Below are 72,089 nucleotides of genomic sequence, written 5' to 3' on the forward strand. Positions count from 1 at the left end.
AGGTGTTGAATGAGCTGTTGATGATCAGCTAAAGTGTTGTCGATTGAAGCAACCTTACCTATGGTGTAATGAGGAAATGATGGTGGTGGTTGGTCATATAAGTCTTGGAAGGGTGGCATCTCAATAGCAATATGATAGCTTGTATTGTTCCAATATTCAACGAGATAAAGGTACTTACTCGAATAGTTTGGTTCATCGCTTGCGAAGCAACAAAGGTATGATTTGAGGCATCGATTAACAACCTCTGTTTGGTCGTCCGTTTGAGATTGATAGGAACTTGAGTGTAGTAGTTGTTTGATTAATGTGCCTATGGTCTTAACTAAATCGAGGTAATCTTATGAGTAAAAGCGAAGTCCTTTTTGGGTTTCCCCCAATAACTAGAAATAACTAGAAATGACTTTAGAAGAGAGATAAAATAATTTTAATTTATTATATGATTAATAAATTAATTAGAAATGGTTGGAGTTAATTAATTATTAATCAGAATTGATCTGGAATTAATTAGAATTAATTAAAGGTGTGATAACTGAATTGTAATTGTTCATAATTGAGCAAGGAAAGGCAATTCTAGAACCATCCATGATATGGACAGTTTTGAGATGGTTTCTAGGGTTTCTGGAAGCATCATATAGCTGATAAGGATAACTCACCCGAATAGAGTAAATATGATATTTAATTATTTAAAGCAGAGTTTATCCTGGAGATCCCCTAACTATAAATAAAACCTCTTAGCCTCTAAATTCAGAGTTAAAATTTCCAAAAAGGAGAAATATGAATTTCTCTTCTTACCTCTTCCCTCCTCTTGATTTCTACTGTTCTAGGGTTTTGGGTGTGAACCATTAGAGGCATCCACACTGTTGGTGCTTGCTTTCCAAAGGAGATTCAAAGAGAGTTGTTTACATTATTCGAATTTTACAAAAGCTATGTGATCTAACTTTATATTTTTTTCGATTTACTTAGACTAGAAATTTGTTTCATAAGTATGTTGCTATAACATGAGAAAATGTCATAGACTTCTAGGTTACAAGTACCCATAATATGATTATGATTCCGCTGCGTAAATATTCTTGCTGGTAACCTAGAAAACCCACCAGTGGTATTAGAGTCTAGGATTTTCTGTTATTTATGAATATATGAAACTAGAAATCAATACCTAAATAACCGAAAAAAGCTGCCAATCGCAAGGCGCGGCGCACCCAAGTCCTAGCACGGCCCGGTTTGGCTGCAGTAGGGTTTTGAGATTTACTTGCCTTTTTCGAATTGTAGGATAATTATTAGATCTTAATTGTTATTTATCTAATTGAATTTTGGACATTTAGACTAGATAATTAGATAACCCTATTCAAAAATTGAGGAAGTATAAAAGGAATTAATATTATTTAATTATCAGATTAATTAATATAATTGTTTAATACTTAATAGAATTAATATAATTAATTAAATATCAACTCGCAGATAAATATTAAATCTAAAATAGGTTTGAATATTAATTAATTAAAAATTAATTAAGTTAAATGAATTTAAACCATGATAGTTAAAAGTTTTGAAATACACCCTTATATATATATATATATATATATATATATATATATATATATATATATATATATATATATATATATATATATATATATATATATATATATAAGTTTTAATACTATATGTATGAGATTAATAATTTTTTTGTAACATTCCGATGATGAGGTATATTTAATTTTAACCCTAAGTTTGAAGATTAATTGCATTTTAGCCCTTGTGTATGAAAATGTTGCAAAATGGCCCATAGTGACATTTTTTGTAATTTAGGGGCCGATCTCATGTACGTTGGGCCTACATTGCATACGCTGGGCGTACGTGTCTAAACCACAAACCCTAATTTTTAGGGTTTGGACCCCCTTTATAAGAATCATTTTCTCCCCAAGGCTCATTCCCTCATCACCCTCAACCTAATTTTGTCTCCCAAGAAAACTCTAATCCATTTAGAGCCTTCTTGAGCATTGTGTGTGTATTTTGGTAGTCTTGAAGGAAAGAGGAATACGAGAAGATCATCTTGGAGGAGTGGGACTCTTTAGATCCAGAATAACATTATCTTTTAGCATCATTTGGAGGTATAAAGTTCTGAAGTTGGCTTTCATTTATTTAGATATTGTTAGTTATTGATTCATGAAGCATTTTGGTCCCAAGTCCTAACGTTTATGAGTATGGCATACGCTAGCCCACTTAAGCTATCCTTTCAGATGTTTTGAGAGGTCTAGAAGCATAAAAATATAATATTGGCTCTTAGTTCTTCCCCATGCATAAGTTTGGTTGTCTTAATGGGTTAAGAAGTTAGGGTTTTTAGTATTTAGCACTTAATGGCCATGCAAGACCATAAATTTGGAAAGTTTATGGTCAGGGACAACGTTTGGGGCATGGATCTATAATTTGGACGTAAGGGCTTAAGTATTAAGCACTTAATAAGTTGGAAAAGGATCAAACTACGTACACTGGGCGTACCAAGTGCTTGCTGAATACGCCCCACGTACTGGCCGTGCACGCCCAGCCTACTCGGCTGAGTCAATCCGATAGACTTTTGACCCTTGGATTTGACTAGAGTTTGACCGATTTTGACCAAAGGGTATTTTGGGTATGTTGATATTAATTTTATGTTGGGAAATGATTCGAATAAGAAGTGAAAGGTAGAGCCGGTATTCAGAGCAAGGATTTATTCAGCTTTTGTTCAAATTGAGAGGTGAGTTTTCCTAACTGTATTTGTGGGTCGAAGGCACCAATACCGGCCCACTAGATTATGTATCCTGGTTATAGGATGATGCCATGTTAGTATATGCCTGATTAGTAGATCTGCATGATATATGTATTTGCTGGTTCTATGTTTATGTTTATCTGTTACATATGTCGACATATTGTGGTTGGGTTGAGGCAGTCTTGCTTTGTGCTGATAGCCAAGCCACCCTGGGCGGTCCGGATAGACTGTAGGCCCTACAAGGCGGTCTAGTCAGGCCGAAGGCCTGTAGAGTGGTCCAGATAGGCTGTAGGGCCTGCGAAGCGGTCCAGTCAGGCTGAAGGCTCATATTTGCATGTCTTGATTGTTATGTTGTGTGATGGTACTTTGGGGGAACTCACTAAGCTCTGCCTTATAGTTTTACTTTATTGTTTTAGGTACTTCAGAGGATCGTGGGAAAGAGAAGGCCTAATCGTGCACATCTTCCTATTTTCATGATATTGATTTTTGGGACACTCTGATATGACTTTACTCTTGAAACAATGGTTCCTTTTCGTAAACAATTATGGACACTGGTTGTTTTTGAAAATTTTAAATTTTTATGATTTTTGGAGTGTTACAAGTTTGTATTAGAGACTTGGTTTGAGAGAATTGGATAAACATTCATGTGAATCCAGATTCAAACTAGGGAACTATAAAAGTTTTTAAATGGTTTTCAAAATTGTTGTCAAAAGTAACCAAGGAAGGATGCAATGTATACAATCAACCGAAGCAAGAAAGTATACCCCAAGTTACCCACACTGTTATTTGATAATTTATTTATGGTAGAACAACATGCTAGTGGTAGGCTAGAGATCTTCAGGAATTGCATGATAGAATTGCCTGATATATGATACATGATAGCCTAGGGTTGTTTCTTGTATGGAATTGACATCATTACTGTAGTTGCTTAGTGTATGCATCATAGTTGTACATAACTAAGATTTTATAGTCTGAGAATGTTTGGTTTAGCCTTAATTATTGTTCTTGCATGATGAAGGGCTTAGGATAGAGACAAGTATTCAAATGTATATAGGATCCAATGTTATGTATGATTAGCATACGTGAGTGTTCAGGGTTGGTGGAAGTTTCATGGATGAGTAGAAGTGTGAGTAGCCAGCCATATGAGTGAAGATAGGACGTATGCGTATCCTAGTTGTTGTATCTGTTTGTGGTGGTTTTTGTATCTGTAGTTGCTTTTCAACGATCGTTATGTTGCACTTTCTGAGGCTACTGTTGTTGCAGCTACCACGACAGTTGCTGCCGCGGGGATTTGTGGGGAGAGAGATTTCCAGTATCGGGACTTTGATAATACGAAGCCCCTGATGTTTGATGGAGTTCAGGACCCGATTATTGCGATGAGGTGGTTGTACGATGTAGAGGGGTGTTTCTTCACATGCTCCTGCCCTTCTGACCAGAAGGTCAAGTATGCCCTGAACCTTCTTCGGTCAGGGGCGAAGGATTAGTGGAAATAGGTGACCGGTTCGTACACTCTCGAGCAGAGGGCTGTTATGACACGGGAGCAGTTCTCTGAGATGTTTCACAAGAGGTATGTTCCATTGGTGGAGAAGGAGAGGTTGGCTCAGGAGTATTTGGATCTGAGGCAGGGGACTAAGTCGGTAACTGAGATCACCAAGATGTTTACTGAGAGGGATATTTTCTTTCCTGAGTTTGTTGCTTCTGAGCAAGCTAAGATGACCCAGAGCTTGAGCATGCTCAAGACAGATATCTGCCACTTTGTGTCTACCTAACGTTATGGTACACTTGTGGAACTTTTGGAGGCCGCGAGAAGGCGGGAGATTCACATGGAGCTCCAGGCGAAGGAGAGGAGGCAAGCTTCGGTGCAGACGGAACTGTATTAGTTTGATTTATCGAGTAATGAAACGAGATCAAAATTGACAAGAATTAAGAACACCGAGAGTAAATAAGATCTGGTTTCTGCTCATATATGCTTTCGAGATACTAAGAGAGTACAGACAAAATTGTGGAAAAGTTCTATCTAGTCTACGTATCATTCCTTATTTATAGGAAACAGAAAGCAAACATAAAATACAAAGGACTTCGACATTACAAATTTGAAACTAACATTAGCTTTGTAAATAACATTACAAAACTTTCGACACCTTACAACTAAACTTCGACCCTTACAATCTCCCCCTTGGTAAGTAGTGTTAAAATCAAGTTACTAAAACTTGAGCAGCCAAATGTAATGTCCTTCGAATCTCCGCATACCAGTTCATGACCTCCTTCAACTCTGTCTTACTTCATTGTTCTTCTTACAACTGTTCATACGCACAATTAAGTTTATATAGTGAGCAGTTGTGTATCTTTCAACATCACTTGATTGGAATAAGAACTTTGTTTGTTTTCCCTTCTTGCTCTTTCCCTCGAAAACAACTCCAAAAGGCTTCATGCATATTTCACCATCAACATACTGCTTCAAATCAGCTTGACTCTTCAACACTGATTGTGGAACAGTGATTTCCTTTCCCATTGACAATGCTAATTCAACATCAGTCAATGCTAGACAGTCATAGTAATTGTCTATGAAAAGCTTGATATGGCCCAATCCCAGATGTAACACTTCTTTACTTGTTCCTTGGAGTTTCGAAGCATCCATGTCTTTGAGTATGTTTGCAACTTGAATCAGATCATTCAAGTTCATTAAGGGAAAATCAGCAATCGAAAAGTCAAGAGCAACATTGTTTGCCCTCACAACATGGTATCGAAAATTTTGAAGCATATTTTCGAACAACACATCCTTTGTTATGCTTATCACTCGAACAATCTTCACAAGTGACCACACCTCCTCCTGATCTTTTCCCAACACAACGTGAAATCTCAGCTTCATATGGATAAAATCATCTTATTCTCGAATTGATTAACAATCTTGTACTGAACAGTAAGAAACATCATTTCATTGATTGGAAAATCAAGTTGATTCATATCAGAATTCTCGATAGAATAACTTTTCCTTGGCTTCTTCTCGAACTCATGCATCTCATTGTAAGCAAATCTGGCTTCAATATTCTCATAACTATGTAACTTCTTTGGATCACCTTTGTCCATTGTAGGAGGATTATTTTTACGAAGCATCAAAATACTCTGAATTTGACGCTGCTTCTCCATCTCCGCTTCAATTTCAACTTTTCTTTCTTCCTTAGACTTTTCTATGACAAGCACTTTTCCTTTTCCTTTATCTGTTTCATTTTGTTTGGGTTTCGAAGAACTCCCTTCATCAGTAGTCCCAATTACAATGCCTTTAGCAATTGGCCTTGTAGTAACTGTAGTTGCCATCACCGGTTCAGCCTTCGAAAATATTGGGTTTGTTGTAGGAACTTGAGTTTTGAAAACTTTTCCGACAACCTTTGTTTCTTCATTCATTTTCCCAGAAACATTTTCTCCTTTACCAACACCTTTCTTTTCTCCCCCTTGCACCCCTGTGGGCATTCGTTGGTAAGAGAGTGATAAACTGAGACAATGGAGCCAACACGTTGTGAATTACAGTCTTGAATGAACGAAACTTCTGATTTAAAAACTTAGGAGTTAAGAGAGATGATGAGCCAGACTTCGAAATAAGCTCCTTCAATTCTACAAGCATGGTATTAAGTTTACCAAAACTGGTAACATCAACAGTTGCTTTCTCATCAAACTTTGGAACAAAAGATTGATGTGTTTGGACAAACGTAGTAACACCAGTAGCAATAATATAAACTTTCTCAAGGATAGAAGAATACTTTTTATCCAACTCAATGAGCTCTGTGGACACACTCTCTTGCATCTCTTTAAGCTTTCGATTCACATTTTCACGAACTGTTTTTACATCTTGCACAAAAAGAACATGACGTTCCTTAGAAACACGTTTCAAATCCTTGAGCTCCTTATTAAAAGTCGAAGACGTAGACTTCACTCTCAACTCATTATTTTTATCCATAACATCAAGCTTGTCTTGAATTCGAGATTCTGAATCTTATATTAACACATTCAATTTATTCAGAAGACGAAGCTCTTGTGCTTTGACCATAACATCTACTTCAATACCACAAACAAAATTCCTACCCCCTGCATCTGCTTGTGATTGCAACAAAGAGTTAAGCTTTTTGTTGAGAATCTTGAACTGTTTCCCCGACATAAGCATATGGTCTGGAATGTTTTCTTCTTTAGAATCAAATTCTAAATCAGCAAATGATCCTCCAAACCCTCCATCATCAGTATCATCATCATTCATTGGTTTGGGTGGTTCAGTAGATTGAGACGAAAATAGAGAAGTAATGGGTTGATTTATGACGAAATCAAAAGTAGGTGAATGTGTGGTTGTAGGAACAGTGGTGACAAATAGTGGTAAAGAAGTATTGGTAGTGGTGACCGAGGTTTCGAAAATACCTTGAGTAGAAACTGGATTTTCGTTGGTCGAGACTCCTTCACCCATATTGACATTTACATTCGTATTAGATACATGTGAAAATGCCTGAGGTACGAACCTCCTAATAAGATGATTCGGGTAACGAAACCTCGGGTGTTGTGACCAAAATCTGCTCAGGAGCTGATACTTTTATAGATTCACCAAGAATAGTAGATATGTCCACTAGAGAAGTTTTCACAGAGCTACTGGAAATTCCTATCTCATCGGTATTCGACTTGACATGAGATTTCTTCTTAGATGAAACATCACCCATTGGTGTTTCAGGAACTTCTTCCTCTTCCATAGAATCTTCCTAAAGAACCAACTTTTTCTTTTTACTCTTCTTTGAAATATGCTTAGAAACATCCTCAGCCCTTCGCTTCTTTTAGGATGGAGAAACAGGAACATGAACTTCACGAATAACAAGACCTTTCCGTGTAACATGTAGCTTTCGAACCATTGAAGGAGAAAAGCTAGAAGATCTTTCAGGAGAATTTCGTGATCTATGAGCTTTCTTTTTGAGACGCTTGAATACACCAGTTTTCGAAGGAACAATTTCCTTTGAAGGTGCAACAGTTTCAGGCTCAACACTTTTCTATGATTTTTTCGAAACTTTAATCACTACTCCAGCCTTCTTCTTGGGTGATTGATCAACTTTTTCTTCAAGAACATCAACAACTGTCTTTTGTTTTTGAGATTTCTTTGAAGAACCTTCATCACGTTTTGCCAACAAAACACCAGTTCGATCATTTGTGTTTATAGTTTGCAAATAAGCCTCCAACACTGGATTCGAAGGATCAACCTTCTTGAGCATCCCATCAGGAATCCTAGCAACTGTAGGAAAAATACTCACATCATCTTCAATCGTCTTTGGATAATGATACTTCACGAATTCTGCTTTAGGCTCATCAGCAGGCACCAAAATACCTTCCTTTTCTTAAGCGTATCAAAGAATTAAACTTCAATATCTTGCACATGAAACCCCATCTACTGCATTCGTGTTGTCAACACTCTTCAAAAATTCTTTCCACATCTGAGTCGCATAGTCAACAGGTAGATCATAGTAAATGCCTGCAACCATAGCATACACCTCCATTCGTCCTTTGTCTAAACCAACACTTCGACCTGTGAGACATCGAAGGTAAATCCCAAATAGAAAATTCCATATATTGGGAAGACCGGACTTCTTGAATTCATTGATCTTCAAGAGAGTAGGTTGATAACCCATCTCATTGAACATGTGTAACACTTGTTCATTAGTGACTTTGTAGAAAGGTGGAGAATTATGGATTTCAAGGATCTTGGCAAACAAATTCTTGGTAAGACGAAACTTCTTATCAGTGATCAAATTGAATGTCACAGTATCCATCGTCTTGCTATATGAGGCAGTAGAACCAGCCATGGACAACCAAGACATTGGTACTTCAAACGAACTGAACATCGCATTCGATAAAACAGAATGTTTTCAAAGCAACGATGAGCATCTTGAGTTCTTCAGGGTACACTTGATAATTGGTACTCTGGATCTTCACGATGGGTTGAGAAGATGCGTCGTCAGTAGTGTTCGATTGAAGAGCATCCATGATTAGGGTTTGTTTGAAAGCGATGAAGAACAGAGAGATAAAGAAAGCACAGATCGTCTTGAGAATTTTTAGTACGCGTAAAATTCGAATGAAGACCCAATTGCCCCTTTTATATGTATCCATATTTTGAATTTCAAACGGTTACCATCAATAAGCATTACACGTGTCCCTTCAAAATCGCACCACTAGCCGTCATACACACCATGTCAGAATAAGTGATTAGAACAGTTTCCGAGAAATGCGCACAGTTACCAAACCGTCACTTCAAAATTCTTTTCGTCTGTACTGATGGATAAGAACAAAACCTTCGGAATGGAGGTAGGGCTCTTTCGCTTTTGGGTTTGAAAACGAAGTCATGTGCCAGACTTTCGAAATCATCAGCCTGAGTTGGTAATACTCAAAACCTCAAGGATTTCGAGAGTGTACTGTGGCAAAGAAAAAGATAAGAAGCAAAGTAAGAAAAATATGGATTTGTGATGTCAAAAATATAATTTCGACATAAAAGCAGATAAATCCCGGGCAAAGATTGCTTCGCTAATCATCAAGAGAGATGATCAACAGCTTGTGTGGTTTCCCGTGAATTATAATCGAATACTCATTGAGAAGTATCGAAGGGCTTCTTATAATAAGGCTTCAACGGTGGTTTAAAATTTCGTTACAAAGCACACTCACCATAAGTATGACAAGTTGTAAACGAAACTACCTGTTTGACCAGTGTAGTCAGTGACAAGTAAGCTTTGAAAAATTTATCAAGTAACGAAGGTTGAGAATGATACTCAAACAGAAATTGTATTCTTGAAACCAAAATTAGACCTAAATCTTGTTGGGAAACAAATGTCGTGGGTTTCGAAAATTTGATCAAGATTACTATTCAAGAAAAGAGTATGATTTTGAGTATCGAATATAGGTACTGAAACAAATGTTTCGTCATTTCTAGAACAAAGTTCCCCGTCAATTCTTTAAAATTATTCGACATTTAGGTTTTCACTTCCATCACGGTCTCATGATGTTAGATCATAAACACAAAATTTTGATATGTCTAGATCCTGATTGGTTTTTACCAGAGATCTCTTGGACATATGTCATTGTGTATGAATGTGTAAGAATTTTGGGATAAAAAAGATTGGCTAAAAGAAACAAGTGTACCTCTGCGTTGATTTGACCTCGCAGTAAACTCTTAACTCATTTGAGAAGAGTAAGGTAGCTCAAGAACTAATGTGAAGATAGCCTGATTGGGAAGAAATTTTCGTGATGAAAACTTCATTAAGGCTTTGAAAACACACATTGAGTCAAAAGAGGCTTAGGTCAACATGCTGCAGCATGCTTCTAGGGACAACCTAACTAGTGTAAAGTTTTTCGAAAAAGATACCTGACCCTAGAACTGCAAGCATGAACCATGGATGATCTTTGCCAAAAGCAGCATTAAGAAAATGAAATACAAACACCAAAAACAAAAAAATCTTTTTGTAGTTTTTGATTTTTCGAAATTTAAAAGACAAAAAAAATTAAAATCTTTTTGTTCTTTTTGATTTTTCGAAATTGAAAGACAAAATAAAAATAAAATCTTTTTGTTCTTTTTGATTTTTCGAAATTGAAAAACAAAACAAAAATAAAATCTTTTTGGTTTTTTAGGATTTTTCGAAACAAACAACAACAAAAAAAATATTTTTGGTATTTTTGGATTTTTCAACATGAAAGTAAAAAAAAAATTGTACAAAACTCACGAAAATTTGTGATTAAGCGGTGTGTACATAATGTCAAAATCACAGCGTGTCGAAGTGCTGAACGTGAACAGTAACCTCTGAATGACAAGCTATCTTCTCTGTATGACCATTCAACACCTCTGAATCGACACTCTTGCACCTTTCTTTTGTTATTCTTTCGAAGTCAATCTAGGAACTGAATTGCCTGTGATCATTCCTAGACCTTCCAAAATTCTCACGAATGATTTTTCATCCAATGGCTTTGTGAAAATATCAGCAAGTTGATCAGTGGTTTTCACAAAGTGAACTTCGATATTGCCATCCTAAACATGATCTTTTATAAAGTGATAGCGAAGAGCAATGTGCTTGGTTTTCGAATGTTGCACAGGATTGTGAAAAATACGTATGGCACTTTGTGAATCACAATACAATGGAATTTTCTTCATGTTGATTGAATAATCACGCAGTTGGCTTTGAATCCATATGATTTGTGAAGTGCAAGCTGCGGCAGCAACATACTCTGATTCTGCTGTGGAAATCGAAACACATGTTTGCCTTTTCGATTGCCAACTTACTAACTTCCCACCCAGTAGTTGACATCCGCCACTTGTGCTTTTTCTATCAAGATTGCAACCTCCTAAGTCAGCATCTGAAAATGCTTGTATGAAGAATCCAGTTTTCGAAGGATACCACAATCCTAAAGAAATTGAGCCTTTGAGATATCGAAAAATATTCTTCAATGCTGTTAAATGTGGTTCTATGGGATTTGATTGATATCTAGCACAATTACAAACATAAAACATAATGTCAGGTCGACATGCCGTAAGGTAAAGTAACGAACCTATCATGCTTCTGTATAAAGTAAGATCAACAGCTGGTTTATCTAACGAAGGAGAAAACCTTGTTCCAACTGCCATTGGTACTCGTAATTTCGTGCTGTTCGTCAACCCAAACTTTTCAAGCAGATTCTTTGTGTATTTTTCTTGATTGATAAAAATTCCTTCTCTGCTTTGACGAATATTCAATCCCAGAAAGTTGTTTATTTTTCCCATCATGCTCATCTCAAATCGACTTTTCATCAGATTTTTGAAATCTCTAGACAAAGCAGGGTCAGTCGAGCCAAAAATAATATCATCTCCATATATTTGAACAAGCATAAGATGATCCCCAACTTTCTTTCGAAAGAGTGTGGGATCAATTGATCCTTGTTTAAATTTCGATTATTTTAAAAAAGAGGTAAGAGTTGCATATCATGCTCTTGGTGCTTGTTTTAACCCATATACAACTTTATCTAAGATATAACAATGATTAGGAAATTCTTCATTAACAAAACCTAGAGGTTGTTGAACGGAAACTGTTTCTTCAAGTTCTCCATTGAGAAAAGCACATTTGACATCCATCTGATAGACATCAAAATCTTTGTGTGGTGCATAGGCCAAAAATATTCGAACAGCCTCGAGTCTTGTGACAGGGGCAAAGGTTTCCTCATAGTCGATACCTTCTTGTTGCGAATAGCCTTTACCTACTAGCCTAGCCTTATTTCGAACAATATTACCATCTTTGTCTGTTTTATTTTTGAAAATCCATTTTAACCCAACAATCAAAACATCTTTTGGTTTAGGAATTAATCTCCAAACCTTGTTTCTTTCGAATTTAGACAATTCAGATTGCATTGCAACAACCCAATCCGAGTGTTCCATTGCAGCCTTAACTGATTTTGGTTTAATTTTCAAAATAAAAACATTAAACATGCAAAACTCCTGATGAGCATTAAGTACCTCGTTCTTTGCACGAAGTTGAGCTCTTGTCAACACACCATCTTGTGGATTTCCAAGCACTTGTTCTTTTGGATGATTTCTTGTCCATTTATCCAATGGTGGATATGCTGGATCAAAATCCAATGGCGCATCTTCGAACATTTCTTCATTCTCTGAACCTGCAACGGAATTATTATCATTTAAATCATGAAAAGTTTCATATTGATTATTATTCGACACATTTAGTTCCCCCTCGACAATTTCGTTTTCATGTTGCTCCCCCTCAACATCATCATTCATTCTCCTATTCTCCCCCTCGAAAGAAAGCTCCCCCTCAACATGAGAATTCAAATGGAAGTGCTCCCCCTCCACTTGATTATTTAGCATACTTTCGCTATTTCCAGGAGAAGGTGATGTCGAGTTTTCATCAACTGCATCTTGAGTAAGTATCGAACAATCATAATGCTTTGATGATTCAGGAATTTGAATATCTTGAGCACTGACTTCAACATCAGCAGCCCTATCTGGAACACCAAAAATTAAATCATAATCAAAATCAGATGAATTAATACTTTCAGATTCATCTTTTGATTCATTAAGTATTGGTTTTTGTTCGAAACACTTTGCATGTTGTTTGATGTAATAATCATCGAAAGTAAGATTGAATGTCTCTTCAATTTTCCGTGTTCATCTATTCAACACTCGTTATGCAACCGAATTATGAGAATAACCCAAGAAAATTCCTTCGTCAGCTTTGGACTAAAACTTCGAAAGATTATCCTTGAGATTCATGATAAAACACCTGCAACCAAAAACATGAAAGAATTTGACATTAGGTTTTCGATTATTTATAATCTTATAAGGAGTAATGTTGAATCTTCGATGAATGAACGATCTATTTTGTGTAAAACATGCAGTTGAGACCGCCTCTGCCCAAAGATATTGAGGAAGATTCGCATATGTGAGCATCGTTCTTGCAGCTTCACAAAGAGAACGATTTTGCCTTTCAACCACCCCATTCTGCTGAGGTGTGTAGGGTGAAGAAAAATTATACGAAATTCCTTGTTCTATTAAAAATGAATCAAGAGCATTGTTTTTCAATACATAACCATTGTCACTCTTGATTTTTCAAGCTTTCTACTTCAAACTTGTTTCCATCTTCTTGATAAAATCAATCATTATTTGAGCTACTTCTGATTTTAACCTGAGAAAATAAACCCAAGTAAATCGAGAAAAATCATCAACAATGACTAAAATGTACTGTTTCTTGTTGAGAGTTTAAACAGTTGTTGGTCCACAAAGATCAATATGAAGAAGTTCCAATGGTTTGATTATTTTTGAATCGATGGCAATTGGATGTCCTTGACGATGTTGTTTCCCATGTTCGTAAGCTGCACATAAAGAATCATTATCAAATTTTAATACAGGTAAGCCTCGAATAAGATCGTTTACCACCAATTTGTTAAGATTTCGAAAGTTCAAGTGAGATAGACATCGATGCCAAAGCCAGCTAACATTTGATGAAGCTTTTGAAAGTAAGCACACAGAAGGAACACCAACAATTGGCTTTATGTCGAGAGTGAACATATCTCCTTTTCTTTTGGACTTGGGCAAAACTTCGTTTGTATTGACATTCGAAATAATACTACCTTCTTCATTAAACACCACTCGATTTCCAGTGCCCACAACAAGTTGTGAAACACTTATCAAATTATGTTGAAGACCTTCGACATAAGCAACTCGGTTAACAGTGAACTTCCCATTTGTAACTTTACCATATCCCTTGACTTGACACTTTTGATTGTTACCAAACTTTACAACTCCAGCATTTTCCAAACTTCGATAATCATGAAAATTCTCTTTCCTTCCAGTCATGTGACGAGAGAAACCACTATCGATATACCATTTTTTATCATATTGCTCATCACATAGAACCTGTAATCAGTGAAAGAATTTAGGTACCCAAGGCTGTTTGGGTCCTTTATGATTAGTTTGAAACACATGGTGAAATGAAGAACCTAAAATCCAATTACGAACTTTAGATTTAACACTATCAATTAAGTCCACTTCATTTGGAAAAGGCTCATAAATATAATATGTCGAAAGTTTAGGACTTTCACCTTTGTCTTCTCAGATTGTGGCTTTATTGCCTTTTCTTTCGAAACAGGACGCCATGCGTTGACTGAAGATGTCGAGTCTTTCGATGATGAACTGACATTCGACATTTCGTTCAAATACTTTTCATAAGCAGTTTTGATTTGTTGTTGAGAGTATTTTCCTGTTTGATAAGACTTCCCTTTGCCTTCAAGCCAATGATCGAGATTTTGCACATTTGATTTACCCTTGACATACGAAACTTTGAAAGCTTGTTTTGCTGGCTGAGTGGGAAAATTTGGTTGTTGTGGTGTGAATTTGACATTTCGTTTTGAATGAATGTGATCAAACTTTGGATTTTCAACTTCTGACTCAAACCTTTGTTGAGCAAAATTTCGACGTTGAAAAGATGATGAATTGGCTTTAGATGGAAATGATTTTGAAAAACCATTATTGGAAAACCTTGTTTGATTGTTAGAATTAGACTTCTTTAAAGATGGTAAATGTGACGAATTTGAAAATTGCTTTTCATGAAATGTGTGACGATGATTTCGTGACAAAAACTTTGTTTCTTGATTTTTGATTTTCGAAAAGTCATTATATGATGATGATTGAGACAAATGCTTTTTAAACAGAGCGGGATTTTTCTTTATGTCTGAACTTGATGAAGACATTGTCTTAACCTTTTCAGACATTGTCTTTTTAGTTCTTTTCTTTTTCAAATCATTTGGTTTCTTTCGTGACTCAACAGTTTGCCAAAAGATTTTCTTTCGTGCTTGTCTCTTTGAAATTCCATTTTCTTTTGAAAAAATTTCAATTTGATCTTTAAATTCTTTTGAATTTATTTTCACTTTTTGTGATTCAACTTCCACTTTCGTTTCAACTTCTTTTGAAATTTTTGATTTTTCAACCCAAGTTCGTTGAGGTTTTTGTCTTTGAAAAGAATATGAATTCTTTGTTAGATTATTTTCAACAGTGCTTTGATTAGAGAAAAAACCTTCTTTCGAATTTTGCTTATTATATTCTTCTACCAATTTGTTAAATTCAGGCTTGATGTTATCAACATTCCCAGTAGTAACAAATACTTGATTTGGAAAGATGACATCATCAGAACACTTGAAATTTGGATAAACAACCGTATTTGTTTCGAGATAATGAGCACCCTTTTCTTTTAACACTTTGTCAAAATTTTCTGTTTCACCATACACCTGATCAACAACAATTCTTGGTATTTCTTTTTCTTTTGAAACATCTTTTGTTGTGGTTGTGTTTTTCGAAACTTCGTTATCATCCTCCGCATCATCACTACTGTCAGTTTGACTATCTCTGACACTTACATGATCAAAATCACAAACTTTCGAAGTGGAGGCTTGATTAGTGCCAGTCTTAGCTAACAAATCATTATATTTTTCTTTGCCTTTACTCAAAGATGTGACATTAACGACAAACAACTGAGAACAATCGACATCTTCAATTTCACTGATTTCGCTAAAATTGTCAGAATTATCTTCAATATCAACAAAATTAGATTGATTGTCAGATTTCGAATTCTCAGTTCTTTTCAAAATTTTAAGTTGTTCGTCCTTGGTTAAGGTGTCATTCACAATGTCAACTAATTCATTAGCATCAAGATATTCATCTATTTTCACAATCCCATAAGCAAACCTATTATCAAGAATTCTATCAAATTCAGCGATGGATTTCTCACAATCATATGATATGCTATCAACCTTCTCTCTTTCGAAAGCTAGAAAAGGTAGTAACTTTCTATGTTGTTCCTTGCTTATGTCAGATGAATGATGCAATGCAGTTAGTTTTGCATACAAACACTTAGCCGAATTACAATATATGTTTCTTTGAGCTAACAACATCCTTACATATTTATCTAAATTTTCCCTATCAACCATTATGTTTGAAATCTGTGACTCTAAACAATCTATCTTATTCTTCTTTGTTTCCAAGATTCTTTTAGTTTCTAGTAACTGAGTACTAGCTTTCTTAGTTTCATTGGTAGCAGAAATAACAAGATTATTCACATAAGTAACAGAAGCATCAAAATCAGTTAATACAGAATTATATGCAGATGAAGGAATGTTAAAGGATTGTAATAGAGAACGTACCTTAGCAGTCATTGGTGAAGTATCTCTTGACTTCGAAACAAAGTATCTTCCTGTCATATTGTCTTCTTCGACATCCTCGTACCTTGCATACATGGCCCCATGGGTTGGATTTCTCATTTCTTCATCATCAGACCCAGATGACCATATCTGATACTTTCCCTCATCTTCATCTTCTCCTCTACCCACAAGTGAAAGATTTTTCGACTTTTTCATGACTTCCACCAGCTTCTTAGAGTAATAAGCATCATCCTTCACTTTATTCTTCTTTTCTTCTTTCTTTCTCAGCATACAGTCATTTGCCATGTGATTTGCTCCATGACAATAATGACAATCTATCCCATAATCACCCTTCAGCTTCTTTTCTTGTGTTGACTCCTTAGCCTTTACCTCTTTCTATCAAACCTCTTCTCCTCACTAACCTTCCCAAAATAACTTCCCTTCCTTTCTCCACACTTCATCTTCGCATTAAATGGCTTCTTGTAAAACTTCTTCACCTTGTTATTGGATTAAAATGCAACAGCTTCATCATCCGAGTTGACAATAAGACCTTCTTCCTCAGAACCTTCGTTCTCAGCAACTTCCTTCTCACTTTCTCTACCACTGACCTTCGAAACTAGAGCTAAAGGACCACCCAGACTGATCCTTGACTCTTCTGCCATTCCATTCACTTCTGTTTCATGAGTTTTTAGCTGGTTGTAAACATCATTCAAGGTAGAAAAATCGAAGCGATGCTGTGTCTTAATCATCAAACTTACACTCCTCCATTATTTGCGAAAACCCATAACAAAAGTAATGTTGTATTCCATGTTAGTACTTTTGATTCCATACCTTATGTACTTGTAGATAAGCTCGTTCAGACGATCATAATACACTTCAATCGTTTCTCTATCTTTCTGCTTGAATTCTCTTAATTCAATCAGACATTGTTTGACAGAGTTGATTTTGGTCTTTTCACTCCCCTGGTACTTCTCCTTCAATGTATTCCATAACTCTTTTTGAAGTTGTGCAAGTTCGAACATGATTATACACAATAGGAGGAAGAGCACCACGAAGCTCTCTCATGCATTTCTTCTCATACTTCTTCAACCTATCATTTTGTTCAGTAACACTTGGAGTTGATGAAGAAGTACCTATGCTTTCAACAGAAGAAGGTGGAATTACATCATTAGTAATACATTTCCATAGCTCTTCATCTATGTCATTCAAGTAATCCTTCATTCTATCAGCCCACTGATCGTAATACTCTGGAATCAGAATTGGAATCTTCGTAGACGACCCAAGGAGATGAGAATACGATGTCATCGTGTTCATGTTAAAATTCGCCATGGATGTGCGGACGAATTTTCAGAAAAACTTCAGAAACTTTGAGAATTAATGGATGAAATGAACAGAAAGAACAAGAAGAACAGTCGATTAAACAAACTAGTTGCATAATCGAATCACAACTGAAGATCAAGGATGATTTTCAGTATCAATGGTGCTGAAATTTTTGAATCCAAGATGAGACTCAAAATACGATTGATACATAATGAAAATCAGATCATTGCAGTATGATTCCTGCTCTGATACTAATTGTAGTAGTTTGGTTTATTGAGTAATGAAACGAGATCAAAATTGACAAGAATTAAGAACACCGAGAGTAAATAAGATCTGGTTTCAGCTCATATATGCTTTCGAGATACTGAGAGACTACAAACAGAATTTTGGAAAAGTTCTATCTAGTCTAATTATCATTCCCTATTTATAGGAAACAGAAAGCAAACAAAAAATACAAAGGACTTCGACATTACAAATTCGAAACTAACATTGACTTTGTAAATAACATTACAAAACTTTAGACACCTTACAACTAAACTTCGATCCTTACAGCAGCCTGTGGCGAAGTGGTTCAAAGCCGCTGATTTGAGATATGGGGGACAGAGGGGCCGCACTTGTGGCAAGTGTGGCAAGATTCATGATGGTGCATGTCGATATTCATATGGATGCCATAAATCTGGAAAGGAGGGGAATTATACCAAGGATTGTCATCAGCATGTCCCAGTACCGAGAACCAAGATCTGTTATCACTATGAGCAGGTTTGTCATATTAAGGTCGACCGTCCCTTGCTCACTGCGGGGCCGGCGTAGGCTCCAGCACCAGCTACATTGAGGATCACAGATGGGTGCTAGGGTAGGGAGGAGCCCCCGAGGGCTCGAGGTCATGCTTTTTTGCTCACTGCAGAGGAGGCCAGAGCGGCACCTGACGTCGTTACTGGTATGTTTACATTTATTATTCTGTCAGTTATTTTATGGTATGCTTATGTTTATGCTTCTGGTAGCTACCTTCTTAGTGAAATCCTTGCATGCTCTTGTGTTATTTGACTCGGGTGCGAGTCGGTCATTCGTATCTCAGTCTTTTAGCAGGGGTTTTGATATGACTCTCGCGGATTTGGAGTGTCTGTTGTGGGTTTCTATCGCCAACGAATACGGGGTTTCTGCATTGAGCGTCTGTCAGGGCTATGTGTTGGAGATTTTTGGGGTGCCCTATCTGATTGATTTGATTCCCATACCTATAGGGGATGTGTGCGTGATAGTAGGGATGGATTGGCTGAGTAGGTTTGGGGCTATGATTGACTATGAGGGTCAGCGGGTGGTAGTTCGAACCCTAGGTGGGGGAGAACTGGTGATTTTTGGAGAGAGAGTACCAGGACTGGGTCAACCTTTTGTTCTGCTGCTAGAGTTTGACAGTATATTCAACATGGTTATATGGGTTATCCTGATTATGTTATTGATGCTCGAGTTGGGAAACAGGCTTCGGTTTTAGATATGCCAGTTTTCAGAGAGTTTATTGATGTGTTCCGGGAGGAGTTGCATGGTGTGCTTCCGGAGAGACAGGTTGAGTTCAGGATTGATTTGGTTCCGGGTGCGGTCCCAATTGATAAAGCGTCGTACCGATTGCCACCACCAGAGATGCATGAGTTGTCCTCTCAGCTTCAGGAGCTGTTGGGAAAGCAGTTTATTAGACCGGCCCAGTTCGTCGTGGGGAGCATCGATTTTATTTCTCAAGAAGAAGGATGGTTCACACCGAATGTGTATTGATTACCGGGAGTTGATCAAGCTGACGGTGAAGACCGTTATCGCCTAACGTGGATTGATGACTTCTTCAATTAGTTGCAGGGTGCATCTTGTTTGTCCAAGATCGATCTGAGGTCAGGGTATCATTAAATGAGGGTTAGAAAGGAGGGTGTAGAGAAGACCGCGTTTTAGACTCGTTATGGTCATTAGGAGTTCATGGTGATGCCATTTGGGCTCACCAATGTGCCTGTGGCATTTATGGATTTGATGAATCGGGATGCCCGATCGATCAGTTATCGTTTTCATTGTTGATATCTTGGTGTATTCCAAGACCAAGGAGCAGCTTGAGGAGCACTTTCGAGAACTTCTGGGTGTTTTAAGGCGAGAACGGGTTGTATGCCAAGTTCTCAAAGTTGAGTTTTTGTTACGAGAGGTCCAGTTCTTGGGACATCTCTTTAACCAAAACAGGATTTTAGTTGATCCGTCCAAGATTGAGGCCGTGATACAGTGGGAGGTCCCGAAGTCTCCCTCGGAGATCAGGAGTTTCTTGGGTTTAGCAGGGTATTATCAGAGATTTATTCAAGACTTCTCCAAGATTGCGGTACCCCTCACTCATCTGATGAGGAAGGGAGTGGATTTCCAATGGGCCCAGAGAAGCAGGTAGCATTTGAGTCTTTGAGACATAGATTGTGTGAGGCCCAAGTGTTGACCCTCCCCGAGGGTGTTGAGGATTTTATGGTATTTTGAGATGTATCCATCACAGGTTTGGGTGCAATGCTTATGCAGCGTGGGAGAGTTATTGCTTATGCTTCTTGGCAGATGAAGTCACATGAGGTCCGTTATCCACCTCATGATTGGAGTTGGGGGGCAGTGGTGTTTGGTCTCAAGATTTGGAGACAATAGTTGTATAGGGTTTGGTGTACTATCTACACAGATCACAAGAGTTTGAGATATCTTATAGATCAGCCGAATCTGAATATGAGACAACGTAAGTGGCTTGACGTGGTCAAGGATTATGACTGCAAGATTTTGTATAATCTCGGGAAAGACAATGTGGTTGCTGATGATTTGAGCCGCATGACGGCTAGTTCCGCTATTGAGGGCCTATATATGAGGATTTCGATTGGTTCGCCATTGTTGGATTTGATTAGGGAGGCTCATGCTGATGGAGTCAAGAAGGAAAATTGGAAGCAGGAGAGGCTCATGGGTGAGATTGACAAGTTTGCTACTGGAAGTCATGAATTATTGACCCGGTATGGACGGGTTTGGGTGCCATATTTTGGCGGGATCAAGCAGACCATATTGGAGGAGGAATACAAATCCATGTTTCCGATACACCCCGGAGCCACCAAGATGTATCAGGATTTGAGGCTTAGTTAATGGTGGCCGTGCATGAAGAGAGAGAGAGAGAGATAGCCTGGTATGTCGAGAGGTGCTTGACATGTCGGATGGTAAAGGCCGAGCACCACAGGCGGAATAGCAAGTTGCAGCCATTGGAGGTTTCCATGTGGAAATGGGAACATATTACCATGTATTTCATCACCAAGCTAGCTCATATGGCTTAGGGGCATGATGCGATTTGGGTGATGGTGGACCGGTTGACTAAGATTGCCCACTTCTTAGCTATATATGAGAGCTCATCGGCCAAGAAATTGGCCGATTTATATATGCGTGAGATCGTTGCTCGACATGGTATTCCAATCTCCATTGTATCTGATCGAGATGTTAGGTTCACATCTCGTTTCTGGCAGAAGTTCCACGAGGAAATGGGTATGAGGTTGCATCTCAACAGTGCTTATCATCCGCAGATGGATGGTCAGAGTGAACGAACCATTCAGACACTTGAGGACATGTTGAGATCTTGTGTCAAAGATTTTAGTCGGATTTGGGACTCATACCTTCCCTTAGTTGACTTTTCGTATAATAACAACTACCACTCCAGTATCGGTGCGCCGCCTTTCGACCTCCTCTATGGGAGGATGTATCGCACCCCAATGTGTTGGGGAGAGGTTGGTCATACATTCATGGGAAGGATTGAGGTAGTCCTTTAGAAGACATAGTTTATTCAGCAAATTAGGCAGCTCAGAGTCGGCATAAGAGTTATGCCGACAAGCATTGATCTGAGTCGGAGTTCCAGGTCAGGGACATGGTATTACTAAAGGTATCACCCTAGAAGGATGTAATACACTTCAGGACTAAGGGATAGTTGGGGCCCCGGTATATTGGGCCATTTCGGGTGATCGCCATGGTTAGAATGGTTGTATACAGATTGGAATTGCATGAGGAGCTCAGCCAGATCCACAACACCTTCCACGTTTCACAGCTTCGGGAGTGTGTGACCGATGATACATAGGTTGTTCCCTTAGAGGATATTCAGGTTGATGATCGCCTGAATTATGTGGAGAGACCAATGGCGATTTTGGACCGGAAGACAAAGGCATTGAACAACAAGGTGGTGTCTTTCGTCAAAGTTCAGTGGGAACATCAGAAGGGTTCCGAATGGACATGGGAAACCGAGTCGGAAATGCGGGAGGATTGCCCAGAGTTGTTCACAACAGAGGACTTCTAGGACAAAGTCTAGTTCAAGTGGGGGGGAATTGTAACAGTCGATGATGAGGTATTTTAAATTTTTACCCTAAGTTTGAAGATTAATTGCATTTTAGCCCTTGTGTATGAAAATGTTGCAAAATAGCCCATAGTGGTATTTTTGTAATTTGGGGCCAAGCTCATGTACGTTGGGCGTACGTGCCTAAACCAAAAACCCTAATTTTTAGGGTTTAGACCCTTTATAAGCATCATTATCTCCCTAAGGCTCATTCCCTCATCAACATCCAACCCATTTTCATCTCCAAAGCAAACCCTAATCCATATAGAGCCTTCTTGAACAATGTGTGTATTTTAGTAGTATTGAAGGAGAGAGGAAGAAGATAACATCATATTGGAGGAGTGAGACTCTTTAAATCCAGAATAGCATCAACTTTTGGCATCATTTGGAGGTACAAAGTTTTGAATTTGGCTTGCATTTCTTTAGATCTTGTTAGTTCTTGATTCATGAAACATTTTGGCCCCAAGTCTTGACTTTTAGAGTATGGCATACTCTAGCCCACTTAAGATGTCCGTTCAGACATTTTGAGAGGTCTAGAAGCATAAAAATATGATCTTGGCTCTTAGTTCTTCCCCATGCATGAGTTTGGTTGTCTTAATGGGTTAACAGGTTAGGGTTTTTAGTATTTAGCACTTAATGGCCATGCAAGACCATAAAGTTGGAAACTTTATGGTCAGGGACAAGATTTGTGGCATGGATTTGTAATTTGGACGTAAGGGCTTAAGTATTAAGCATTTAATAAGTTGGGGAAGGATCCAGCTTCATACGCTGGGCGTACCAAGTGGTACGCTGCACGTACGTGGTCAAGCCCTCAGACCTAGTCAATGTCCTTGTACGCCCCACGTACTTGCTGAGTACACCCAACGTACTCGGCTGAGTCAACCCAGTGGACTTTTGACTCTTGGCTTTGACTAGATTTTGACTGATTTTGACTAGAGGGTATTTTGCGTATGTTAATGTTAATTTTAAGTTGGGCAATGATTTGAATAATAGGTGATGGGTAGAGTCGGTATTCGGAGCAAAGATTTATTTAGCTTTTATTCGGACTGAGAAATGAGTTTTCCTCACTATACTTGTGGGTCAAAGGCACCAATACTGTTCTACTAGATTATGTATCCTGGTTATAGGATAGTACTATTCTAGTATAGATCTGCATGATATCTGTATTTTTTGGTTCTGTGTTTATGTTTATCTGTTACATATGTCAACATATTGTGGTTGGGTTGAGGCGGTCCTGCTTTGTGCTGAAGGTCAAGACACCTGGCGCGGTCCGGATAGGCTGTAGGTAGTACGAGGTGGTCCATTTAGGCTGAAGGCCCGTAGAGCGGTCCAGATAGGTTGTACACCCTACGAGGCATTCCAGTCAGGCTGAAGGCTCATATTTGCCTGTCTTGATTGTTATGTTGTTCATGTGATGGTACTTTGTGGGAACTCACTAAGCTTTAACTTACAGTTTTAGTCTATTATTTCAGCTACTTCAAAAGGATCGTGGGAAAGTAAAGGCCTGATCATGCACACCTTCCTATTTTCATGATATTATTTTTGGGACACTTTGATATGAATTTGATCTTGAAACAATGGTTCCTTTTTGTAAACAATTATGGATAATTGTTTTTTTTAATTTTAATTTCTTATGATTTTGGAGTGTTACATTTTTAGTCAATCCTCGAGTAAGCCTCATTCATGAAATGATACTATAAGAGAGGTATAAGGAAACAACCTATAAAATGATCGATGATGTAACACCTAGTTTTGGAATGTTTTTATATTCGGGATAACAGGCTGTAAAAGGAACAAGTAAAGGTATTGGGATTCAAGGGAATAGATTGTAGACCAATCAAATGTTGATAATATTGGTTAAGTGATTAAAGCCCTCGAATTGTGCTTTGAAGCAAAAGGGTAAAGTGGGAAAAGTAATATTTCGGGCTTCTTGCATGAATTATGGTTTTAGTTCAACATGTATTAAGTTAAAAGTAATTATATAGGGCTGTGGGGCTTGTTAATACCTTCATGTGCATATAAAGATCGTCGAAAACAAAGTTCAAATGAAGAAGTAACGAGTGTTTGAATATGGAATGGAATTGGATGAAAAAATGTCACCACGAGGTGGGGAGCAGGTCCCCACGACATGGCGAGTCACCATGAGGTGGCCGTTGTGCAGCCCAAGCCCATGAATTTTACAGTTTTTTATGTATTTAAAGGGTGGTTCCCTTTTTTTAGGGTATTTTTCTATCCTCCATCATATCTAAAGCCTCTTGAGAGAAACTCTAGTCTCCTTTTCACCAATTTGAGCCTCCCCTCCCTTCTCCTCTTTCATCTATTTTTAAGCTTTTGGTGTTGTTTTGAATGCTTTGGAGAAGAAGAAGGCGTATTGTAGGCCTTTATGTGCCATGTTTCTAAAACTATGCTTTTATGCTTTGTTCTTTATGTTTGGAGTAGTGTGAGTGATTGGATTTCATAAAGTTGGCAACTTCATGGATCCTTAGGGTCCCTTTGATGTTTGGTGTTCTAGATCTGATGTTTGGTTGAGTTTTGGTTCGATGCATGAGATTTTGACCTCATTTTCAACATTTTTTACCTAACCAATTTCAAGACATGCATTGGACATGCATGTCCATAAAGCAAGGGTTTTTATGAAGCTTCTGGGCGTTTGGAAGTACTCTGGAAGAGATGAGTGTGTAGCTTAATGGATTAAGGGCTTAATCCATTAAGTGGTTTCTAGACAGTTCCCACGACATGGCAACCTGCTTACAACGTCGTGGTGAGTGGATTCTTCGCGACTGTTTTGTCGAGGGATTGCCACGTCGTGGTAGATGCATGGCCACAAAGTAGTTATCAGCTGTGTTGACTTTTGGCTATTGACTTTGACCATTGACCATTGACTTTTTGACAAGTTTGATTTTTCTATCAAACTATGATAAAATTTACTGTTAGTTAAGGACTAGTTTCGGTTTGGTTTTAGGTAGCTTGCATTAGCTAATCTGTTGCTGATTTTTGCTGTTGAGCCTCTTCTGGTTAGCTGAGGTGAGTTTTCTCACTATACTTTGTACTGCATAATGTATCTTTTTATGTAGGATGTTTGTATGCTATAGTGATCTGTTAGATTGGTAGGTCTGTTATGATTAACTGTGTTTGCTAGTTATTCTTTATCTGTTTGCATATGTCGACATATTGTGGCTGGATTGAGGTAGTCCTACTTTGTACAGTAGGCCAAGATGCCTGGGCAATCCAAAAGTACTGTAGGCCTTACGAGGTGGTCAAGTCAGACTGTAGGCCCAAGGCAGCGATCCAACTATATTGTAGGGCTTGTGAGGAGGTCTAGTTAGACTGTAGGCTCGGGAGAGTGGTCCATGCATCTTTTAGGCCTTGCGAGGCAGTCTTGGAAGACTATAGGCTCATTTAGGCATGCATTATATGTGTATTATTGTGTGGAGTATTTTGGATAACTCACTAAGCTTTGGCTGATGGTTGTGGATTAATTGCTATTCAGATACTTATAAGATGGCGAAGGCGAGACTGTACACATGCATATCAACTATTTTATGAATCAAGATTCCACAATTTTTTCCTTATAACTTTGATTTTGAATTATAGTGTTTATTCTCTTTTAAAAATGAAAATTTTTATTCTGGAATTTGGGACGTTATAAGTTGGTATTAGAGCCCTGGTGTGAGGGATTTGGATGAACACTCGTGTGATTCCAAACTCAAGATAAGGATTTGATAAACTTTTATAAACCTTTTAAAAAATAAAAATAAAATAAAATAAAATAAAATAAAAATAATGAACTGAAAACAATAAAGAAAGACGCGTTGTGTATAGTCAGTCGGAGCTTAAGGAAGCGGTCTCCCAAAATATCCATACTGGTTATATATATGCTGATATGCGAATTGTTAGAAATGCATGCTAGTCGATATACTAAGGATTTTTTAGGAATTGCATGTTAGAGTTGCCTGATATTTGAGATGCCATATAGCCTAGGTATTGCCTGGTAGATTGATTGTTTGACTATTGATTACTTTGTGCTATTTGAAACCTATGATGATATTAGTTAAACATTATGCGAGTTTGTTAGGATTGCATGCAATTAGGATTAGCGTAGCATTTCAAAAATCACAACCAATTTAAACTTTTCAAATCAACCCATTTACTAATAAAAGTGTTTACATAACCATTGTTTCCAAAATATTATTTAGAAAAGAGTCTCCCAAGATCAACTACAAAAAAAATCAGGACGTGTACGGTCACACCTTCGCCTTCCCACGATCCTCGGAAGTACCTAAAACCATAGCCAAAAACTGTAAGCCAAAGCTTAGTGAGTTCCCCTAAAGTACCACCACATAATACACATATCATATACAAACAAGAATGTTGGGTCCAATCAGTCATCAGACTGGAATACCCCAGGTCCACAACCATCGGGCTAGATTACCCCTAGCCCAATCAGTAATCATAATGGAATGCCAACATACAACAGGTCCACACAGTCATCAGACTGGAATACTCAAATACAGTGGGCCCACTCAGTAATCAGACTGGAATACCCTCAGTTCCACTCAGCCATCACGATTGAATACCCCCGGTCTGTTGACTCACGCACAAAGCAGTAAAGTATTATCCCAATACAATATCTCGACATATAACATATAACAAACAAAATCAAAAGGTAGATAATCATGCAGCCATAAATCACAGGTAGTCCTATAGATCTACCGGTCTATGCATATCAGCAACTAACATATAATCATACATGTCTATCCCATACTCAACATATCATAAATCAATGTATAATAGGATATTAATCCATTGGACCGGCCTTTGTGCGTTTGACCCGTAAGTACAGTGAGGAAAACTCACCTCACAGTCTGACAAAAAGCTGAACGATAGACTATTACAAATACCGGCTCTATAGGTCGCCTATTCAACAGATAGAGACCAAGACTCAACTATTGCTCAAAATACCCAAACTACGTTTAAGTCAAACTTGGTAAACCTTGGTCAAAGTTAAAGTCAAAATGAAAGTAAATAGGTCAAGAAAAGTCAACCCAGACCGAGTACGCCCAACATACTCGGCTCGTGCGCGACGCGATCCAGATCGGGGCTCCCTTAGGCGTACGCTCAACGTTCGACAAGCTACGTCCAGTGTACACGATGGCTTAACAACTTCATTTTGAGGACTTATTTCCTTAAGCCACTATGTCCAAATCTCAGTCTTAGTCCCAAATGGTATCCCAAACCATAAAGTTTCCAACTTTATGGTTCTACATGTCTAAATCACACCCAACAACAAAACCCTAACTTATCTTAACCTGTAAAGCTCTTAATGGATTGCATGAAAGAATCTCAGGGGCCAAGATCATACTTTTATGACTCAAGACATGGAAATACGTTCAAAAGGATAGCCCTAACGTTTTATAGCATGCCATACACAAGAAAGGCCATATTTGGGGACAAAAGCTCATATTATCATCATGCAAGCTAGATCTAGCAACTTAATCATCAAGGTGGGAACTTTTTACCTTCTGGAGATGGAGTAGTATGTAAGACTTCTAGATCCAAGATTGTTTCTAGCTTCTAAGGTTCATGAATACCTTCTTCCTCCTTTGGAACACACAAAAACACACTCAAAGGTCTCAAAATGCAATAAAGGGGGCTAGGGTTTGTAAGAAAACATCTCAAATGATGGAGGCTGGAGGTGGGTTGAGGGGATGGGACTTAAGGTTGAATATATAGGGTCCAAAATCTTTGGATTAGGATTTAAGTCCAGACGAGTTACGCCCGGCGTACGCATGGTACGCCCAGTGTACGCCAAACGACGTCGTTTCCCATTAGAGGGACTTATGCCCATCGTACCAGGCTTGTATGCCCAGCGTAAGTGCCTTTTGCTCAATTTTTACAAAAATGCCACAATGGGGAATTTTGCAACCTTTTCCATACACAAGGGATAAAATGCAACTAATCTTCATACTTAAGGTGAAAGTTAGAAGTACCTCATCATTAGGATATTACAATAAGATAGTCCCAGATTGCCTGGTCTGACCTATGACACAACTCTTGTTTGTGTCTAACCGTCATAGTGCTAGATCTCTCAGTCGAAGGACTATCTAATTTTAGTTGCATGTGGTTAGTGTTTGTATAGTGGTTGATTGATATTGATAGAAGTTTCTTTCCAGTGGGATAACAGGGTATGGTGAAGTTCCTAGTGACCTATGTAAGGTGTTATGGTATGCTCGTGCATACATATGTGTGAGAAGAATTCTAGAATGATAATCTAGGAAGTGTAGCTTGTAGCTCGTTTGAGGACGTAGGTGTGTGTGGTGCACCTAGCTGTAGTAGAGTGTAATGAACTAACACTTTGGGATGATTCCGGAATTAAATACGGATATGTTTGGAAGGTATTATGGGCTCGTACTACTGGAAGCACGAGATCCGTACGAGGATCAGGAAAAGTCAAAAGACTGCTAGGAAACTGGTTGTTGGTAGACAAAGGTGTATATCACTAGGGTTAGTTATGTCCTATCCTCATGTTGTCGATCCTTGGGTTATGGTTGCTCTGGATGAAGGTGAAGTTGGTGCTTGATTGGGCCCATGTGGCCATGACAGTTTTGGCCTGAATGGTGCGGACCTATACGAGTTAGTTGACCCTAATGTGTTGAAGACCTTGGTCGAAGTAGTTCCCGTTTAAGTCGCAAGACTTAAGTAGGAAGCGACTGTGGTGATTGTCTCGAGGATTACAGCCTAAGGATGGGTGGTCGGATGATGGTTGGGATGTTTTTCTGTATGACGAGGTTATGTTCTTCCAGCCTCCCGCGTTTAAGGAGAAGGGATCGGATGTGTTTCAGTCGATAAATGGAAGAAATGGAGGTTGTTCTCCATATTAGTTTCTGCCGTAAGGGGGTATTGTTCAGTTTGTGGTGAATCATTTTCGTCTCTCAACAAGGGAATATTTGATACTCAACTATTCTTTTGATTTAGTGGCCTAGGTAAAGACCATGTCGCAAGTCGGATATGTGACACAATTTTGAGAAGATTGGGTGTATCCGAGGAGGATCGAGATGTTCCTGATTCGGAATGGATAGTTCTATTGATAAGCGAAGTTTGTTGGAGCTATCATGTGAGCATCTGTAAGGGATTATTGAAGCTTCAGAGAAGGATAAGGTTGTGGGTAAATCCTTAAAATGCAAGTTTTGGTTGTGCGAAGTTCGGTTCGTATCGTGCCTCTTCAATCCAATAATATCATGTTGGAATTTTCTAGGAATGAGGTGGAAATGTTGGGGAAAGTTACTGAGGTCTCCATCTGAGATTCAGAGCTTCCTTATGATTGGTTGATTATTATTTAAAGGTTCATCTTGTGTTGTGTTATGCATTTTGAAAGTCACAGTTGGTATGTATCTGGTCGAGTTGGTATGAGGCTTTGTTGTTTGCAGACGTGATTTGGTGGAAGTGTGAACCCTAAGTGTGGGAGAACTGGGTACTCTGCTTGGAAGATTCTCGGTCTACTCAATTTTTGTGGGTTCAGGGTATTTGGTCAAGGGAAATAGATGGTTCAAGGGTGCGAGGTTTTTGGTGTAAGGTTATTGTTGCATAAGGGAATAAAGGTGGACTACCAATAAAGTACTTGTGGTTAGGAAGTTTTCTCGTTGCGTTTATCAAGGATCCGTCGAAGTCCTCGATGGTTGTAGAGAATTTGAGGACTTGTCAGATTGTAAGTGCATAGCAAGTCGCCGTCTGATATTGCCATATTTATATATATTTTTAGGCATTATTTTAATACATTTAATCTATATTTTGGTAAAATACAAAGATATTTGGTACTTATTAAGTTAAATTCTATTTTGCAGTAAAAAATGACATTCTTGTAGAAAAAGGACTAAAACCGAAAAAAGTTGGATACTTTGAGGACTGGAGCTGAAGTTAGGAGCTTAAAGGACCAAAATTTGAGTTATACACATTTCCCACGACATGATGTTCTAAAGTCCACGTCGTGGTCATAAGAAGAATCTCGATTCCTTATGTAAAAATAGAACTCACAACATGACATTTATCTTTTCACGTCGTGACAACGTGTCCCAGAAGATTCCTATACAGAGAGATACAAGTTTCCTTGGATAATACGGGATAGATACTGAGTTCACGTCGTGAAAGCCTGATGGTCACGACCTGAAGAGTGATTATAAGGAAAATGTATATATCGACCATTATATTGACTTAAGGAGAATATTGAAGATTTAGAAGACTGTTGGGGCATAATACCTGTGAAAATTAACCCTTGGAAAAAGGAGAAGATTGGAGATCAAGAGATTAGAATATTGAAGCAACATTTTCCATCATACATTCAGTTTGTTTACATTGATCAAGTCTATCTTAATTTCCTATGTGTTTATGCGTTTATTTCTGCAATTATGAGCTAATCATTAGGATTTCGTTTAGCGACGATGAACCCTAATACTATGTGTTAGTTTATACTTTTCCTGGATCTATGAAGTTGGTTTAACTTGTGTTTGATTTATCAATACCTAGCATGTTAAAAGTTACAATATTTGTCGCTTAGATTGAAGTTTAGTGTAGTTGAATGATCGCTTTATTTGCATGAACTTGTCTACCTAGCTGTTTATGACCATAAAATTTCTAAAGCTAGTGATTGACCAAATCTTAGAATAGGTAACAAAAATAACAACTTTAAGTGTGTTAGAGAACATAATTTGATCATAATTGTTTTTGGTTATTTGTCTTGATCATAGATAACTAATCTCAGATATATATTTACATAGCCCAATAATCTTTAATAATCAATTTAGTGTCCACTTGTGTATGATCATTGCATAATAGTTCATGAATTGGTGAAAACATCAGGAGATCGGATCAAGATTCCTAATAATTTACATATTGGTAACCAAATGAATTTATCGATGTCTTGAAACTAACCATAGGAAAAAGGGGGTTCTAAGCTAAACGGAAGTGTCTTTATTCTCTTAATTACAATCGTGTTTAGTTAGTTGTTTCCGCTAGTTTTAGTTAATTGAAGTAATTAAGTTAATATGAACTTGCAAAATCAGATACAAACTCCCACTTTAGTTTTTTTTTCTAGATTAATTTTTAGTAGTTATTTTATTGGCTAAATTCCGTTCCCTGAGATCGACACCTAACTTACTTTTCTATATTATAAATTGACTAGGAACACTGTCTATAAGTGCATTAGTAGTAATGTTTTGTTAGGTTATAAATTTAAAACTAATAGGTATATTGCACTACATCAAGTTTTTAGTGACATTTCCGGAGAACAACTTATTTTAGTTTTTAATTTAATTCCTTTAGGTTAATCGATCATTTTTTTGGGTAAAAACCGCAAAAAGTGACGACGTCAAACTGGCGTTTTTCAATTTTTCGTTTATTTACTTTTTAGTTTGATTTTACGATTTGTTTTGTTTTGTTTCAGTGATATATGACCAGGGGATCCAATTTTCCTATCTTATCACCACTTGATGATCCAGAGTCCACATTCCATAAAAAGAAAGATAAAATGGTCTACGAATCGAGTAGCACCTTTCAATTGGAAAAGTTCGAAGTCTTTGAGAACTCTCTAGACGAAACTGGAACCAAATACGAGCCAGGAACATTAAGCGATTCAGAAGACGAAGTCAAAATGAGGTAAAAGAGATGGCAGACATCACAACAATGAACATGGAGGAGTACAAGAGGAGGATGTGTAATGACAACGGTCCCAGTCTTGTTCCACCCGCAATTCCCACTGCGACGTTAAGTTTTGAGCTCAAGGGACATATCCTCTAGATGTTAAAGGATATTCCATTTCTAGGAAAGACTATGAAGACACCTTCAGACACATTGACGAAGGGTTGGACATTGCAAACTACTTCAATGTTCCAAATGTTTCAAGAGATGTGGTACTACTAAGGATACTTGCTGTGACATTTACTGGAGATTCCAAAATTTGGTTAAAATCACTTGCACTTGGAATGATTAGAACTTGGACCAACCTTTGTGAAGCATTCATGGAACAATTCATACCTCCTTCAAAAATAGCCAAACTCAAGGAAAAGATAACAAATTTTCAACAAAACGACCGAGCGTCCTTATATGAAGCTTGGGAGAGATACAAGGGACTGCTAAGAAATTGCCCTCAACACAATCTAAATGTGCAACAAGAAGTGTCTATTTTCTATGATGGGGTAAACGTCATCATGATGCAACTCCTTCATTCTCGAGGACCAATGACGAACAAGGATCCGGATACATCAAGGCATTATTTGAAGAATTTGCAAAGCATTCACAAGAATACCATAACCCTCGTGAAGACATTACAAGAGGCAAGGTAGGTGTAGAGGGGGAAGAGAAAGTTTGGCAGTGGTGATGGAAAAGCTAGATAATATGGAATGAAGAATCACCCAAGATGGGTCAATCTATACATGTCATATAAGTGGATTGTGACAATTGTAGTGGACCACACTTGACAAAAGATTGCGACTTGGATGAGAACAGGAATCGAAAAGCACAAGTATGCTACTCTAGTAGTGACCAGTTTGATGAAGATTGGAGGAATCCCAAGAAAGAGTGGTTTCCATATGATGAATATAAGAAGGCATAGAATAGAAGTATCGGAAAACCGGTTGAGGCTACTACCAAAAGGAACAACCACCACCCGAAAAGAAAACCAATTTCGAGTCTATGCTCATTGCTCAATAATTTCATGGAAGCTAGTGAGAAAAATCACGATTCTATTGATACTATAATAAGAAACCAACAAGCCGCCATATCAACCATTGAGACTTAAATCAGGAAATTGACCAAGCTAGAGAACGAACGGTTACCACCTAAAAATTCCGATCCGAAACTACAACCACACGTCATGGCAACCTCCACTGAAGAAGACCCTAATTTTGAGCCCTTAGTTATCCATAATGGAGCCAAGAAGTAACATGATCCACAACCAATGGAAGTAAAAATCGAAGCAGAAAAGACATCTGACAAGTTCTCACGACATGACGAGCTCACTGTCACGTCCTGGGATGAGCAGAATTCCAGAAAAAGTCTTTTGTTAAGCCTTAACAACCGCCCTTACCTTATCCTTCTCCAGAAAGGCAACATACTTTGGAGCAAGAGCATAGAAGATTCTGTTGGATTAGGTCTCTAAGCCCATAACTATATTTGGTATAAACTTAAATTGATAGTAGCACAATCATTTTGGGTTGCCCTCAAACCTAGCATTTGGATAAGATGATTTTTGGAGAGAGAGGTTGATTAATTGTTTGATTAAGAAATTGAAATAAATAATTTATTAATATATTATGAGAATAATATATTAATTAGAAATAGTAATATTTAATTAATATCTAATAAGAAATTAATTGGAATTAGTTTTGGGATTAAAATAATTAATTAAAAGTTTAGGGTCTAAAGTGCAATTGTTCAATAGTTGAACAAAAGGCTACAAAACCTTCCCGGTAAAGGCATGTATGGTTTTGGAGGGGATATTGTAGGGTTTCTAGAATGTCCCATGTGGATAATAGGGAAGTAGATAATTACCAATATGAATTAATATTATTTAATTCAAATTAGGGTTATCTAGGGTTTCCTACTTGCACTATATAAAGGCTCCTTAGCCTTAATATTTCGGTCATCTCTTCTTCCTCTTGGGTTGGACGAAATTCTCACCTCCGCCCTCCTCTCTCCTCAATATCCTTCTTGCTAACTTGGGTGTGAACCATTAGAGGCACGACGCTTGTGGTGCTTGCTTCCAAAGCTTCAACAACACAAGAATCATTGTTATTTGCTATAGTAACAATAAGGTATGCAATCCTAAACCCTTTTGTGATTTTTGAAAATAACCTAGGGTTTCTAGGGTTCTTGTTTTGATGTTCATAGTTATAGGTTCAATAGTAAAAACATAGATCTTGTTTTAGGTTGCATGCACACTTAAGAGTTTTAAATTTGTTATGTAATGTCTAAAACCCATCTGTGGTATCAAAGCATTAGGTTTGTTTTCAATTGAATTGTATATAATTTGTGAATTTGATCAAATTAGGGTTTATGGCAATTAAACCCTAAATGGCCTACATTTCGAAATTGATATTAGGGTTTCTTGCCCCTAAGTTTTGAAATTAGGGTTAGGGTTTTGAAACCCTAACCTACCTCCCCAATAAATTCGATTTTTAGGTAAAGGTTTGAAACCCTTACCTTCCTCCCCAAGCTATTTTCGAAAATGGTAATTAGTTGATTGGGGTTTCCTAATTTTTTGGTAATTATTATTTTAAATGTTTAACAGGGATAATTGAATTTTTTTTGGATAAATCCTACCCTAATTTTTGAAAATTAGAGGGTAAGGATTAGGATTCAATTAATTGATCAATTTAATTGGATAATCTTTATTTGATTTAATATAATTAATTAAATGTTAATTAATAGATATTTATTAAATCATTTCGTGTATTTTTTTAATTTAATTTAATTATTTAATTTTCGAAATTTAAATATAAACCTAGTATTTTGAAAAAATTTTAAAATACACCTTATACTATATGCAAAATTAAAAGTTTAATTATTACTATATGTATAAGACTAAGTCAGTCGAACCGCTAGTTCGCCTCATTGACGAAGCTAGTCTATAAGGGGGTATAAGGAAACTGCCTATAAAATGGTAGTTGAATGGGTGTCCACTCTCACCCACTGCTTCCTTGACTAGTGGAGGGTCGTTAGCCGAACGAGTTTGAAAGGACAAATTAATTCTCATAGTAAAGTATGATGCTATTAAAAGTATCTAACCATTTTTTTATATTCTCAATCTTATTTTGTAACATCCCGACTCCGAGGTATATTATTTAATTAAATTATATTCATTTTGTCAGGGCAGCTCAACGAGTTGGAGGCCCCAACTCGCCGAGTAGAGATGGAGATACCCGCGTGATTTTTAGAGTCTACTCGACGAGTTGGAGGACCCCAACTCGACGAGTAGGAGCTGAGTATGAAAACCCTAATTTACAGCATTTGTACCCTATTTAAAGGACCTTAAGCCTTTCATTCCGCCTCCCTTATCACTTTAGCACCCTGAGAGAAACCCTAAATGAGCTGGTATCATCTGAGAGAGAGAGAGAGACAGAGAGAGAGAGAGAGGCTAAAAGTGTGTGATTTGGTGCATTCTTGGAAGGAGATAGAAGAGCAAAAGGCTTGGAACGAGAAGAAGCCCTTTGATCCAGTGTTCTTTCAGTGCTAGCTGCTATTCGGAGGTAAAAAACTATCACCTTGATCATTGTTTGGTTAGATCTCTTCATTAGGGAGTTTGTGGCCATTTCCATCTTCCCTTTGAGTCTTTAAGTTGTTTGAGCATGCCATGAAGTTGAGACTTCAGATCTGGACATTATGACGTCCATTGGGCCTAAAGATTCAAGCTTTATCAAGCTATTGGCCAACTTTCATACATTAAACCCTCTATAGAGCTTTGTTTTGGCACTTTGAGCCCTAGGTGCCATGCATGGACGTAAAGCTTGCAGCTTTACATGATACCTCAGCCTTAGAAGGCTAGATCTAGAGTATGGGGCCTTACTTCTGCTTAAACACGTCTGAATGAGAAAATGGACTGAAGGGACTCGACGAGTTGATGAGCCAACTCGACGATTCGGTTAGGTTTTCCCCAATAGTCTGGACACGTGCAAACTGGACGATTTGATGAGACAACTTGGCGAGTTGAGTTGGAGTTTTCCTGATTTTCTGAGAACAGAAGGAACTCGACGAGTCGCATAGATGCACTCGATGAGTTGGATGAGCATGGACTGTTGAATCAAGTGTTGACTTCCTTTGACTTTTAGAGTTTGGTTAAGTTATGGATATAGAGACCATGGAGGGGTAAAATGGTCTTTCACCCTTTCCGAGAGTTAGAAAAGGGATTAGCTTAACATCTTTAGTATGGTTGTTATAAAGTGTTAATTAGAGATGATTATGATATGTAGGCGGAGTCTAGATCGATCGTTGAGTACGAAACCTACTTGCTTACTTACGAGGTGAGTCTTCTCACTATACTTACCTGAGTGGCAATACTGTGTGACCGGAGGGTCTTATTTGAGTTATTGACCGGAGGGTCTTATTTGAGTTAAGGACCGGAGGGTCTAATGTGTTTATACTGAGTTATATGATATCATTTATTTTGTATTTGTGATTTATGTTGTATATTATTCATGTGCTTTATTGAGTTAGGACTGGAGGGTCCAAACCGAGTTGTGAGACCGGAGGGTCTTCACTAAGATACCAGACTGGAGGGTCCGACCCGAGCTGTGAGAATAGAGGGTCCTAACTGAGACACATGACCGGAGGGTCCTTATTGAGATATACCCTTGAGAGGCAAATTATTTGTGCATGTTATTTTGGGGAACTCACTAAGCTTCATGCTTACAGTGTTGTGTGAAATGTGTTTCAGGTACATCTCAGGATCGTGGGAAGGTGCCGGCTTGATTGTACACACCAGCTTAAGATTATGTTGTTTTGAGGATTCTGGGATATTATCAAACGTTTCGTTGTCTTGTGTTTTGAACAACTTATACATTTGGATTTTTGAAATTGTGAGATTGTGTTTATGTGGTTTTAAAAATGAAAATTTTGATTGAAAACTAGTAGGTATCAGAGCCTTGGTTTGAAGGATTCGGATGTACTCTCGGGTATGTCTGGACTCAAACTAAGGAATTGAGAAAATTTTCTAAAAAGAAATGATTTTTCTAAAAACGAGTAAGAGCTTTTAAGAGAAAACGAGATAGAGTAGTGTGTATAATCAGCCAAAGCCCGAATGGTGACTTCCCAAAATACCACTACTCGTTTATATTATGAGATACTTATGAGATATTAGAGCTGCATGCTAGAGGATTGGCTAGGTATTTCAGGAATTTAGAGCTAGAGTTGCCTGATTCATGATGCCTTAGCCTAGGGAATGCTATTGATTGATATTATCTGCTATTTGCTCTATATGGGTGCTGAGTAGGGATACATAGCAAGAATATTTTAGAGAGAGTTTTGAGTAATCAAGGGGAGATACCTAGATGAGCATTGAGGAATCTACCGAGAGAGTAGTTTGATATCTGTGAGGGATAGAGTACTTGGGATGAGTACAGGTTGGTGTGGAAGGTAGTATTGGGCCCGTACTACTGAAAGCACCGGATCTATATGCGACCCAAGTAAGAACCTTAGGATACTAAGGAGCATGTAGGGGTGGGTAATGGCATGAGTGCTTGAGCTAGTTTTTGATGATTTTCGTGTTTGTGTTTCAGAGACACTATGGTGATTACCCGGAACAACCCCGGGAGCAGTGGTACCAGTGACGAGGAGATCCGCGGGATCATTCATGAGGAGGTGACCGCAACTATCAGAGAGGCCATACCAGAGATGTTTGGGTCTATTAAGAGCATGCTGATTGAGACATTTGATGAGTAATACGCTGCTGTCATGGAGACTCTTGCTGCTGCAGCCACCGCTGTCGTAGCTGCTGCGAGGCCGCAGGGGGGTGACTCGTTGTTGTTTCGGGAGTTCAGCAACACGAAGCCATCAAATTTTGACAGGATCCAGGACCCGATTTCTGCAATGAGATGGATCTTTGAAATTGAGTGGTGTTTCTATACGTGTTCGTGTCCTGAGCACTTGAGAGTTCGGTTCGCATTGAACCAGCTTCGCTTGGGAGCGAAGGACTGGTGGAAGTTCGTAAAGACTGATTTTACTCCTGCAGATCATGCTGCAGTTACTTGGGAGAGGTTTACCAAGTTGTTCAGAGATGAGTATGTTCCCCAGGTGGAGAGGGAACATTTGGCATGGGAGTTTCTGTCTCTCAAGCAGAAGACAAAATCAGTGACAGAGATTACTAGGATGTTTCATGAAAGGGCGTTGTTTAGCCCTGACCACGTGTCTACTGAGCAGGCACGTGTGAGCCGGTATACGAGCATACTGAGGAGAGATATTTGAGAGTTCGTGGCGAACTCGTCATATCGTACATTGGCTGTGTTGCAGACCAATGCCAGGAGGAAAGAGATTGAGCTGGAGATTCAGACCAGAGAGGAGGAAGAGTCTCAGGGGAGAGACCGGAGACTAGTGCAGTCGCAGCTGGTGATAAAGCAGGTTAAGCCCGCTGACTAGAGAGCAGGAGGCCAGAAGGGCCACACTTGTGGCAAGTACAGAAAGAGCCATGAGGGATCTTGCCGAGCAGGGATTTGCTACAAACGTGGCAAAGAGGGGCACATGGCGAAGGACTTCCCCAAGGGATTTTCGGTTTGCTTTCATTGCAACCAGACTGGCCACCGGAAGTCCGAGTGTCCTCAGCTCTCTCAGGGATCAGCCCAGGCTTCTGCTCCTGCAGTTGTACGTGTTACTGATGGTCGGTCGGGGAAGGCCGAGGCTCCGAGAGCTCATAGGAGAGCATTCCAGCTGACTTCGGAGGAGGTCCGCGCAGCGCCTGATGTTGTTGCTGGTACGTATCTCCTTATTCATGTTATTTTGAGATTTGTTTATGCTAATACGGTGCTGCATATAGGTACTTTTCTTGTGACATCTGTGCATGCCTTGGTGTTATTTAACTCTGGTGTGAGTCGATCTTTCGTGTCTTTATCCTTTAGTCATCACATTAGTGTTAGACGCGAGGCGTTGAGTCAGCTGCTAAGGGTTTCTATAGCCGATGAGCATGCAGTTTTTGCCACCGATGTATTCCGGGGATGTGTCTTAGAGATTTTCGATGTTGATTTTCCGATAGATCTGGTGCCGATAGCGATGAGTGATGTCTGTGTCATAGTGGGCATGGATTGGTTGAGCCAGTTTAGAGCTGTGATTGACTGCGAGCGTCATATGGTGACCATACGATACCCAACTAGGGGAGTACTTACTGTGTATGGTGAGGGAACTAGATCGGGAGCAGCTTTCTGTTATGCCGCCAGGGCGAGGCAGAGTCCACAGAAGGGGTGTATGGGCTTTTTAGTGTACGTTATGGATACTCGAGTTGCCACTGAGAGGCCGAGTTCTATTTCCGATGTTCCAGTAGTATGTGAGTTCCCGGATGTTTTTCCCGAGGCATTTCCGGGTGTGCCTCCTGAGAGACAGGTGGAGTTCCAGATCGATCTGATTTTCGGGGGCGGTGCCTATTGCCAAGGTACCTTATCGCCTTGCGCCGCCTGAGATGCAGGAGTTGTCGTTGCAGCTCTAGGAGCTGCTGGGGAAGGGTTTTATTAGACCGAGTAGCTCACCGTGGGGGGCGCTGATCCTTTTTGTCAAGAAAAAGGATGGTTCACACCGGATGTGCATCGATTACCGGGAGTTGAACAAGCTAACGGTCAAGAACCGTTATCCATTACCGAGGATCGACAATTTGTTTGATCAGTTGTAGGGGGCGTCTTGGTTTTCCAAGATTGATTTGAGATCTGTGTATCATCAGATGAGAGTCTGCGAGGAGGATATCTAGAAAACGAACTTTCGGACTCGTTATGGGCATTACGAGTTTGTTGTGATGCCTTTCGGGCTCACCAATGCACCAGCAGCGTTCATGGACCTTATGAACCGGGTGTGTAGGCCCATGTTGGATCGGTCGGTGATCGTGTTCATCGACGACATTTTGGTGTACTCGATGTCTAGGGAACAACATGAGGAGCATCTTCGGGAGATTCTTGGAGTATTGAGCATGGAGAGGCTCTATGCCAAATTCTCCAAGTGTGATTTCTGGTTACAAGAGGTCCAGTTCTTGGGACACCTTGTTAACCAGAATGGGATTTTGGTTGACCCGGACAAGATTGAGGCAGTTATGCGATGGGAGGTGACGAGATCCCCATCCAAGATCAGGAGTTTTATGGGTCTGGTGGGTTACTATCAGAGGTTTATCATAGATTTCTTGAAGATTTTCGTTCCTCTCACCAGATTGACCAGGAAGGGTTTTACTTTTGTCTGGGGACCCGAGTAGCAGGCTTCATTCGAGACTCTTCGCCAGAGATTGTGCGAAGCTCCAGTGTTAGCCCTTCCGGAGGGAGTAGAGGACTTCGTAGTCTACTGTGATGCATCTATATCGGGAATGGGTGCCGTGTTGATGGATAGGGGGCACGTTATAGCATATGCATCGAGGCAGTTGAAGCCTCACGAGACAAGATATCCTACCCATGATTTGGAGCTGGGGGCGGTGGTATTCGCCCTCAAGATCTGGCGTCACTATCTTTATGGTGTCCGATGTACCATATACACAAACCATAAGAGCCTGAAGTATCTCATGGATCAGCCCAACCTAAATATGAGACAGATGAGGTGGTTGGATGTAGTGAATGACTATGACTGTGAGATATTGTATCAACCTGGCAAGGCTAATGTGGTAGCCGATGCCTTGAGTCATAGAGCAGCGAGTGCTCCGATTCGAGATGTGTGCATGAGGATGATGGTGATGACTCCAGTCTTAGATACCATCTGAGAGGCCCAAACGGTGGCCATGAGACTAGAGAACTGTATGAGAGAGCGGGTGATCGGGCATATTTCTGAGTTTGAGACTGATAGTTGGGGGCTTATGACCTTCCATGGCCGGATATGGGTGCCATATACGGGTGGAGCTCGACGTATTTTGATAGAGGAGGCCCATAGGTCGAGATTCTTGATCCATCCTGGGGCCACCAACATGTATTTGGACTCGAGAAGGGATTATTGGTGGCCCTATATGAAGAGATATGTGGCATGGGTAGTCGAGAGATGCTTAACCTGTCGCCAGGTCAAGGCAGAGGACCAGCATCCTCATGGTAAGTTATAACCCTTGGATGTTCCTCTATGGAGGTGGGAGCAGATTTCCATGGATTTTATTACCAAGTTACTGAGGACTGCGCGAGGTGTTGATGCGATATGGATGATATTAGATCGGTTGACGAAGAGTGCTCACTTCCTGGCAATAAGTGAGAGCTCTTCTGTAGAGAAATTAGCCGAGATCTACATTCGAGAGGTGGTGGCACAACATGGGGTGCCTACATCGATAGTGTCAGATCATGATGTGCATTTTACTTCCAGGTTCTGGAAGAAATTTCATAAGGAGTTGGGTGCCCGGTTGCATTTCAGCACCGCTTACCACCCACAGACAGACGGGCAGAGCGAGCGGACGATTCAGACGCTCGAGGACATGCTACGCGCATGTGCTATGGACTTAGGTGGAAGTTAGGACACTTACTTGCCCTTGGTTGAGTTTTCATACAACAATAACCATCACTCCAGCATCGGTATGCCTCCCTTTGAGCTTTTATACGAGAGGAGGTGTCGGACTCCCATCTGTTGGGGAGAGCTAGGGCAGAGAGTGATGGGGAGCACTGAGATAGTGCTCAAGATGACAGAGCAGATCCAGCAGGTCAGTCAGAGGTTACTGAGGGCCCAGAGTCGTCAGAAGAGTTACGCAGACCGGCGACGTTCAGAGCTAGAGTTCCAGGTCGGAGATTATGTCCTCCTGAAGGTATCCCCATGAAAAAGGGTGATCCGATTTAAGAAGCGGGTCAAGTTGGGCCCTAGATACATCGGTCCTTTCAGAGTGATCGCCCGAGTGGGTAAGGTAGCTTATTGGTTAGAGCTACCTACAGAGTTGAGCCAGATCCATAACACCTTCCATGTGTCCCAGCTGAGGAAGTGTGTAGCCGACGAGATGGTAGTGGTCCCTTTAGAAGACATTCAGGTTGATGATCGCCTGAACCACATTGAGAAGCCGATGGCGATTTTGGATAAGAAGGTGAAGGTCTTGAGGAATAAAGAGGTTCCCTTGGTTCAGGTTCAATGGCAGCATCGGAAGGGATCCAAGTGGACATGGGAGCCGGAATCCGAGATACGTGAACAGTACCCAGAGTTGTTTATGGAGAATGACTTCGAGGGCAAAGTCTGATTCTAGTGGGGAAGAATTGTAACAACTTGAATCTCAGGTATAATATTTAATGAAATTATATTCATTTTTTCAGGGCAGCTCGACGAGTTGGAGGCCCCAACTCGCCGAGTAGAGATGGATATACCCGTGTGATTTTTAGAGTCTACTCGACGAGTTTGAGGACCCCAACTCGACGAGTAGGAGTTGAGTGTGAAAACCCTAATTTTCAGGGTTTGTGGCATATTTAAAGGACCTTAAGCCTTTCATTCCGCCTCCCTTATCACTTTAGCACCCTGAGAGAAACCCTAAACGAGCTGGTATCATATGTGAGAGAGAGAGAGAGGCTAAAAGTGTGTGATTTGGTGCATTCTTCGAAGGAGATAGAAGAACAAAAGGCTTGGAACGAGAAGAAGCCCGTAGATCCAGTGTTATTTCAGTGGTAGCTGCTATTTGGAGGTAAAAAGCTATCACTTTGATCATTGTTTGGTTAGATCTCTTCACTTGGGAGTTTGTGGCCATTTCTATCTTCCTTTTGACTCTTTATGTTGTTTGAGCATGCAATGAAGTTGAGACTTCTGATCTGGACAGTATGAGGTCCCTTGGGCCTAAAGATTCAAGATTTATCAAGCTACTAGCCAACTTTCATACATTAAACCCTCTATAGAGCTTTGATTTGGCATTTTAAGCCCTAGGTGCCATGCATGGACGTAAAGCTTACAGCTTTACGTGATACCTCAGCCTTAGAAGGCTAGATCTAGAGTATGGGGCCTTAGTTCTGCTTAAAAACGTCTAAATGAGAAAATGGACTGAAGGGACTCGACGAGTTGATGAGCCAACTCAACGAGTCGGTTAGGGTTTTCCCCAATAGTCTGGACACGTGCAAACTCGACGAGTTGATGAGACAACTCGGCGAGTTGAGTTGGATTTTTCCTGATTTTATGAGAACATGAGGAACTCGACGAGTTGGGTCAACATGGACTATTGACTCGAGTGTTGACTTCCGTTGACTTTTAGAGTTTGGTCAAGTTATGGATATGGAGACCATGGAGTGGTAAAATGGTCTTTCACCCTTTCCGAGAGTTAGAACAGGGATTAGCTTAACATCTTTAGTATGGTTGTTATAAAGTTTTAATTAGAGATGATTATTATATGTAGGTGGAGTCTAGACCGATCGTTGAGTACGAGATTTACTTGCTTACTTACCAGGTGAGTCTTCTCACTATACTTACCTGAGTGGTAATACTGTGTGACCGGAGGGTCTTATTTGAGTTATTGACCGGAGGGTATTATTTGAGTTATTGACCGGAGGGTCTTATGTGCTTATACCAAGTTATATGATATCATGCATTTTGTCTTTGTGATTTATGTTGTATATTATTCCTGTGCTTTATTGAGTTAGGAGTGGAGGGTCCAAACCGAGTTGTGAGACCGGAGGGCCTTCACTAAGATACCGGACTGGAGGGTCCGACCCGAGCTGTGAGAACGGAGGGTCCTCACTGAGACACATGACCGGAGGGTCTGTATTGAGATATACCCTTGAGAGGCTAATTATTTGTTCATGTTATTTTGGGGAACTCACTAAGCTTCATGCTTACAGTGTTGTGTGAAATGTGTTTCAGGTACCTCTCAGGATCGTGGGAAGGTGCCGGCTTGATTGTACACACCAGCTTGAGATTATGTTGTTTTAAGGATTCTGGGATATTATCAAACATTTCGTTGTCTTGTGTTTTGAACAACTTATACATTTGGGTGTTTGAAACTGTGAGATTGTGTTTATGTGGTTTTAAAAATGAAAAATCTTTTTGAAAATTTAGAGCATTATATAGGTACTTTATGAAAAATGTGAATTTGTATGCTAACCCATGAAATTGCACATTATACTTGATAGTAGTTAATGGATCACGTGTGGTTAACCGACACACTAATAGTGACTATAAAGAGTAATAATGGGCATCTCGAAAATTATCATTGATTAATGGAGTGTGTGTGGCTAACAGGAACATTAAAATGAGATTATAAAAGACATCGAGAGTGCCAAGCTAATTTGCATTGTTATTCACATCTTGTTTACGATCCTTGGTATCCCAGTCACAAATGGAAGAGCATAATCCAAGATTAAACATGCCATTTAATAGTTTCAATGAATCTCAAAAGATCTAGGAATTTCACTTAACTTTATTTCGTTCCAATGTCGTTTTCTATTGGTGAAATTGGTAAATCGTCATTTACCTACCTTTATACAATTTACAATTAGATTATGTCATCCGTTTTCAAGGTTGTGAATTATATAGTTGGATCCTAGCCTTAATATTTCAATTGAGGGTTGTTATATTAAGGATTATTCTTATCATACTAAAACTACTTTGATTTTACAAATTTCTACTCCAAATGATGCTTCTGGTTCTTCCTCCCCCTCCAATCAAAACTTCTCGTTGCTAAACATCGCTCAAGGGTGACATTGGATGACACCGACTATAATGACTAGATACGCAACATCAAGATGGCCCTTCATTTCAAGGACAAAGAGTATGTCCTTGAGAAAGAGTTCAATGAGATTGACGAAGAGAACGCCATTCCTGAAGAACTGGCCGCCTACAAGAAGCACTATAATGATGCAACAAAAGTTGCTTTCATCATGGTGGCCACGATGACTCCTGAATTGTAGAGATTTTATGTGTAAGGTCACACCTTATGATCTGATGAGACAAACATATAACGTGATGATCTATCAGCGTCATCGTCTACAAGTCGACAGCGCCAACATCTCAAGTGGAACAGCGTCAGCTTATAGTATAGTTGTCTGATTGTACTCTTTTGTATATTAGGCAGTTATTATAGATAAATATAGATTAGATATAAGATCTTGTATCTTTATGATAAGATGGGTTCTTAGTATAGATTAGATACAATCCCGTTAATCATGGGATATACATGTATAGATTAGTATATATACAACATTAGGGCAAACCCTAATGTTGTAAGGTCGAGTAGTTTTGTTCGTGGCTTTGTGTCAATTGTCTTTGTGACAAAACCGTCTTCTTGGTGAAGACAAAACCTCTTTCTTGGTGAAATGAACATTTGGAGAACTTTTGTGTTATTTACTTTCTGTTGATTATTTCGTTTAGATTGGTTTTTCTTTTCTTATTTATACTTGAAGTGTATCCGATCAAATACAAACCTTTAATTGGTATCATAGCGGGTTTATGATACACTCATGCTATCATGTCGATTTCAAGAAATTCCAAGTCGTTTGGTCTCAACAGAACTAATACTTTGAAGAACACAACTTCGCTGTGTGCAAAACCAAGGCAATGGTGGTTCTTGAAACCATTGACTGTGAGATGAAAAATATTATTGAACAAGGTCGCCATGTTCCTATGTACCAACCCATGGAAAACAACGCTCCCGTTGCCCACCCCCCCCCCCCCCCCCGAAGTAAAATCCAACATCAAGTTATGATGACGATGACAAGAGACTACTTAGTCTTTATGTGAAGGCCAGAGCCGCTATTGAAAATTCTCTTCCATACCACATGTATCATATCGTACAGAATTGTGAATCAGCCCAAGAGATGATGGACACGCTGACGGTGGCTTATGAAGGCATTATTGAAGTCCAGGCTACGACCATCAACAATCTTAATCGAAGATACGAGCATTTATTTGCTCAGCAAGGTGAGTCTCTTACTTAAACCTTCAATAGGATTAATTGTTTGGTTAATGATATGCGTAGGCTGCGAATCGTTAAGCACTCATCACAGTTGGTTCTAAAGCTTCTCGATTCTGTTGGGAAGAGCTAGGAACATCACGTTGATGTTCTTAGTAACGGTGAGAAGATCGATTCCATGGATCTGAATTCGTTGTTCGGTAACCTACAAATTTATGAAGAAACCAAAGCTCTTCGTAAGGAAATCATGAAGGACTCGAGCAAGGAAAAGTCTGTTGCACTGGTGTCTCGAAAGGAAACAATGAAGCACATATGCGACTCAGACAAGTTGGATCAGGGTAAAGAAAGTGATGAAGATCTCACCGATAAGCTTGTTGCCAGAGCTGCACTTATCATCAAGTGTTATGAAGAAAGCAGGACAAACGGAGTTAGAGGAGCTCAATTCAAGGGAAGCAGCTCAGCGAAAAGATCCACTTCAGAGAAGAAAAGCTCAAGTAACTGCTTTAATTGTGGGAGCCCTGACCATTTTTCCTGGGGCTGCAAGGAGAAGAAACAAGCCCAAAGTCCTAAGAACTACGAAGTTTTGTACAAGAAGCTGGTGGCTCATATGATGAAGGAAAACATCATTCTGCCAAAATCTTTCATTGCGAAACAAGAGGATCATGAAGAATGGGTGGATGAAGAAGAGACATCTAAAATGAGGCGATGAACGTTAAGGGTCTCATGGCACTTGTAGATGATTCCCCTAATAGCATTTGTGACGATGATGGCTCTCAAGCTGTTAAAGGGCCAAGTCCAAATCTTGGGCAAACCTGGTATTTAGACAGTGGAAGCTCTAGACACTTGACCGGTTACAAGTCTCTCCTAACAGTTTTTGTAGAGGAAGATGGTCCAATGGTGACTTTTGGTGACAATAGTGGAAGAGTTGTTATAGGTGTTGGAATGTTTGAGTGCAGAACGATTGAGGTGAAGGATGTATTCTATGTAGAAGGACTCACAGGCAACTTCATCTCCATCAGTCAACTTTGTGACGCTAGGTACAAAGTTCTTTTCAACCGTCATGAGGGAAAAGTTTTTGACTCTGAAAACAAAATTGTGTTTTCTGCTCTCAGGGAGAACGATATAGGGCTAAGAACACTCAACCTAAGACATTTTTCTCACTAGCTCAGAACTTCATGACCAACTGAGGAGCACATCAAGCTCTAGAGTTTCTCAAACTCCAAGAGCACCCAAGAATGGGATCAAAACATCCAAAAATGGGCTTATACTTGAAACAAGAAGAACAAAGGTCGAGGTTCGAACTTTATACCTCTGATAACTTAGAAATGTGAAGAAGATCTCGGATCCAAGCTTTCTTCTTGCTTCCTTGAACCAAAATGAACTACCTTCTTCTCCAAGTTTAACCAAATGAAGAAACAAACTTAAGATAGAGCCACCAAGATCAAAATTAAGGAAAGGGGGCTAGGGTTTTGGAATGGGGAGATGGAGGCTTAAGGAAATGACCTAGAATGGGAGTTAAGGTGCTTAAATATGGGAGAAACCCTAAAAACACATGGGATTGGGCTGTTACGGCTGCCGCAACGTGGCTGCCCTCTAAAACACGTATTTCATTAAATCTCACACCACGTCGTGGGCATCCATGCCCCACATCATGGCTGAGGGTTTGCTCCACAAACCTTATTTCGGATTCCTTAAGTCTTGGCCAACCTTCTTTAGGAAACAGGTGTTACAATTCTTCCCCACTTAAATTAGGTTTCGTCCTCGAAATTAGTTCTTGAAGTTTCCTTTCAAACACCCTCTAAACGCCTTATGGGTCCTTCAAACCCAACTCCTTTGACACAAGCTGAGATCATTTGCATACTGACAACTGCAACCATCGACAAGATAGGTTCCATGCCCATGCTAATGAGCCAATTCGAGCAGATACTCTAGCGGTCTAACTCACAAATACCACGACTTCCCTTGATCTCCCAACACCTCTACAGACTTAACGAGAAACAAGCGACCTGAAGGAAAACCATTCCACAAATGAATAATTCCCTTCTTATCCCATGACCTTCAGATCCCAAAATCATACACAAGCTCCAAGAAATTGAGCCACCCCATTTTTCACTCATGTTGACTAAAACTCACAGGCCCGACCCGAGCAAGGTCTCCTAGCCTTGCGCCGCTTATCAAAAATCCAAAATAGGAACTACATTCTACACCATAGCTGACTTCCTCACACATCGACACATTAGTGAGAAATCCTTACAAAATCCAATAGACCTGGCTAAACCATCCTTTCTATCAATTATGGTGACCGAATTCCGCAGATTTGATCGGTCCTAGATACTAATCCTCTATATAAATTCACCAACGTGAAAAAACTAAGCGGTCACATACCAATCTAATCCATACTTCTACTCGTTCTGACATCTCTACTCAGCTACCCACTGACAACACTCGGGCTTACCCCTGATCCACTAACCACCAACATCACTTGGGCTTACCCCTGATCCACTAACCAACAACAACACTTAGGCCTACCCCGATCCACTAACCAACAATAGCACTCAGGCTTACCCCTGATCTACTAACCAACAACAACACTTGGACTTACCCCAATCAACTAACCAACAACAGCACTTGGGCTTACCCCTAATCCACTAACCAACAACAACACTTAGGCTTAACCCCGATCCACTAACCAACAATAGCACTTGCAACCTAACATGACACACATCGATCCCAACAAGACTTAACTGGCCCTACCAAGCCTTTGGGTCGTGACTCAGACTTCCAAGCCCCAATTAAACGAGAACAGAAAAGGAAGCTCTCATCACATCCCTCAACCTGGGCTCCTAACACCTTAAAGTTTAAAGCACAAGGACGCCCTACAGATTTATATCACAACTAAAACTAATACGGCTCGAAGGGAAATCCAACAGCTGATGATGATCTTGATGCAGAATTAGAAGATTCAGCAGTTGCATAGAAGTCTTTAACTTGGAGAAATCCGACTGAGAACTGAACCTTGGTATAAGTTCTTCCTGTTGCGAGGTTCCATTCTCCCTCACTTGAAATATGCTAGAATCTGACAACGTCATAATCCTTCGATACCCAGACCAACTTGAACTATACTACTTGATCCAAACCATTAATATCCAGATACACAGGAGAATCTGAACCCACACAACATTCACAAATTCCAACACGTATACAACCGAGGACAATGATAATTAATCCGTTCATATGAAACCAATTAAAATAGAGCTAAATAAAATAATTCCATTCAAATGATCTTCCAAGATTACAATCGAGCTTCGAAAGATAAACAGAAATGACAAATGAATACCAACACTACAACAATCGAATAAATAGAAGAATTGATAACTCAAGCCACGGTCTCCGGGGATCCGACCGTCCCACGACGACCGTCGGGAAGCTACCAACCTAGGGGTGTAGGGTCGAGCACCTCTCCAATAACAAGAAAGGAACAATGAGCTATGATGTGGCCCTCCTAGCCGTAATGGAAGCAAACCCACATGATCCGCCTTCAATCTCTACCAAAATGACCATCCTCGCCACACAAGTGACATACAAAAGATCGGCACCTCCTATCATGAAATTTCCCACACTTTCCAAACTCGGAACTGCTCCCCTCAACTGATCCTAAACTTGGTCCGACGGACTTGAACCGCATGGCCGCTGGCTGAGGTTGTCCTAAAGCTGGCCTCTCTTCCTTCCACTCGACCTCCAACTCAATCTATCTCCTCTTGTCCCTTGACTGCAACTCGGATAAGGTCCGACACGACTGGGTCGATACAAACCTCTCGAATCTCTGTCTTGAGCATACTCAAGTATCATGATATTTTCACCTGCTCTGCAGTGGCATACTCTGGGCTGAAAAGAGCTCTCTCTATAAACATCCTGGTGATCTCCGTCACCGACTCTGTCTTCTGTTTGAGTGATATGTGCTCTTGTTCCAGTCGTTCTTGCTCCAGAAGAGGAACATACTCAGCGTGGAACATATCAAGAACTACTCCCAAGTCACCGCGGCTTGCTCTGCCTGCGAAAAGCCTTGAGTCACAAACTCCCACCAATCCTTCGCACCCCAGCGAAGAAGATTTAGCGCAAGCTTCACCTTGAGATAATCAGGTCCCTGTCGCCTCTGAACTCTGAAGGATTTGTATAATTGAACTTTCGGTACAGCATCGCCCCGCCTCTCTGAGATCCTACAATGGCGACAACTACTGTAATTATGGAAATAACTACCTGCATGATGGCGGCGAATCGTTGGTCAAACTCTTCGATCAGCTTGGTAATGACCGGCCTAAACAACTCCGTAATCGCCTCCCTTATCGCCAAGGTCACGTCGGCGGCAATGATCCCGCGAATCTCCCCCTCCTGTAGACCTTCTCTCACAGTGCCACTAGCACCTGATCCCAAACCTCTAGTAGCCGCCATACTAAAAATATACCATGGAAAGATCAAAAATCAAAACACAGTGATCAACACACCAATCCATCTTTCTATTAGTTCCTTTGTAGCCTCAAGGTTACTCCTGAATCTCATACGGATCCGGTGCTTTCAGTAGTACCTGGCCATACCACCTTCCAGACCTATCCGTAGTCGATTCAAAATTCACCCAAGGCCTTATGTCACTGCACTAGACCACTCCTAGCTGTACTAACACCTACTTCTCCTACGAGCTACAACAAACTTCTTAGGCACTCTTCCTAGGATTATCCTCGCTCCCGCACCACTGGTTGCTTTTGTGCATGCTTGTTATACACAATACGTGGTCAGATAGACCGTCGAATAATTGACTCCACCCCAAGTCCACAACCAAACAAGGAACATGAAATAAGTCTAATTCAATCATTCTAAGGCTATTTAATCCCGACCGTATACAACTATATAACATACACGTAGCAATCACACAATCAAGTAGCATATAACAACCAACTCCCTATACCATAAGGCATCACAAAAATTAGGCATTACTATCCAGCAGTTCCTAAACGAACCTTAGCTTATCCAATACCATGCTTTTATAACAATTCACATATCAACAAATTCAAATTCAATAACCACATCTTCCTGTAAAAAACCAAAGTTAAGTCAAGGCCCACGTTCCCAATCTCAAACCAGCAATCAAATAAGAAAATGACAAGAGACGGAGCATATGTCCCTAATCCAACCCTTTTATTACAAATTCTTTTACAAAAACCTTTTGTAAAAATTCTCGGATCCTAGATTGAGTCCGGATTCACACAAGTGTTCCTCCAATTTGCTTAAATCGGGGCTCCGATACCAACTTCTAACGTCCCATTTTCACAACCAAAATTTTCGTTTTAAATAAGGTAACACTTCTTAATTTAAATCCACTATTAAGAAAAACCGGTTATTCCAAAATACATTTATCGAAAATCAGGGTTATATAAGAAACACGGAATCCTCAATGTTGCTGATGAGTGTGTACAATCCTGCCTTCTCCTTCCCACTGTCATATAAACAACTGGTAATCACAAAGCTTAATGAGTTTCCCCCAAAATACCCCATACAATAAACATACTAGCATGCATAACGGGCCCACAATTATCGGATTGGAATACCCTGGCCACTCAGTCATCGGACTGGAATTCCAACATGCAACGGGTCCAATCAGTCACCGGACTGGATACACATGGTTTGTGTGCCTGCCCCCTCAACGCAACCGCTCTTATCGAGCCTCCGTTCATATGGCTTACAGCCGAACCGCACTAGGTATCTTGGCCTACAACACACATCAGGACCGCCTCAACCTATCCCACCACCATATGTCGACATACAAATAATCAAGGATCAAGTAGGCACATAATACAAGTAATTATCAATCATACAACTCACTACGTCCTACTAGTCCTCTCATAGCACACTGTTCCGCTACCATCTAACCTCTATGAAATGTGTAACAATAAGTAACCAGAGGTGAGATAGCCACCTGAACAGATGATCCTATCCTACATGACTACATGCATCCCCTATGGAACCCCACCAGAAGATAACCAACCTACTGGTATAAGCAACATACTACTACTGTTGCATCCTATCATACAAGGATATATACATAAATCTAGCAGATTACTATGGCTCAGCAACATCCTATACACAAGGATACATACCCAACAATCCAAGGAATGTGTAACCATCAGTAATCAGAGGTGAGATAGCTACACGAACAGATGATCCTACTCTAGAGCCACAACCAAACAAGGAACATGCAAAAAAGCCTAGATCAAAATTTCTTATGCTATCCTACATGACTAAATACAATCCCTAAGGCATCCCCTACTGAATGATAACCAAAACTAGTTGGCTGGTATTAGTGCCTTCGACCCACGAGTATAGTGAGGAAACACTCACTTGAATCGAAGAACCCAGAAACACTGTGACATGCTATTTTTTCTACACTGCTTGCATCCGCAAATCCACTAATACCAAAACCAAGTAGAATCCTAATCAATAGCCCAAGACCCTCAAGTTTGACCCAAAGTCAAAAAGTCAACGGTCAAACTTGGTCAAAGTCAACTCCATGCCGTGGCCCCCATTAGCCAAGTCGTGGCGATTCGTTCGTCGCGTCGTGACCTTTTCCATGCTGTGGCCACTGGAAAATTACCATTTTTCGCATTAAGAGATTAATCCTTTTAGATCTAAGTTCATACTTCCAGATCTCCTTCTCCATACTAACTTAATGGATCAAGTTTCCATCTTTATACATTAGTACCTCACCATAAGACAAGATCTTAAACCCTAAGTCCATTAAGTCCTTGATATGACCAAAACTCAAACATGGGGCTAAGAACACTCAAGCTAATACCTTTTTCTCACTTGCTCAGAAGTTCATGACAAAATGAGCACCACGTCAAGCTCTAGAGTTCCTTAAACTCTAAGAACACCCAAGAAAGGGACCAAAACATCCAAAACGGGCTGATACTTGAAAAAAGAATAACAAAGGTCAATGTAAGAACTTTACACTTCTAATAACTCATAAATGTGAAGAAGATTTCGGATCCAAGATTGCTCCTTGCTTCCTTGAACCAAATTGAACTACCTTCTTCTCAAAGTTTCACCAAATGAAGCAAACAACCTCAAGAGAGAGCCACTAAGCTCAAAATTAAGGAAAGGAGGCTAGGGTTTCAGAATGGGGAGATGGAGGCTGAAGGAGATAACCTAAAATGGGAGTTAAGGTGCTTAAATATGGGAGGACTATAAAAATACTGGGGCTTAGGATGCTACAGCTACCACACCGTGGCCTTCCATTGCCACACCATGGCGTACCTCTAAAACATGCGTTTCATTAAATCTCATGCCACGTCATCGACATCCATGCCCCACATTGTGGCTGAGGGTTTGCTCCTAAAAACCTTATTTTGGATTCCTTAAGTCTTGGCCAACCATCTTCAGGAAATGGGTGTTACACCCTGTAACATCCGTTTTCCAGAATGGATCAGTGGATGGTATAAATGAGTCAAAGGCATGGTTTTTAAGGAAAACCATATGCCACTACGTGACATGAACGGTATCACGATGCGACATACCAAAAGAAGAACGCGTATTATGCATGATCACAACGACGTGACATGAAGGGTGACACAACATTGTGAATGTTGTAGCCCAAGCCCATGATTTCATAGAGTTTTCTACATATTTAATCACCTCAACTTCAAGTTAGGGCATCCTTTTCAGCCTCCAACCTCCCCATTTCGAAAACCATAGCCAATTTTAATGTTCTTGGTGTTCTTGGACATTTGAAGGCTTATTTATCAAATTTTGGTGTAGAATTTGAAGACCAAGTTCTTGCAAAGTGTTTTGGTGAAGAGCTCAAGTGTAAATCTAGCAAAGGGACTTGATTTCTGGACTATTGTGAGTAAAAAGCTTCCATCTTGACCTTTAGTTTGCTAGCTCTTGTAGTTTGATCATATATGTCCCTTTTGGTCCTTGTAAGCTTGTGCTTTGGAGTTGAGAGAACTCCAACACCTCTTCATCTCATTTTGTCATCTCATAATCTTGTTGAATTGGGAAATTTTGCATCTTGATCTTGTTCTTGAAGCCATGTATGTTTTGGGAATATTTTATGCTATTTTGGACTTAGGGTTGTAAATCTTGCGTTAGGGTGTGGTCCTAATGGATAAAGTTAGAAACTTTATCCATTATGACATTGAAAGGATTAGATCTGATGTTTTGAGGTTTGTTATGAGAGGATTAAGTTCTTAATGAAGATTTTGGCTTCTGACCGAAATCCATAACGTGGCCAAGAGCCTACCATGATGTGGTGGTCTCCTGCATGAAGAATGTTTTGTCTGGACATGCCCACGACGTGGCCAGAGGTCACCACGTCGAGGTGATAGTTAACATGGTTGACCGTTGACTTTTGACCCATTTGACTTAGGGTCAAACTTAGAGTATTTGGATTGTTGATTGAGGATTTATCTATTTTGGGGTTAGACGGTTCATGGGATTGTGGAGTGCAAGGTTTATGAGCGATGTTATGCTTCTCCGGTTCTTCAACTCAGGTGAGTTTCTCATTATGCCATATACCCCATTGTATATCTTCTGTATGTTAGGATATAGGTATTGTTAGAGTATAAGTATGCGAGTGGCTAGGAGAACTCCTTGTTATGCATGTGAAATTTTTGACACTTGGTATCTTGGTAGTTAGTATGCTAGATTGGTAGGGTCTTGCCTGTTGATCGTATGATGCTATTAGGAGTTATGTTTGGTTAGGGTAACTAGGGTAGATCATTTATCAGGATTATGAATGACTGACCAGCGAAGGACTAAATTGAGAAGTGGTCAATAAAAGGGAACTAGGGAAGGCTACTTGCTAAGGGTATGAACATACTAGTCTTTTCTATGTGTTAATGTTACATAATTATATGATTGTGATGGCTTGGGTTCTATGTAGTTTAATTTGGATAGGCTGTGAACTCTTGGTCTAACACATGATTGGGATGTTCTTGTCTGATTGTTCTCTCTTGGGTGGCTCATCTGTTTGACTATCTATCTGATCCCTAACTACATATGACTTATTGAACTGATATGAAAGACTGTAGTTAGATCACATCACTGATATGAAATGGTTGGACCATAACACTGATATGAAAGACTGTGGTTGGATCACAACACTGATATGAAAGACCGTGGTTGAATCACAACGATGATATGAAATATTATGTTTGGATCACAGGACTGATAAGAAAGACTATTATCATATCACATCAATTTTATATAAGACCAAAGTTCGACCCATGTAAATGGAGTCGGGGCTGGGCACGTATACTCCACAGGGTTGGGCCTGCTACCCATGATATACGTACGTGGATAGGATATTTGGTTGCTTGGCGGTAGATCCGATATCTTGTATGGATGGATTGTATGTATGATGGAATATGTGGTATATTGGGGAACTCACTAAGATTTATGCTTACAGTTGTAGATAAATTGTTTTTCAGGTTGCATGTGCGAAGATCTCGGCGAGACTGTACACACGCATCGAAGATTTTTGTTTTTGTTGTTTTGTAATTCTAAATCTGTTAACTATTGGTTTTCAACAAATGAATATTTTTCAATGATTTTTAAGTATAAAGGTTTTAATTATTTACTTTATTTTAAATATAATTATCTCTTGGTAACTTTTGGGACGTTACAAGTTGGTATTAGAGCCTTGGTTTGAGGGATTCGGGTGCGCCTTGCGGTGTGTTTGAACTCAATATGGCGACTAAGAGATTTTCTAAATAAGTTTTTGGAAGGAAAATGCTTTGATTCAAGAAAATGATTTTCTAAAAAGATTTTATAACAATTAGAGGATGTGATGCGTACAGTCAGTCGGAGCTCTGGAAGTAACTAATTCCTAATATACGCATATGATCTTGTATTTGTGCTAAGAATTTTTATTAATGCTAGAATGTAGGATGTATATCCGCTCAGAAATTGCATGATAGAATTGTCTGACATCTGTGATGTTTTATAGCCTAGAGAATTGTTTGTTATGTGCTGCTTAAACTATTGATTGGTACTGTTAATTTCTAGGTGTATGTTTAAGGGTTATACATGATTAGGATTGTATAACCTTAGAATGATTAATTTAACCTTATTTTGCTCCTTTTATGGTTATAGGCTTAAGGTATGATCACTTATTTGACAATATATTTGATCTTGTATTGTGTATAACTTGCATGCATGAGGCAACCAACGATGTTGGTAGAGATTTCTAGTAATTCGGGTTGTGAGAAGGGAAGGATCCTAGCGGGAGAATCTAGGAAGCATATTTTTATGCATGTGGTTAGAACTATGCATGCATGTGTAGAGTTTATAGGAGTGATGCGAAGTGACTTGGGAGTCTTAGAATAGTCCTTGAAATGGGTATGGATAGGTATGGAAGGTAGTATTGGGCCCATACTACTGAAAGCATCGGATCCATACTTGGGTCAAGGAGTCTTTCTGGATTACCGAGGAACTTATAGGTGGGTATGCATGGTGTGGGTTTGCACTGTGCATTTATTTTGATTTGTTTCCATTATCTTTTAGATTCCGGATGTCTACTTTTCATGTTGGTGATTCGAGCCTGAGTGAGAGGGATGTATGCGACATCATCGCTGCAGAGATTATGAGATTCATAAGAGAAGATTTGCCTGGTTTGATTCACTCACTCTATGATGAATTTTTAGTACTGGATGAGAAACTTAGGGTTCTTTGGGCTGATTTGGAAGCCGACCATCTCAGGGATCGGGAGGTTTCCTTCAAGGACTTTGATGCTTGTGGAGCCCTTTATTTGTTTGAGAGTAGGAACCGATCATTAGTATGCGTTGGGTTGTCGATGTGGAGAGTGCCTTTTGCAACAGCTTCTATCAGGCGGAGGCTAAGTTTAGATTTGGGACATGTATTCTACGTGACATAGCTAGGGACTGGTGGTGCCAAGTTGTCCAGGGCCTTGAACCAGATGCGGTCGATTCCATGTCATGGGAGAATTTTTGTCTATAGATTCAAGAGAGAGTTTGTACCGACACTAAGGTTAAACAGATGGCATGGTAGTTTTTGGTACTTGAGCAGAAAATAGAGACAGTGGATGATATCACCACTAGGTTTAGGCAGATAGTAATGGTTTTCCCTTAGTATACAGCTTCGGAAGAGATGAAGATGACTTGCTACCATGACATGTTGAGGACGGAGATCCGGAAGCACGTGAGTATATCGAGTCATAAGACTCTTCCCAGTTTGGTGGGTGCAGCCAGGGAGAGAGAGCTGGAGTTGGAGACCCAACAACGTAAGAGGAAGCATAATTAGATTGATGCATCTACAGTAACAACCCATAAGTCTCGGGTGGCAGGCATTCATTCAGAAGATTGAAAGACACACAGACTTTGCGGGAGGTGTGGTCGAAATCATTGGGGTATTTGTTGCGCATCTGGATCTGGATATTTTAGGTATGGTCAGGAGTATCACTACATTCGGGGTTGTAGTTGATGGGTTTAGAGCAGAAGAACAATCCTATGTGCTCATGCAAAACCCTAAAGCTTGGATCTAGGTTTCTCTATTGTACATGCAATTCATCCAATACTTGAATACCCTAATTTAGCATATTACGAAACTTGAGATCTATATAAATAACCAAGTAAGAATATTACCTCTTGATTGTAGTATGAAACTTGAATCTTCAAAGCTTATGAGAATCAAGCACCTCAAATGTGATGCCTCTAATGGCTTACAAACACCAAGGTAAGAGGATGATGTTTAGAAGAGAGGATGAGAGGCTAGAATTCGGCTCCAAGCTTCCAAGGGATCAAGTGGCCGAATTCTAATGCTTTAGGGGTCCTTTTATACTTGAGCTGCTATGGTTTCAGTCAAAACCCTAATTGGATAGCTTAGGCCTTAAGCAATCTACAAAACCTTCTAGAATAAGGCCCCCTTGGACGAATTCAAGATGGACTCCACCTTAATTTCATCCATGCCTTAATCCATAAGGATTCTCAGCCCAAAATCAATTATCTTATAATTGCAGTTTCAGTCCCCTATATTTAATCAATCTCTTTTAGACACAATAATTAATTCTTAATTAATTATCTATCTAATATTAATTAAATAAATATGATTTCTCTTTTAATATGTTATTCTTATAATATATTAATAAACCACAATATCTTCTTTCTTTATAAATCATCTTGTCCAGTTGCTTTGGTGAAGGCAACCCAAAAGGACCATGCTCAACCGGGTCAAGTACATACCAAATATAGTTATGGACTTAGACACTAATCCAACAGTCTCCAACTTGGATAAGTCTAATAACTAAATTTTCAAGTACGACTTCAGGATCCGATTAACAATCGTAGCTCTCATAAGCTGCTGTCAACTCTGATCTTATCAGTTACCTGTCCTTTAGATAAGGAATCGTACGGTCCTCCGTTCTAGATATCGTGTGGACAATTACATGGAACATATTCATACTTATTGTCCAGCAGTTTGTTTCTCGATCTCTGATTCGTCTGACATAGAACTTAATTGAACACATCAATTCAGTCCTGACCGGGCCCGACACATAAGTCAAACCAAATCATCGAGGGGCCCAGATATCGCTTTTACCCTCTTAGGATAAAAGAAACATATAAACTTCGACTTATATGCATTTACTATTCACTAATCGAATCATGCACATTAATGTGTTTTATGACATCAAGTTATTGATGCGTTTACGCATTATCAATGCACTACCAACTCGCAAACAATAAACCATATATCTAGGTTTCAAGACCATATGATATTATCGTCTTGCGATCACTCGTGATAAATTCCATGAAGTGATACCAGCAAGCGTGGGTTTAATCCAATGCTCAAATCTTATTCATAAGCACTCATGAACGTTGCAGCAAACTTTTGCTATGTCTAATACACTTTAGACAGTCTACAAACCAATTCATGACGGTCTTCTTTCCTACCTACTTCCAAAGTATGAGCGACTGTTGACTGTTTGAATAATCTTATTATTCAGGAAGTCAAAACATGCAAAATGAAACAATAGATAAACAATTAACATGAGACAATAACTTTACTCATAAATAATACTCCTTTATTTAATCATCAAATGTTAATTACAATATATCTATTACACGTTTCGAAGCTATCTAATCTAAACTAATATCATCCTTCAGCCCAATGCTCCTAGCGTGCTGCAAGTGCTTAACCCTACTCAATCCCTTCGTAAGGGGATTTGATGGGTTATCCTCTGACGATACCCTCTTCACTACGAGGAGTCCCTCTTCCACCCGATGTCGAATAAAATGATATTTCTTGTCGATACGTCGAGATCTACCATGATCCCTCAGTTCCTTGGTTAAGGCAACCGCTCCTTCATTTCACAGAAAATTTCCATGGGCTCCTTTATGGCTGGTACAACTCCAAGGTCTCCAATGAAGTTCTTCAACCATATCTCCTCCTTTGACGCTTCGCTTGCCGCTATGTACTCTGATTCGCACGTTGAATCAGCTACAGTCTCTTGCTTGGAACTTTTCCAAGTTACTGCTCCTCTATTCAGGGTAAAGACCCAGCCCGATTGAGAACGGTAGTTGTCTCGGTCGGGCTGAAAACTGGCATCACTGTATCCTCGCACCCTTAAGTCATCACTCCCACCGAGGACTAGATACCATTCCTCGGTCCTCCGAAGGTACTTAAGAATATTGTTAACTGCGGTCCAATGTGCTCTGCCAGGGTTCCCTTGATATCTGCTGACCATGCTCAAAGCAAAGGCCACATCAGGGCGAGTACAAGTCATAGCATACATGATCGAGCCAACTGCGGAAGCGTAAGGTACTCGGCTCATCTCTTCTATCTCGACTTCAGTACTCGGGCTTTGATTCTTACTCAATTTGGCATTACTTTGCATTGGTAACTCCCCTTTCTTGGAATTCTCCATACTAAAACGCTTTAGTACCTTGTCCAAGTAAGTATTTTGACTAAGTCCTATTAGCCTTTTTCTCCTGTTTCTCACTATCCTTATTCCCAGAATATAGGCAGCCTCTCCGAGGTCCTTCATAGCGAAACACTTCCCAAGCCAGGACTTAACTTCCTGCAGGGTCGGGATATCGTTTCCTATGAGTAGTATGTCATCGACGTAAAATACGAGGAAGCTAACTATACTCCCACTGGCTTTGACATATACACATGATTCATCCTCGCTTCGCAAGAAGCCAAACTCTTTGACTTTCTCGTCGAAACAAAGATTCCATCTGCGAGACGCTTGTTTTAATCCATAAATGGATTTCTCGAGCTTACACACTCTATTGGGATGCGTCGCATCGACAAAACCCTCTGGCCGACTCATGTAAACATCCTCAGCCAACTTCCCATTAAGGAAAGTGGTTTTGACATCAATTTTCCATATTTCATAGTCATGAAATGCAGCAATGGCTGGCATCACCCTAATAGACTTTATCTTCGCAACCGGTGAGAATGTCTCATCATAGTCAACTCCGGGAGTTTGAGTAAAGCCCTTCGCAACCAATCGCGCCTTATAAGTGTGTACCTTCCCATCCATGTCGGTCTTCTTCTTGAAGATCCATTTGCACCCGACCGTCTTACGACCTGGCACATTGTCAACCAAATTCCAAACTTGGTTGTCGTACATGGACTGAATCTCGTTGTCCATAGCCTCTTTCCATTTCGCAGACTCCAGTCCTGCAATGGCTTCCTTGTAGTTGTTAGGTTCGTCCAAATTTACTAGTGTGCTATCACTAATAAACGTATCCCCTTCAGTAGTAATATGGAAACCATAAAACTGGGGTGGAACGCTAACTCTTTCAGAATGTCTAAGAGGTAAGGACTCGTCAATCAGTTCAACAGGAGCTTCCTCCTCATGTTGAACACCAGTGTTAGAGCTTCCTTCATCGTTCTATTCTTGAAGCTCTTCAAGATTGATTTGCCTCCCACTGTCCCCTTGGCTTATGAGTTCTCGCTCTCAGAAAACCCCTCTCCTCACAACGAAGACAACATTGTCACTCGGTCTATAGAAGAGATATCCAAAGGACTTATGCGGGTAGCCGATGAAAATACACCGCTCACTACGAGGTTCGATCTTGTCGTGAGTCTCTCGTCTTACGAAAGCCTCGCAACCCCAAACCTTGATATGTGCCAACGAGGGAGCTTTCCCTATCCACATATGGTGAGGTGTTTTGGCACCCTTCTTTGTAGGGACTAGATTAAAGATATGGGCGGTAGTCTCTAAGGCATACCCCCATAATGAGATCGGTAGCGAAGCACGACTCATCATGGAACGAACCATGTCGAGTAAGGTTCGATTACGCCTCTCAGCTACACCATTCAACTGCGGTGTCCTAGGAGGCATCAATTGCGAAACTATTCTGCATTCCTTGAGGTAGTCGTGGAATTCAAGACTAAGTTACTCTCCACCTCGATCGGATCGAAGCATCTTGATTTTCCTGCCCAACTGATTCTCCACTTCCTGCTTAAACTCTTTGAACTTTTCAAAGGTTCTCTGACTTGCGCTTGATTAAGTAGATATACCCATATCTACTATAATCATCGGTGGATCTAAAGGGCCCACACACATCGGTGTGTATGAGATCCAATAAACCCTCACCCCTTTCACAAGTACCAGTGAAGGGTGACTTGGTCATCTTTCCAAGTAAACAAGACTCGCACACGTCATCGTCCCTAAGGTCGAATGACTCCAACACTCCATACTTTTAGAGTTGGGCTATGCGTTTCTTGTTGACATGTCCAAGACGACAATGCCACAAGCATGCTTTGTCCAAACTATTGGAAGAATCGATACACAACACATCATTTCCTAAATTGTATACAACCATCACAGTTTCATATATTCCATTACAAGGCAATGCTTCAAAATAGAAAACACCATTAAGATAAGCATTAATAGAACCCTTTTCATTATCAAATGAATATCTAAATCCTTGTCTATACAAACCATGAAAAGAAATGATGTTTCTTGCCATTTCTGGCGAATAGCAACAGTTATTCAAATCTAGTACTAATCCATTACTAAGCACTAAAGAGTAAACTCCAATCTTGGTGACAGGCGACGCTCTTCTGTTCCCCATGATGAAGTTTATCTTCCCATGCTCCACATCCCTATTTCTTCTTAGGCCCTGCAAATCAGAACAAATGTGAAAACCACATCCTGTATCAAGTACCCAAGAAATAGCATGTGATGAATCATTAGATTGAATAGTGTAAATACCTGCGAAGGACGGCTTGATCTTCCCATCCTTGATATCTTGCAGATACTTCGGGCAGCTTCATTTCCAATGCCCTATGGCGTGGCAGTGATAGCACTCTACATCCTTTGGGCTTGAGTTGGGTGCAGCGGGACCAGCATTGGTTCCACTAAAAGAGGTGCCATCACGAGACTTTCCTTTATGGTGGCTCTTTGAAGGAGCCTTCCTCTTCTTACCCTTCCCCTGCCCAATAGGCAAGACGGGGGCAGCAATAGGAGTTGATGCAACAGAATTATCCTTGAGGTTACTCTCAGCAGTCCTCAACAACCCTTGAAGCTTGCTCAACGTGACCTCCTCTTTGTTCATGTGGTAGGTCATGCGGAACTGGTTGTAGCAAGGAGGTAAGGAGTGAATAATTATGTCAATCGCCAACTCCTCATTGAAGTCCAAATTTAACTTCTGCAGGTGGTCAACATATCTTTGCATCTTCTGGAGATGAGCAGTGACAGACTCTCCATCCCTCATCTTGGTAGTGATCATCGAAGTGATGATCTCGTACCTCTCCTTCCTCACACTTTGATGGTACCTATCCATCAAATCTTGATGCATCTCATAGGGGTAGAAGTCCTCGTAGGACTTTTGGAGTTCTGCGGTCATGGTAGCAAGCATGATGCAATGGACTTTCATAGCATCACGCTCGTGGGTTTCATAAGAAGCAATCTCCTCGGGAGTAGCAGTTTCGAGGTTTATCTCCTTCAGCTCCTTGTCGAGGACATATTCCTTGTCCTCGTAGCGCGTAACCATCCTAATGTTGCGGATCCAATCAGTAAAATTGTTTTCGTCGAAGATTACCCTCCCACACAAATTCATGAGTGAGAATGAGTCGGAAGTGTTCGAGCCTTGAGCGTTGTTTGAGTTCGACATCTGAAAAGGAAAAGAGACAAAGTTTGATTAGATAAGAATCCCCAATTAAACACCCAAATGAGAAATTAGGGTTAGGATCCAACAACATTATTTACAACTTAAAAGAGGGATGTCGTAATTTAAATTGAAAATAATTTGAAGGTAAGTGAATGACGATTCACTAATTTCCACCATGAAAAACGAAAACAATTAAGTTTTAAATGTATTGAAACTCCTAGATCTTTTGAGATTCATTGAACTTTTCAATGGAATGTTTAAATCTCGATATGCCCTTCAAGTTTGTGATTGGGATACCGAGGATCACAAACAAGGTGTGAATAACCATGTGAATGTACTTGGTGCCCTCGATGTTACAGTTACCTAATCAATGTGCCGGTTAGCCACACACACTCCATTGATCTATGACAAACAACGAGTCACCCTTTGCCGCCTTTGCTTAGAGCCAAATTAGTGTGCCGGTTAACCACACACGCTCCACTAACGTCTTAGCAAGGGTACAAAGTGTAATTCCATGGAATAGCATCAAATTCACATTTTTCCTAAACTAACTAAGATTGGGACTTTTATAACAAACATTTAGTTACTTTATTAATTATTATATTTTTAATGAGGAATTAGGTTGCCCTATCCTACCCGTTCGACTAACGACCCTCCACCAATCAAGGAAGCGGTTGGTGAGAGTGGACACCCATTAAACGGCCATTTTATAGGCCATAACCTTATACCCCCCTTTATAGATCGGCTTCGTGAATGAGGCCTACTAACGGTAAAACTAGCATTGATCTTATAAATATATAATAATTATTCTTATAATATTATAATAGTATAGGGTGAATTTTAAACTTGTAAAATTCTAGGGTTTGGAATTTAATTATTTCAAAATTAAACTTTTAATCCAAAAATTAAATTCCAAAACTTGAGGGCAAGTTTTGAAACATTTCAAAACTATCTAGATCAAAATTCAAATAATAATAATTAAACAATTAATTGGTGATTATCTAATTTTGAGCTAATCCAATTTCATGCAAGATAATTGGTCAAATCATTCAAATAATTAAGGTTTATCAAATAAGGCAATAATTATCTAATTAAATGATAAAAATCTTTTATTTTGACTAAGATAATCACATGGAATCAATAAAAATCGGATTTTTGCTAATTAAAAATAAGCCAAAATCCCGAGATTTGCACTTTGACTAACCACTACATCGTGGCAATCTATGCCACGTCGTGGTCACCAGCCAGAAGCAAAAACGAAATTTTTTTTGCTTTGAACGATTCATCAATGCATCAAATATAAAAGAAAACCAGCCAAGGCTCTGATACCACTGATGGGTTTAGAGCAAAAGAGCAATCTTATGTGCTCATGCAAAACCCTAAAGCTTGGATCTAGGTTTCTCTATTGTACATGCAATTCATCCAAGACTTGAATACCCTAATCAAGCATATTACAAAACTTGAGATCTATATAAATAACGAAGTAAGAATATTACCTCTTGATTGTAGTATGAAACTTGAATCTTCAAAGCTTATGAGAATCAAGCACCTCAAATGTGATGCCTCTAATGGCTTACAAACACCAAGGCAAGAGGATGATGTTTAGAAGAGAGGATGAGAGGCTAGAATTTGGCTCCAAGCTTCCAAGGGATCAAGTGGCCGAATTCTAATGCTTTAGGGGTCCTTTTATACTTGAGCTGCTACGGTTTCAGTAAAAACCCTAATTGGATAGCTTAGGCCTTAAGCAGTCCACATAACCTTCCAAAATAAGGCCCCCTTGGACGAATTCAAGATTGTCTCCACCTTAATTTTGTCCATGCCTTAATCCATAAGGATTCTCAACCCAAAATCATTTATCTTATAATTGCAGTTCCAGTCCCCTTTATTTAATCAATCTCTTTTAGTCACAATAATTAATTCTTAATTAATTATCTATCTAATATTAATTAAATAAATATGATTTCTCTTTTAATATATTATTCTTATAATATATTAATAAACCACAATATCCTCTTTCTTTATAAATCATCATGTCCAGTTGCTTTGGTGAAGGCAACCCAAAAGGACCATGCTCAACCGGGTCAAGTACATACCAAATATAGTTATGGACTTAGACACTAATCCAACAGTAGTAAGCGGGAGTCGCCAAGGATATGTTTCTTTAACTGTCAGCCAAGCCATGTCAAGGTCGATTGTCCTCTGAGAGGAGATGGTGTGGTTTTGGATGTGACACCTTTAGCTTGGCAACTGCCGGATGGGCAGTATGGGACAGCTATACTCCCAAGAGTTGATATTTGGGTTAGTGGTTTTTGTTTAGTTCGATTCGATGTAACATTCACCGTTGTCATTATAATCTTTTACGTTTTGTTTGTTTTGTTGTTTCGGATGTCATCTTGGCTGATTTCTTGAAAGATATTGTATTAATTAACTTTGGTTCTATTTTGAAGGTTATGTATGTCTACATTGTTGTTGTTCTGAGGTTGTAAATATGTGTTGGAACCCTTTGGATTTTGTCGTTATGGGTTATAGTTATTTTGGAGCTCTTGAGTTTTCTTGAAGAATTTAGATTCCTTAATGCTTGGTAATGTCAGGTGTGGTTGTTAGGATCCATGTCGTGGATTTATTGGATTGGCTTGGAAATTTGAATGGTTATGAAGTTGTCAAAGTATATCCAATTTTAAGTGGGGGAGAATCACTTCGTCATATGGAAATATTACCGAGTGCAGGTCATCCCAGAACTTTATATTTAATGGTAGGAGGGTAGTTGGTTTTGGTTATATTTCGAGTTGTAGCTTTTGCAAGGAACGATGTTCATCAGTCAGATGTGATCAGAGAAGTAAATAATGAGGATTCCTGGTTATCTCATCTGAAGCTTTGAAGCATCAGCAACGCCGTAAACTTTAAGTTTGTGTCTATGTTCATGTCGAGGGTTGTGTGAGGGTCTCTTTGCCTATTTTTTCTGATGAAGGATTTAGGGCTCGAAGCACGACCTAAACCCCTGATGGGGCCTAGTAGTCTAGGGGGTCCGTCCCATGTCAGCTTTGCTAGACATCTTTGTAGGTCGTTTGAAAGACTGCAGTTGGGTCGTAGCAACAGAAGTGATTGTAAGACTACGATTAAATCATAACATTCATATGTGGAAGACTATGGTTGGATCATGGCAGGAAAGGCTGCAGATGGGCTGTAGCAATGGAAGTGATTGTAATACTATGGTAGGATCATAGCATTCACATATAGAATACCATGTTTGGATCATGGCAGGAAAGATTGTAGCTGGGATGTAGCAACGTAAGTGATTGTGAGAATATGGTTAGATTATAACATTCATATATGGAGGACCATGGGTGGATCATGACATGAAAGACTGCAGATGGCCTGTAGCAATGAAAGTGATTGTAAGACTATGGTTGGATCATAGCATTCACATAGGTTGAATCAGACCTGTGAATGTTTGTTTAGTCATTCCTTTGTTTAGACATAAGGGTTGTTAAGTCCGTGTTGATGTATATGTTAGGTTAGCCTTTGCCTTTCGGGGTATTGTTAGGAGTTCGATGTGCATCCATGGGTGCGGGCAACAGTTTCAGTAGTTAGTTCTGGAATTCATTCTTCATTCCATCTGTTGGATGAAGCAAGGTTTGTAAGGTTCTTGGTCAGAACGGACCTGTGAATTTCCCGGTCAACAAGGTTAACATATATAATGGGTTTGTTCACTAGGTTATCGGGCACAAACTTGGAGCCTTCAAGATTAGGGTAAGATTTAGTTTCTCTCAACGTTGGTTAGATGAAATGTTCGGGCTATCGTATCATCGTCGGATGAGATTTATGAATCTTGGTCAGCATGGTTGAGGTCCGGGTGAATATGTATGTCTGAAGTCAGACATGGTTTGGGAGTCCTCAGATTATGGTTAAGGAAGTTAGTTCTCTTCGATGTGATTTAGTTGTGGGGCATTAGTGTTGTCTCTTTTTCGAGTAGCATGTTTCTCGCTAATAAATTTATTGGCTTTTGGGAATAAAGGGAAGTGTCTGTTTTGAGAATTGTCCCAGTGCTACTATGGGTTCGACCTTTTGGAAGATTTCGCTCGATTTTGGTTATACACTTGGTTTCGGGAATCCTTCTATTGGTTATTGCAGATTCTATCACTCGGAGTCGCTTTGGCTTATGGAAGGAAATACACTTGGATTAACCCATAAGGGGTTCCAAGGGTGTGTAAGGAGATATTGGTAAAGACTGATTTTGAAGACAAAATCTAATTTAAGTGGGGGAGAGTTATAACACCCGTTTCCAAGAATAGATAAGTGGATGGTATAAAGGAGTAAAAGGTATGGTTTTCTAAGGAAAACCATATGCCACGACGTGACATGAAGGGTGTCACATAGTGGCATACCAAAAGAAGAACGCATATACCACATGGTCACCACGACGTGACATGAAGGGTGTCACGACTGAAAGATCTAGTATGATCAAGAATCATATTAAAGTGATATTCATTATTAACATATGATACTAATGGGTCACACTAACAACTTGATAGAATTGATTATTTATTAGAAATATAATTGATTTTCATAAATATTCAACAAACTCTTATAATTAATTGGAAATTACTTATTTCTTAGAAATAATAATTTTCATTAGCAAGTAACATTACGTAATTCATATGGTATGAAATAATAAGTCATGCACAACATTTTGGACTAGATAAATTCTTTTGTCTTTTACCAAAAAGTTAAAGTTTGTATTTTATAACCTTGGTTTATAAACTATAAAATTCATGATTTCTTTTTTATATCTTAAAAGCCAAAAATTGATGGAGGGAGAAGAAAGATAGTGAACAACATGCTTGTATAAATTTATTCACAAAGCCATGCTCTTGCTTTTATAGACTTTTTTTTGCTAGGGACATGGTTTCTTTAAGCACAAGACTCAATAGGTAAATACATTGCTTTTGGTTAAATAAGTTTCTAGTTTTTTGGCTCTTGTTTTCACTAGTGAAAACCGTAAGTTGCATGGAGACATGCACTCTCTCTCATTTTGTTCATCTTATGAAGATATTGTTGGATTAGGTGTATAAGCTCATAACTATAATTGGTATATACTTAAATTGATAGTATCACAGTTCTTTTGGGTTGCCCTCAAAACTAGCAATTGAATATATGATTTTGGAGAGAGAGATTGAATTTGTTATTTGATTAATAAATTGAAATAAATGATTTGTTAATATATTATGAGAATAATTAGAAATGATAATATTTAATTAAAATTTAATCAGAAATTAATTGGAATTAATTTCGGGATTAAAATAATTAATTAAAAGTGTAGGGACTGAAATGTAATTGTTCAATAGTTGAGCAAGAGGCAATCTAGAACCCTCCATAGGCTATGGACGGTTTTTCCATTGGGATTGGATGATTTTTTGACACCTAAGGGTTTCTAGATTAATCCGTGATGGATAATCAGGAAAGTGGATAATTACCCGGTTTAAGATTATCTTGGATTTAGGGTTATCTAGGGTTTCCTAACTGCACTATAAATATGAACACGCCCTATGGATTTCGGCCATCTCTTCTTTTGAAGCACCATCCGAAATTTCTCGTTTATCTTCTCTTTCTTAATCATCTTCCATAAATAGTGTTGGGTGTGAACCATTAGAGGCGCGATATTTGTGGCGCTTGCTCTCAAGGCTTCAACAACACAAGGTTTTCCTTGTTATTACTACATAACAATAGAGGTATGATTTTTTTTAACCCTAATTGTGTATTTTGATTATATACTAGTGTTCTAGGGTTTCTACTTTGTTGTTTAAATTTGTATGTTCAATTAGAGAAAACGTAGATCAAATTATTTAGGGTTGCATGCACACATAGGATTGTTTTTTATGCTCAAAACCCATCAGATATTACTTACATGTATACTCTCTTGAAGTTCATACTTTGGTTATGAACTCCAAGCTTAAGAGATTAAGAGTTTTATACAAAAGAACTATCATTATATATTAAGTTGAGTCATTTTTGGTGTCTCTTAAGTTCATCATTCTTCATCAACTTTCAAGCCTCCCAAGAGGACCCAAAGAATTACAAAGGTTGTTATTTCTTCATCTCTTCTTTGGTTGGTGTTTAATATTTCTACAACTTGCTAGGTGATCCTTGGTGGGTATAAACTTATATTATGATATTCAAATTTTCAACTCTTTAGTTGCCTAAAATAATGTTTTTAAAACTAATTTTTGAATAAAAACTGAACAATTGGTATCAAGAACCACCTTGCAAGTTTGGTTACATTTTTTGATTTTTTGAAATCTAGGTTTTGGAAAATATAGATAACTTGGTTTTGTAAAAAAAAAAAAAAAACAAGTTCATACATATTTTTTATGATAACTTTATAATCATTATTTTTTTATGTGATAAAAGTTTTATGCAAGTTTTGTCATTTAAATTTATCTTAGAAAAACAAAGGTTGTTTAATGTGTATGTTGATATTTATGATGTGTATAAACTAGCCAATGACCATTATATTTTTTGTTTTCATTATAAAAATGGTTGTAATAATTTATTTATTCATATGGTATGTAAAAAATTAAATATATTAGTTTTCTTGGTTTATTTTAGTAAGTAATAGATTAGTTGTTAGAAATAATTTATTTGTATAAAAATGTAACAAAAAATGAAGTTGGAGCCATTTTTTGAAGACCAAAGAGCAATTTTCGAGATTAAGATGCATGCTGAAAGTTAGTGATAGTTTATGAAAAGTGTAACTAATGTTGTTTCTTAAGGGTTGTTGGACTTTTAACGACAGTTGCTGAAATATTGCTTTTAATAAGCTTTTCCAATCTTTTCCAAACAATGAGTGTTTTCTCAAGTGGTAACTTCTACAACAAAATTACAAGAAGATTTTTTGGTCCTTTAAAATGTCCCTTTAGGAATGGACTTGGCATTTTTTGTGTTGACTCACAAAAAATGTCATTACTTGGTTATGTTTATGCACATTTTTTTGTATGCATGTTTGTGTTGTTTTTTTCTGCAATTATTATGTGTGGTTGTTAAATTAATTTTTCACCTGCCAAAATAATTTTTTGACAAAATAAACATCACATAGAGTTTGGTTTTCAAAATTTATAATATGGACATAAGATGTAAAATTTTACTATTTTAAAATAAAATCCGGTTTTATAAAGACGTTAATAACGACAAATTTTGAAATACGCAATTATAAGTTTTAAAATGGTGATTTGTGTAACTTATACAAACTCCAAATATATATGTAATAAAATGAAGTTTTATTAAAGATACAAAAGGTTCACATGCACTCAAACTTAATATCGGTTATTAAAATTGAATTGTGTCAAATTATATAAAAAACTTGCTTTTATATAAAACCTTTAAAAGTGATTTTCTTTTGAAAATTGGTATCATGGCTTGTTATATGCATATAATAACCATGATATTATACGTTTTAAAAACTAGAATTATAAAACATAAAAGACCCCTTACAAACCTCAAATCTATGCAATCCATATTGAAGAACACTTGCACATCTCTTGTATGCACTAGTGGGATAAAGGTCACCTAACCTCTCAGTGTTATCTTTTGATGGTCGGGGTTTCTTCGCGATTTCTATAACCAAGTTATAAGCCGATTATACATGTTTTTCAAATTGGATGATTTTATCGGAAATCTTTTGTGATAAAGGTCACCTAAGCAAGAGAGTTTTGAGGCGTAGATGGGATCAAACATGTCTAATTAAATTTTTTATTAGCGATCCCATAAGTCTAGGAATTATGTAGTAAGATATAATTGATAATCGATATCTGCCGGGTTAGATTCAAATAAATGGGAGAAAGGTCACCTAAGCATTAATTGGTTTTGCAACTTGGATCCTAGAATTTGATAATTAATGTTTTTGCAAACTAAAAGGGTATTAATTATTAAAGAGTTTAAATATTAAAAATACTAAATGAATTTTGTTAAAAATTTTGTAGTTAAATTATCTATTCTCATTACCATGATTTGTCATTTATCTTTAATGACTTAATGAAACAATAACATTCACTAGATACAAATTCAATGAATGGGTTCATGTCTTAAGAGTCAATCTCGTGAGAGACATGAAATTGTATAAACTCAAATGTCCTAGTCCTAAACTATTTGCTTTGAGCAATAAACCTGAACATGATACCAAGTAAAGTCATCACTATGATGCTAAAGATGTCTCTAACATCAAACTAGGAAAGGAACAAAGCCAAAAAGAGTCACCTTGTGTGATCTAGGAGGCCCATGTTTCATGGATTGAACACCTTTAAGTCCAAGAAATCAAATAAGGCCCACATATATGGATCTTGTTTCTTTTGTGGTGAAATTGGATACCGGAAGAGGATCTGCTCCTCTTATCTGAAAACAAAGTCTGGAAGATATTAGTATTTTTGGTGTCTACTAGATTGAATTCATACTTTTCATATAACACTTAGGTACTTGGTATTAAATGTTAACCTTATATTTGTAATTGGCTTGCAGATATTAATAATCGGTTGAGCACAATCAAGTTGAAACTACAATCTTGGAGTTTAGTTTACTAATCATGCTAGGAACATAATGTACTTGTAATATAAAACAATGTTTTTTTGGAACAATGTATATTTTAATTTAGTTTGTCTAAATATATGTCTCAGTTTAATTTATGAATGATTTACTGTTTACTTAAATTGTTTTTCATAATGATAACCTTCATATTCAGAAATGATTAAAATTTTGTTTATGAGACTAGATCTCTTAATAAGAATTATAAAGTAAATATCAATATTTTATAAATAACAAGTTCTATATGCAAAATACTTTTGACTTAAACTCGTTTTAAATCAAACTCATCTTTGACATTGTTATCTTTATTATATAAATAACATTCGTATATTCCAACTTCAAGAAAAGGATCTTTGAAGGCAAATAATATAGTTAATTTGACATATATATAAATCTATATATATATATATATATATATATATATATATATATATATATATATATATATATAAGATTCCTAATGATATTCTCAGTAAGTAGTAGAGAAAATAAATTATTGAGGAACTATACACTACGGTGCATGACTTCCTTTCTAATGAATGTCTAAGATTTAGCACAAGATACCACATCAACTTTATTAACAACTATAGTAGTTATAAAATTAAGTTTTACATGGTAAAACATAATTATGAAATCTTTGTTGAAGTTTTCAAATAAAAATTTGAAATACAAACCGGTAAGAACTATCTATCGCATTAATGATTATAAAGGATGAATTAAATATTATTTGGTATGATTTACTTTCTAATTGGTAGAAAAGTCCTTCATTTATTTTCTTGGGATAACACCTAGAACACTATCAATTGTACC

The 72,089-nt window shown here is 38.8% G+C and overlaps 1 protein-coding gene and 1 non-coding gene across 2 annotated transcripts; one reads left to right on the forward strand and one right to left on the reverse strand.

Moving 5' to 3' along the window:
• The first annotated feature begins 19,165 nt into the window (after positions 1-19,165).
• LOC145104671 (uncharacterized) lies at positions 19,166-20,854 on the forward strand. Its single transcript, XM_079041876.1, has 3 exons — positions 19,166-19,274; positions 20,238-20,308; positions 20,486-20,854. Exons 1-3 carry the CDS (start codon positions 19,166-19,168, stop codon positions 20,852-20,854), a joined length of 549 nt encoding a protein of 182 aa, XP_078898002.1.
• Positions 20,855-32,122: 11,268 nt separating this feature from the next.
• On the reverse strand, positions 32,123-32,229 carry LOC145110218 (small nucleolar RNA R71). The gene has a single exon (XR_013709598.1). It is a non-coding gene; the product is annotated as a small nucleolar RNA R71 (small nucleolar RNA).
• Positions 32,230-72,089: the final 39,860 nt, after the last annotated feature.

Source organism: Lactuca virosa, chromosome 4 (genome assembly GCF_052849685.1).
Source record: "Lactuca virosa cultivar CGN04683 chromosome 4, Lactuca_virosa_CGN04683_v6, whole genome shotgun sequence".
In the NCBI taxonomy this organism is placed as follows: Eukaryota; Viridiplantae; Streptophyta; class Magnoliopsida; order Asterales; family Asteraceae; genus Lactuca; species Lactuca virosa.

What these genes read in the sequence shown, in the direction of transcription:
- LOC145104671 (XM_079041876.1), top strand. Translation starts at nt 19,166, where the DNA reads ATGGGTTATCCTGATTATGTTATTGATGCTCGAGTTGGGAAACAGGCT. An exon ending in GTTCCGGGAGGAGTTGCATG is followed by an intron (nt 19,275 to 20,237) that starts GTGTGCTTCCGG and finishes TATCCATCACAG; the next exon opens with GTTTGGGTGCAATGCTTATG. An exon ending in GGCAGATGAAGTCACATGAG is followed by an intron (nt 20,309 to 20,485) that starts GTCCGTTATCCA and finishes GACGTGGTCAAG; the next exon opens with GATTATGACTGCAAGATTTT.